Below are 72,089 nucleotides of genomic sequence, written 5' to 3' on the forward strand. Positions count from 1 at the left end.
AGTTCTAATCATCCGATTGATTTGAAATTTTGCAGGTGTACATAATCCCGGTGACAATGCATTATGAAATTTTTGTTAACAGAAAAAACAAAATGAAGACTTCATAAGGCGAACGAGTTTTGTGATTATAGTCCGATTCGGGTTTTTTGGGTCGGAGATTATGATTCTCATGTCAAAATTGGGAAATTCAACGTGGTGGCTCCAGGATGGTGGACGAGTTTTGTGATTATCGCTCGATTTATTCAAAATTGGAATCTGGGGGTTTTCAAGGTAGGCGATTATGATTTAAAAAAAAAATGAAGATGGAGGCGAAATAAACGAAAAAAAATGTCATTTGTAGTTGTCAATAACAAGAGAAATAAAAAATGAAAATTATAAAAAAAAACACATTTTCAAACACACTAAAAAAAGGAAAATATATATACTCAATTTTTCGTTTGGAATCTAGGTGCAAGGGGTCTTAGAGTCTCGTATTCACTTGACTTGCATTAAACTGCTGTGCTATTGTGAGATTGCGAAATTATTGACATATCGTATTGCTGTAGGTCTAGTGACATCTGACTCATTTTCTAAATATAGGTATTTACTTTTTGAAAATACTTCACCTTCCACTGATTTCTATCATTTTGCAAAATACTGGGTGTTCTATAAATGAACGGTACAATTTATACTTATATAATAGAATATAAGTAGTTTGGGTTGTCAATGTCAATAAGTTATTTCAAAGATGACGTACCATACGTCACTTTTACTTTAGGGAGGAAAAGTACGACTTTGCTTCCTACAATGAGGTCAGGAAATGTATACTTTCGATAGAGGTAGGCGGAAAACATATTCATTGCCTATTTCTCAGTAAATTTTCTTCCTAATAAAAGTGTGTGTATTACTTGAAACCCAAAGTGAACTACGTGCAAATACACAAAGAAACAAAAATGCAAAATATTTCTCTTTGTCACAACTTGGGGAGTTCAAAAAAGTTTCGATTAAAAGTTATATTATCAAAACAATTCATTTGCAGTTAAACAATCAATTAAGGAATTATTGAACTATATCTCCGAAGATCAAAATTAAAACAACAATAAAAATTAATTGGCGCTCCGGGGCGACTTCATTGATTCCAATGGCGCATTTGCTGTTTCAGCTGCAGGAAAACCCGGAGAAACCTGCAGCACCACATCATTTGAAGATCTTGAACTGTCATGTCCTCTCTCTCATAAAACAAAATGTAGGGTGTCTCCAGAGGCTCCGAAAGATTCAATACATCGTCAGAACACTTCGTAACACGACTATCGTCAAACTTCAACCAGCCCGTTTCGTCTTTGACCAAGGCGTAATAATGACCAAATTCAACGCCAGAACCACAGTGAAAAATGACTGCATGAATATTATAACAGTGGTCTGCTAGATTGAAATGTTCATCTATTTGGAACCTTCGAAAAAGTTTTTTGCTTCCGTCAGAGGTTGAGTCTTGTATGAATATCATTAGTGTTATTATTAGATTGACTGGTGCCTCAGTTATACTTAATTCCTTATATCAGTAAGTTAGTTTGGTGCATGTTTGGTAATACAGTCGATCATCACCTGTAAAAAATTTCATTTTCAGATGATTTAACAATAACCTTTGCACGGACTGGTTATTAGTTATATTAGGAAACGCTAGATGAAGTGCCAGAAATTCACATAAGTTTTCGCTACCTCTTAAACATTTACTACAAAGTAAACAAGTGATGATTTTTCCAGCAAAAGATTCACAAACACAAAACGAGATGGACTGTATGGAATGTTAATTCAAAACAATGAAAGCATTTACTACGGATGAGCCAAAAAGCAGCTCTCTAGCCAATTTTCTATACTATTTGGTACCTCTTTTCAAACAGTGAGAATACGACTTGATTTGATCTGAAATATCTATGAAAGATTTGCTTCCATTGTAGTCCACAACTGCTTTCGGGTTTTCGAATTCAGTCCTTCGCTGTCTGATTGAGATCTCTTGATCCGAGTGTTTTGTAGATAATAAAAGCACGTCTCTTGTGTCGCGCCATTTCAACATGACGATTCCATCACCGCTCTCTCGGGCGAAAACTACATTTTTCTGCAGCGTTTTTTTTATAACTTCCTTACCATGTGATTTTCTATTGGATCTTACAGTTCCGACAAGATGAGTTCTCGTTTTCATAAGTTATCTGGCTAGATAAACGCTTGTACAATAATTGTCCGTGTACAACGTACGTCCGCAATCTAATAGATTAGATAAGTGCTACGTACTAACGGCTACATCCATCAATTCACTATCATATGATATACTAACTATCAAGGTGTCAGATGGTCTTTGCGAAAAGAAATCCATATACTTGGATTTATATGGAAAAAGGCTGAAAATAATAGCCTATTGACTATACTTAGGATAGAATTCTTGAAGTAAAGTGCGGACCTTTAGAGAAGAATATAGACATTTTTTTTAATAAAACACAAACACTACAAGAAAATCCTTCAGGCGCTCACAGAGCGGTGCCTGTGCGCCATTAGGAAAAACTTTCTCAGGAAGTTTATTTCACATAAACGCAGTTCTCCAGATGAAAGATTTCTTGAACAGTAAAGTTTGAGGTGTACTGAGTTGAACCTCAAAACGATGAGCAGCCATAGTCCGTCGCGTATTTCGGATATGTACCGCTCTTGGTGGAATCAAATGTGCCAAGTTACTTGAACACTTCCCGTGAAAGTATCTATGGAAGACAGGCAATTCTCCAACCTTTCTTCGATGTTCCAGGCTATCAAGGTTGCACGTGATGTTCGCGTTTCCAGTCAGGCAGATGGCTCTTTCCTGGATGGAATCCAGTAACTTCAGGGTATGTTTGGGGGCAGAGCTCCATACATGAGAACAATACTTCAGAGAAGGTCTGATCTGAGTTTATAAAGCATCAAAAATTGCTGAGATGTGTACAGTTCTCTGGTTCAGAACAGTGTTCTAAGCAGCCTTTGCAATTCCAGCGACATGATTGTGCCAAGACATATTGATGTCCATTTCAACCCCAAACAAGCTTATCGAAGCAGAAAGCGGAATTGTCTGACCTGATATTGTTATATCCGGTTCGGAGACATTTATCTTCTTGGAGAAAACCGATACCTGGGTTTTTGTGGCATTGAATCGAACCTGGTTACTTTCACCCCAATTCGAAATTACTAGACCTCCTGTTGCCGGTGAAAATGTGCCTCCGTAGCCGATGTCCTAAAATCCAAATGGAATGACGAGAAAAGTGTGATGTCGTCAGCAAAGCAATATATAGTATTCTTGGTTTTTCCAATAAGTCATTGATATGCAATAAAAAGAGTGTTTTCTAGACAATATGGATCCCTGGGGAACACTAGCATTGAAGGTGAAAGTATTCGAGAGATATCTATCGACGACCACTTGCAGAGAACGTTCTTTCAGGAAGCTGAAGAGCCATACACAAAAATGATCCTAACCTAACTAACTAACTAACTAGTACCTCGTCCACTAGATGAAGTGACATTTTTGTTGTTCGCTCCAACTTAAGACGAGGAATGAGATACTCTGAAAAAATTTCGATTTTCAATTATGGAATATCATTGACTTTACGTCGATGATGGCCAATATCTTGCACTGACGAGTGGCTTAGGAGCCCGAAACCGGTCTGCAAGTGTGGCCGTTCCAAACTTGAAGGTCGACTCTTTCAGTAGTATAGCCAATTGCATAATCCAACGCCGTTCGTGGTAATAGCCAGTAGAGTAGTTGTTTTCTGATAGGCGTCAATCCATTCGCCCAACTGTTTAGGTATATCCGAGACGGGCTTGAACATTTAAAATTCATTTCTTTAGAAATTTTTTGGAATTATATCCAACTGCAACTCTTCCCCTGATGATGACATTATGATTTTTTTTTCGAGTAATAATATGAACAAACCTAAATCTCTCACTCACGCACTGATTCAATCACTGCACATCAATTAATTCATATCCATCAATCTGGAAGCAAGCAAATGTTCTTCCGTTGGCCAAAACTTCTAACCCCGAAAGTTTAGGCGATCTCCGGTCAATTAGTGCGCTATCAAAAGTTTTTGGGAAAATGTTGAACTTGCAGATGCGTGATTATCTGAATGATTTCAATATATTACCTGAGTGTCAATCATGGTTCAGACCTGACCACGGTTGTACGACAGCCCTTTTGAAAGTTGTGTAAGATGTGCACAGATCTATTGATAATAACAAACTCTGTCTTCTGATATTATTGGACTATTCAAGGGATTCGATCGCATACACCATGAATCCTCTTTGCCATTTTGGGCTACCTAGGGTTTTCAACACATGCTGTAGCACTACTAAACAGTTATCTTTACAATCGTTTTCATAGAGTTGTGTATAACGAAAAATCTGATTTAATACAAATCAAAAACGGTGTTCCTCAAAGTTCAATATTGGGCCACATCTTGTTTGTTTTATACACATCTTGATTTCATAGGTCACTGCAATTTGCGACCAAGCATTATTATACCGACGATACTCAGCTGTACATGGAATCCGACGAGAATTCAATCAATATTGCTTATCTATTAATGCATCTGAATCTAATGTCATGCTCTTTGGTAGAACAGCGGCGAGAAGTCGTTGTTCTGGCCTCATAAATATTGTAATATATGGAACAGAACTTCCCTTGAAAGGAGTTACAAAAAACTTGGGCCTATATCTTGGCAACAGTCTTCATTTTAAAACACACATTTTGCAAATTCCGAAACGGTGTTACGCAAATTTGAAAATGATATATTCCAAATGAGCATTTATGAATGAAAAAAGTAAAATTATACTCTGCGATGTTTTAGTTCTTCCACATGCCAACTACGCAGACGTGGTGTATGGTCCGGGAAATTTGAAGAGCGACAGTTTTAAAATCCAAAAGCTGCAGAATGCATGCTTCAGGCTCATTACGGGTACGAGGAAACTAGAGCACATTTACTATCTCTTCGGGGATGTGGGTTGGTTGAATATGGAATCCAGACGAACATTTCATTCTGCAACATTTTTTCCAAAAACTCCTTAAAACAAAAAACCCCTTATCTTTTCAAAAAAATATCCTTTAAAACTGACACCATGTTAACTTGAGATTCAGGACACATTTAACAATAACACAACACTATTTCGCGGATTTTTCACTTACCATATGCCTACTCATATAATCGGATACCTATTGGATGTAGACAACTGGCATTAGGAAGCTTCAAACGAAATATAAAAAAAATATCTTTTTACAATAAATAGATCCAACCAATCGAATTATGTCGAAATCAATCAACCTTTCTCCAAGCTCAAAAAATTGTGTATATTATGTATTTCAATTTCGCTGTATATACTGTTGCACTGTTCTTGATAGCATACTGTTTTTTTTTCTTTTTTTTTGTTCTTAGGGTTGGATGGAAGAGCAATTTCTGCCATGATTGATCATACGCAGATATCAAATCCTGCCGTTTGATTGGTTGTAATTGTATTGAACTATTAATAAAAGCCATTATTTTTATTGGTTAGGACTATTAATTCATCTATTATAACTTCCAACTCGTCATTGGAAGGAAAACATTTTCTTAAAGCATTTATTGATGATTCTTGAAATATTTTGTGGAGAACTTTCATTCAACAAACCACCTTCATGACTATTTTTATCTCTACTTTATTTTTTTCCTGCCAAGATCAAAGCTTACATTCCGAAACGATAGGAAGTGAATTCTAACACTTCAGTAAACATTGTTAAAATATGCAAATCATTAATAATAAAATCTTACCTGTAAACTATAGCATGTTGAAATTATATCATATCTCATGAGAGCTGTTCGTGAAATAATAATTATAAACCTGATTTTTCCTAAACTTCTCCGGTAAAAACAATAAACAGACATTATGTTTGTATTTTGGTACCTTTACTGTAATATTTACCTATCTATATCATAATCTTTCAGCGAAGTAATTTTTGTTTTTATGTAAACCAGACATATTTGTGTGCAAACGGGTTATAATAACCACATGTACAAGAAGTGGGCCACTTTATTCAAGTACACGTACTTAGACTGGCTTGTTTATAAAACTATTTTAAACACACTAAGTGGTCGGTATCCCAACTCTTTTTCAAGTGTTCAGATCTTCCTAATATTATACGTGCACTTATTAATTTATGTGATAACAACCATAAATTTCGTTCTATTCGTGAAATAGAGCTTTTGACGCAAGTTCGCATAAGCATCTACTAATGTTAATATTAGTTTGCAATATATTCATCCTCTGAGTTTGATATTTATGTGTAGGCAGATATAAACAAATTAATTATTAGACAGACACAACGTTTCTATCTGAAGGGAGTGATTCATTGCAAGTTTTTTATATGAATATTTAAGAGGGTGCATATGGAAAAAGTCAAAAAATCAATTACCGGTACGAGGGTCCTAATTTTTAACTGTGTTATTTCAGAAGGTAGGTAGGTAGATCTAAAGTGAGTGGGTGTATCCGACCCTCCATCGCAACCCATATGGGTTTATTGTGGCTCACACCTGCTCACACTCGGCCAAATAAACCCAGCTTCTTAACGAAGTCGATAAGTTTGTATAGTGAGTGGTCTTTCAGGTCAGATGGTGAGAGTATGGATCTGCTGAACTCAAAGAACCTGATTCGGCCCCCAGCGGGGCAGGCACAAAGTATATGCTCTGCAGTTTCATCATTTTCCAGACAGAGGCGACACACACTGTCTTCCGACAGTCTAAGTCTCTGCATGTCATGATTCAAATGACAGTGACCTGTAAGAAGGCCTGTTAGACATCGTAGTTCATCCCTACTGTAGTCCAACAACTGTTTGGAATCAAGCTTCGAAGGGTGAATAAACGCCTTGGAGTGAGCCAATCCTGGAAGATTCTGTCAGAAGTCCATAACTCTTCTTGCCATCCAGGTGTTCAGTGTTTGTTTGGCAACGCCCAAAGCGATGCCAATGACAGGTTCAGGTCCAATGAAGCCGCTTGCAGCACCCTTTTTTGCAAGAGAGTCAGCAGCTTCATTGCCTTCCAGGCCAGTATGGCCAGAAATCCAGACCAGAGACAATCTGTTTAGTCTTCCTATCGAGGAGAGTCTTTTTTGGCAGTTTGCTACTAATTTAGACATTACTCAATAGGAGCCTACAGCTTCCAACGCCGCTTGACTGTCCGAGAATATTTTTATTGACTTGTGAGTGAGGTTGGATTCATCCAATCTCTCCGCACACAATTCAATAGCGTAAATTTCTGCTTGAAATACAGTCGCTAAGTTCCTAGGCAGGTAGATAACTCTGTCCTGGATCTGCGACTGAAAACACCTGCACCAGAACCGGAAGGTGTTTTTGATCTATCTGCGAACCAACAACTACCTGCTCTTAATATTTCCTTCTCCCGCAGGATCCAGTCCTCTCTACTCGGTAATAGTACTTTATAAGGCAGTTCGTAGTTGACAGTTGGAGGCATAAAGTCAGAGGTCATTTCCAAAATGCTGTGACTTCCAATGTCAACCAACAGTCTGTTGCACTCTGCATTGAATTTATTTGTGCAATTGGCAATGTGCACAAGTCTGTATGCAGTCCATCTAGCCTCTCTTTCCAGAAAAATGGAGAGGAGGTAGATCTAGAAGGATCTCCATGGCCGCTGACGGTGTGGTACTGATGGCACCACTGATATAGCCAGACAAGCCCTTCTCTGTAAGCCAGAGAGCTTCGCTTGGGCGAAGGTACACAAGCACCGTAAAACGTTTTGAGAGCAGTGACTAAATACAAGTAATGATAATAATAATAATAGTTTTATTTCAATATACGATCATCAACGGACACGGCAAAAGTAAAATTTAAAAATGTCAATTCTAATTCCTATTTTCCTGTTTTATCCAAATTTGAAAATGGCGAAGAATCGATCAGTATTCTATTTGATTTGTCACCATCAACCATCAACTTCTCCTCGATAAACTTTATGACATTGGAGTTCGCGGTCAAGTCAAAAATTGATTAAGACCTATCTGACTGGTAGATCACAATCTGTTAAGGTTAGGCTCAAATCGGGAATATATCATTCTGAAAATCGTAACATCTCAACAGTAGTGTCATAGGTACTACTCTCTTGTTTCTAATCGTCAACGACATCTCTAATATTAAACAACAACATTATACTATACAGTTTGCTGATGACACGTCCTTCTTATTGTGTTCTTCTTCTAGTGAAGGGTTATCTGACCAGGCTGATATTGCAGTTGCTAATATGCTTAATTACTGCGCCAGAAACGGTCTCGTACTAAAGAGCAAATACCATTGTTTTGTCGCTTAGAGAAATGGACTGCTGTATATTGGTTAGAGCTAATACTAAATCAGTAGCAGAAAAAATCAGTCAAATTTTTAGGGTTGAACATGTGACTTCCAATTATCCTAGAATGATCATATTGACTCTATTTCTATTAAATAATCGAAGCAATGTTTCGTTATTCGGAATCTCAGAAATTCTGTCCCCATTAATATTTTATTGAGCTACTGCTATGCCTATATTCACTCAAGTCTAAATTATTGCTTAGTCTGCTACGGTAACTGCAACAGATAGAATGATCTGTTGATTGCTCAAAAAAAGATACTAAGAACCATGTGTTTTAGAAAATATGATGATTCTTGTGAGCAGTTATTCACTGAATTACAAATTTTAACTGTTATATCCATGTATATTTCAGATTGTGTCACTTACATTAGGAATAATTACCATGAGTTTCAGCAAAGGGGTACTATCCGCATAGCTGCTGGTTATACTCTCAGGCAAAATTATAATTTGATAGTTCCTGTACATATATCAGCATCTGTATCGAACGAACCTCATATTATGTCTATAAAAATATTTAATAAACTTCCAAAATTCATTAAAAAAATTTCAAATACCATGAATTTCAAAGAAAGCATTAAAAGTATTCTCTTCAGAAATGCCTTTCATTCACTTGATTAATATTTTCAAAATGATCTGGCTACTTGACATCACTATTGTTTGCTTATTTACTATTCTACTTATGAATTGATATTTTTCAACTCCAATCATTATTTGTGTATGTGACGATTTCCATACTTGTAAAATAGTCTCAGGAAAATAAAGTATTGTATTGCATTGTAACCTGAGGAAAGCTGGTAACTGTAAAATTGTATGAAAGTATGAAAACGAAACAGAGTATTAGCTAGAGAACAAAAAAAATCGGTAGACCTGCAACACTAAAACAGTGCTTCTCTTGTGCGATTTCTTTTTCATCTACTGTGGTTGATTTGCAATAGTAGGGGAGCCCACGATGCAAAATGGGGATTTACTCGAGCGTCATAGAGACATATTCGGTTGCAAAGCATATATGATAAGGAAAAAAAATGTTATATAATATAAAACTTTTCATCGGTGGGGAAAGCGGCTATAGATTTTTAAATATGTAAAAAAATACTGTTGCATGGACATGCTCGAGCGCGTCAGATATTGATAGTATCAATGTCCTACGTATTTTTAATAATGTTCGTATGTTAATCTGATCGTTTGCATGATGCGGGTGGTTGTACGTAAGGGTTAAAAGTAAAAAGAAAAAAAATTAATCGAGTGCCTCAGATTTTCTAAGGGGATGTTAAATGCAACAAAAAAAGTTCTCATTCAATAACCTGACGATTTCTAAGGGGGTGTTAAGTGCAACAAAAAAAAGCTCTCATTCAATAATCTGACGATTTCGATCTGACGCAAACTCGTGGCCATTATTATAATGTGCAAAAAATATTCATCATTTTGAAATACTCAAGTGCGTCAAATTGAGATATATATGGTTTATCTTTATGTTCTAGACATGCTGTCTCATAATCTGACGATTATCTAGAGATATTCGCCTAATGTGACAAAAAAAAATTTCATTTTTTTTTAAATGATTGAACTCAAATAATTGGAAAGCTCAGGAAATAGCATGCAAATAAATGGGTGTATGTTTTTCAAGTAGAATACTTGTATTTATAAGAAAATAATTTTTAAAAAATGCTCAAAAAAATTTAATTTTTTATAATCAATTAATCAATTAATCATCATTTTCTTCTTCATCACAGTGATCAGCTGTGGTGGCGTCATGGCAACATAATTCTGAGTGGGGACGGAGTGAGAGAGTAATAGATAGAGAAAAACTGAAAAAGAAATAGAAACTCGGAGAGGGAGATATAGGTATCATACAGCTGCACACATCAAACTTTATCGACGAATTTTTGTTATTTCGGCTTGCGGAAATCGTCAGATTATAAATTTTTCGTTATCCTTGAATTGTTTCCTTCAGAATAAAAAAAAATCAACTACGCTCGAGAATGTCGAAATGACGTTATTTTTTTACAACTTTGCTGCCCTCCCCTTTATTTGCATCACTCTCAAATTGTCAGATTACTCGAATATACACTTTTCAGCATGTAATTAACTCATCCTACCTTAATCTGACGCGCTTGAGAATTTCTGATGATCATTTTTTTTTACTCATCTGATCCTTTATCCTTCACGGGCGGCTTTATATATGGGGCTCATATTTGGTGGAGGTACTTAACCGAGTACAAGGTATCACCCTCTATATTAATCTGCCGCACTTTAATAAATCCCGAAATCCCCGCTTGGGCTCCACAATTACAATATCCTGTAGTCTACTTGCTTCATGACTTCATTATGAAGTGATGTGATGGATATCGCCGACTTGTGAATTTGTTTCATATATTAGATTTGATGACAAATTTCAACAGCTGTAGTCAAACGAATAATAATATTTATATTCCAAGTACAAAATGACTGAACTTGTAAACCTCTTGAAGGATGTGATATCTCAAGTATCTTCAGTAAAAGAATTATATGCTTTTATTGCTTGCTTTGGCTGGGGATACTCAGAATATTGACCATTATTTCTGGGAAACAGGTTAGAATATTTCTTAACAAAGCAGACAAGACCTAACAATTACAGCGAAGGTACTGTCAAAATATCAAGTTTAGCAAAGAACTTCTCGCAAGAGGTTCTGCGATCGATATCTAGAATATATCTCAGATATTTTTTGGGAGTATACTGAGGAACTCTAATAGCAATAAAACATATCAACAGAAAAAAAATTTGAATGTTTGAAATAGTGCACATGTTGGCATCTCCGTGACTTGCCATCTTGTGACATTATTTTCTCGTCAACGTGAACAAACTATTCCATTGTACTTCTTTTTTGATAGAAAGAGTTAGTATTGCTACTCAACGTGGTAATGCTGCTTCGGTCCTTGAAATTATTCCTCCTTCACATAATTTTGATTAGATCATGCATTGTCCTCATTACAGTATGGAAATAAAATCTCTTTAAAACAAGCCTAGATATGTGTATATTCATCAGTCCCCTTTCAAGGTTAATTGGCGAGTGATTGATCCACCTTTTTCACTGCGGTCAATGGACTTAGGTCATTCTTGCACCCCAAGAGGTAGCAAAAACGTATGTGATTTTCTGGAACTTCTACTAGCGTTTTCTAATATGACTAATAGCCAGTCCGTGCAAAGCTTATTGTTAAATCATCTGAAAATGGAACTTACAACAGGTTATGATTGACTGTATTGCCAAACATGCGCCAAACTAACTGACAATTATATGAAAACGAGTATATCTGATGCACCAGTCAATCTAACAATGACACTGGTGATCTTTAAACATGACTCAATCTCTGATGGATGCATCAAACTCTTACGAAAGTTCGAAATAGATGAATACTTCAATCTAGCAGACCACTATTATAATCTTCATGCAGTCGTTCACTGTGATTCTGGCGTTGAATCTGGTCATTATTACACATTGGTCAAATACGAAACGGACTGGTTTAAGTTTGACGATAGTCGTGTCACGAAGTGTTCTGGCGATGTTTTGAATTTATTGGAGCCTCTGGAAACACATCCAGCTCGTTCAGTTGTATCCGTTTCACTCAACACGTTTATTAACACTTGAGGCATTGTATTTCTGAATGCCAGTATATTTCAAAATTCGCTGGCCATGGCACTTTTGAATTCACATAATGAATTCAGTGATCAAATATTGTTAGGAACTATCGTTTTCTCCATTACATCGTCTTTACATATGTTCTTATAGTTCATGGTCATCGCATTCAATTCACTTATTAACTTGTTGCATTTCTTGTTCTTCGAGACGCGAACTAATTCAGTCTGTCTATCAACTCGATGATCTTTCGCATATGTACCATATTCAAACGTTCTTGTATGTTCGCGACCGCATTACAGTAATTTCTTCTGAAGACAAGTGACAATGTTGTTTCCATATGGTACGTATCCCTACGCTAGATTGGCTGAATGCGTTGTTGGACAACATATATGCGGCTTCAGGATTTTTTTCCTGAACCAGTGTTCCTCCTTGTGGATGATTTCAGCTTGAGACCACATGATGCTCTGCTATTCCTGATTTGCTGGTTTCTCCTCGCTGTGTGTGTTTCTTGTGCTCGGCAATGCGAACTTTCAATGACCTCTTAGTTTCACCAATGTATGATTCTCCGCACTCGCAGGGTATGCGGTAAATGCAATTCTTGGAATCGCAGTCCGCGTTTAATGGCATGGTTTTTGTGAAGCTGCTACGGATAGTGTTCCCAGATCTCAAGCAGGTTCTCATGTTATACTTATGGACCCAATTCTTCTTATCCTTTCTGACAATCCTCTGATGTAGGGAAGTACAAGTACTGGTTGTGGCGGCTTCTCTTCCTGGTGGAACTTTTGCTGTCTTCTAGCTGAAGCCTGTTCCACCATCACTTTGGAGTAACCATTCTGTTGAAGGACTTTTTAGATGATGATTAGTTCCTTTTCCAGACCTTCCTTTGTAATGCAGAGCCCGAAAGCACGGTCTACTAGAGTCTTGATGATTCCTCTCTTAGTCGATTGATGCTGGTTGGATTCCTGGTTCAGATTGTTGCTTGTATTTTATTTAATTGTAATTTTAGCTTTTTTGCTCAATATTTTAGCTAATCTTTTTACTTTTTAAAGATTTTTTCAGGGATTTCAAATCAATTTATTTCATATTAGACAATGGAAGTCCGAACTAATGAAATGCGACAAGTGACAAGTTCAACGCGCACGCGCATGCCGACGCGTGCGTTTGCTCGATCGCCATGTTAGCTTCGCATTGGTCGTGCTAATATTGTATCAAAATAATTTCATCGATTTGTTCCTGAAATTGCTCCAATAATCAATCTCCTTCAGGAAAGAGTGCGAATGAATTAATTGTTTAATTCATTCGAGATGGTTCTTAAAAGAAGCCGATGAGTTGAAAGTCTTGACGAAAATCAAAATTCAACTCATCTTGAAATTTCATTGCAGATGAAAGCGTTCAATTTCATTTATAAATTGAAAACTTGATTTTAAGTGATATCCATCAACTCTATATAAATTTTTTGATTTGAGGCACTTAGATCCAAAATTATGTTACGAATAATAATCTGACTTGATTGTTTACGAAACCGGAAATTTGATTGTCCTTTTAACTAAAACTAATGATAAGTATAATATGGTAGTCACAAAACGCTGAAAGGTGCAGCACGTGACCACCGGAAAAACAATCTACTCCGCCAAATTAGTAGTCAGATCACAAATAATAAAGCTTCATGTTGGCTTAATTGATATTACATAATATCGATCAAACACTGTACTGAAACTCTCACAACAGCGGCAATTCTTTGATGATTATTTTTTAAAGTATTTCGAAAGGGGTTGATAATTATTCGCCGAGAGTTTTCGAGTCACTCGTTCTATTTTGGACACATTTATGAACTGTTCACTGTAAATCTAACGAATTCTAACCAGTGTAATTTAATTCTTGGGTCTTTCATCAGTCGAATCATGTTCGTGGTCTTCATGGACCGAATACATGAAGTGTGATAAATGGCTAATGAACATCAGAAATGCCAACGATATTTCACGGAAAAAAATATAGGTCAGTTTTTGGAGGTGAAGGTGGCCATTACTTCAGAAAACGTGTGTGAAAGTGTGTATGAAACACTCAAAAAAATCTCTTTCGTTTTTTTATATTGAAAAATGTAATCTCTGAATCAAGTCGACAATTTTGATTTTCTTCATACATTCTGAAAACGCCTGATGTTTTTTTTTGAATTCATTAAACCGTTTGATTGATCTTCGAAATACGCAACTTTTCTGTGATTTTTAACTTTGAAGGCTTTCGAAATCCCAGTGATGTCCTGATTAAAAATCAGCTTGTACAGGTGGAGATTATATTCTAAAAAACTATTTCTAATGTTGACAATAGACTATGCTTGTAAATCTTGAAAACTGTGACCCATTGACCTGTTAACGGAGCAAGAAATCAAATATGAATTCCTTCAAATAGAGAAAATATGAGGTATCGCTATCTTAAATGAACATAATTTCAAAACATATTCAACATCTATGTACTTCATTTATCATCGGAACATGAGAAAAATTATCTAGTTTTTTTTCAGGCAGTATCAATTTGTTTATTAGGCACTCTAGAAAGAAAAAAGACACTTGAAATAATTTTCCATAAAGTTTGTACAAGGGCATTGAAGACATGATTATCAATTAAAATGATACTGAAATTGAGTTGTTTCTGATGAATTTGAAGATTGTTTTATTTTAGGCTCCTTCAATTAATTTTGAAAATACTTCTTTTGGAAGCGTGGCCTTTTTGCCATATTATTTCAAAAAATCCACCGGCTTTGAAGATATACTAATGACCCTTATGAATTAATCAGAATTTTTGTAGATACTTTCAAAATTTCCATTGTCATACATATTCTCAAAATAAAAATAAAATGAATATTGATGGAGGCACCTCGCTATTACCCAAATTCACGAAACTTCTACAGTATAGATTATTAATCAGCAACTAGCGACATATTTAAAAAAAGCCTGACAGATTCTCAATTTGGGTTTCGAGAGTTTGTAAATATAATTGTCTCAACATTCTTCTTGTTCTAACGCATGCCAACAGAGTTATTGAGAATAACAAGCACCCTTTGGGAAATTTTGTGATCTATTCAATGCTTTTGATTGTATCGACCGCCAAAAAATTATTTGAATAGAAACAAAATTATACTTTCAACGCTTGAAACGGTAACCAACAGTTTATAGAGGAACTATAGTTAACTTAACAACTAAAACTCTTATATCTCATTAAAATAACTACTCGGAAAATGACTGAATTTTTCAGTATCTCCCAAAATAGTACCAACATTTGAACTGGTAACTGCTGTGAAGACTTTTGAGAGTTGTCGTTCAAAAAGGGCGACAGCTGGTTAACGGAAAAAATATTTTAACAGTTCAACATAGATTTGGCATGGCTATGGATTCCTTTCCTCTCCAATCTTGAGTAACATATATACAGCGTGACTCACGGTCGATGGTAGGTTAGACGTTTCTGGAAAACGCAGAGCATGATTTTTCTGAAAATTTCACCTCTCACATTTCCTTACCTGTTATATCGATCTAAAATATTTTCAGCATTGCGGCGTTGCCACTTCCATCAAAATGTCCTAGCAACTTTATTTTTTTAAATGTATCACCCCGTATATTAATACATTTTTGGAATCGCTCTGTATTTTAATACTTTTTTGTTGATAATGTCCTATACCTATCTCTATCTGTTAGCCTTAATTGAAATTAGGTACATCAGTACTCTCAATTCATGAAAAGTTGATATTTTAATGATAGTTTGGACAAACTCGAAATATTCAAATAACACCAAGAAATCGACTCCATATCATACAGGGCGTGCTAAAATTACTATTATTTCCATTGTGCATAAAAGTAGTCAAGAGTTCATTTATTCAAATACTTCAAGATGATATATTATGTCCCTATACCTAAATCGTCGAGTTTTCTCAATAAAGTCGCTTCTTCTAGAAACATAATTTTTTTTTAGAATTTGGATTTAGGTAGCAGTGGAATTTATCAAGCTTATAGCAGTTCGGTTACTTTTATGAGTAATTTACAAAGAGTTATCGACGGTGTTTCGAATCATCTTCCAAAATGAATGCAAATATCGATTATTCAAAAGAAGTTCTTATGAAATTATTTATTATACACGGACAGTGTGATCAAATCATTGCCTGAACTTGTAGGAAATTCATCCGAATATATCCTGAATTAACACCAATGAACGAGAGGAAGTTTGTAAGATTACAAAATAATTTCCTTAACTATGGCTCCATGTTAAAAGCGCCTTCAACATTACCAAAACTTGTTACTTCAAATGAGGACAATACTGTTAACGTTTTGGCATATTTTTATGCATATCCAGAAGCTTCCATTCGCAGTGCAGAAAAAGATTTAGGTGTATCACATGCTTCAGTACAACGAATTTTGAAAAATTACGGAATGCATCCGTATAAATTTACCAAAGTTCAAGCTCTAAAAGCAGAAAACTTCGAACGTAGAATGCATTTTTGTGAATCCCTTTTGATTAATACACAGGAAGATCGGGAATTTTTGTCAAAATCATTTGGAGCGACGAATCAAAATTTACGACGGATGGTATTTTCAATAGAAATTATTTATTATACACATGAACAAAGTGATGAAATCATTGTCAGATTAACACCAATGAACGAGAGGAAGTTTGTAAGGTTACAAAATAATTTCGTTAACTATGGATCAAAGTTTCCAGGGAACAACTGTACCAAAAATCAGTCATTTCTTGGTAAAAAGTAAGATTTTGTGGGCTAAAGCATGTTAAAGTACAGAATAGGATGATTCAAAATAACAAAATTGTAAACAAAATATCACATTTTCACAATAAATGCTGAAAATGTTGTCCATTACATTCTAAACACTTTAAAATGTTTTTTTGTACGCGACTTGTGGTTGCTTTCTCAATTTCCTGGGGATCCAGATCTTCAATACTCCGCACTATTCGTCGTCTTCTTTGGTAGGCACTGGAGTACTGTATACCCTTTCTTTTAAAACACCCCATGAAAAAAAGTCAAGTGGCGTGAGATGGGGTGATCTCGGTGGCCAATCCCACAGCCCTAAAAGCCTAAACCAACGATCGTCGAAGAGTTCGTCAAGTTTCCTGGAAACTTCCTGGGTGGAATGAGCTGGCGCTCCGTCCACTTGAAACCACATATTCCTATATTCCGCTAAAGGCAAATTTTCAATAAAATCGGTTACAGTCGTCCTTAATATTTGGAAATATCTCTCTGCATTCAGTGTGTCTTCATAAATAAAAAAGCTAATTTCATTGTTTTTCAGAATACAGAAAACATTCAGGTCAAATTTTTCTTGAAAACCCATTTCTTTTGTAACATGAGGATTATGATCAGCCCAAAAATGTTTATTCCTTCTATTGAAAATACCATCCCTCGTAAATTTTGATTCGTCGCTCCAAATTATTTTTGACAAAAATTCCCGATCTTCCTGTGTATGAATCAAAAGGGATTCACAAAAATGCATTCTACGTTCGAAGTTTTCTGCTTTTAGAGCTTGAACTTTGGTAAATTTATACGGATGCATTCCGTGATTTTTCAAAATTTGTTGTACTGAAGCATGTGATACACCTAAATCTTTTTCTGCACTGCGAATGGAAGCTTCTGGATATGCATAAAAATATGCCAAAACGTTAACAGTGTTGTCCTCATTTGAAGTAACAAGTTTTGGTAATGTTGAAGGCGCTTTTAACATGGAGCCATAGTTAAAGAAATTATTTTGTAATCTTACAAACTTCCTTTCGTTCATTGGTGTTGATTCAGGATACATTTGGTTGAATTTTCTACAAGTTCTGGCAATGATTTGATCACACTGTCCGTGTATAATAAATAATTTCATATGAACTTCGTTTAAATAATCGATATTTGCATTCATTTTTGGCGATTTTTTGAAACACCGTCAATAACCATTTATCAATTACTTATAAAAGTCACCAAACTGTCATAAGCTTGATATTTCCACGGCTACCGAGAAATCACATTCTTTAAAAATTATTTTTTGTACAACTGTTATCGAAAATCTCTTTGATAGAATCAGTTCAATCAGAACACCTACCAAAAAATCATTTAGAAAAGTTCACACATGCAGTTCGTGCTATTGGTAATATTAAATTCCTGTGAAGTTACTGACGATGACGAAGTAGTATTCAGTCCAACTGTAGAAAGTCCTTTATGACTAATCAATAATCCTACATAAAATAACGTGAGTTGGCGTATGTAGTTGTACCATATGCCTTGTAATCCAAAGATTGTGTGTTTAAATCCCATGGAACCTATAATTTTTTTAATTATCAGCAGTAACGTTATACAAAAAAATTTGTATGATACATTTGTTAGAAGTGATTTTATTTTGCTCATAAGTTTGCTCCACTTGCTGACGCTCGTTTTGCAATAATCCACACTCACAAAATAAAATGCCACTTTCAACACTTGTAGGTAAAACGTGAATAACTATTTTTCCCCAAAAACTTGACGATTTAGGTATAGGGAAATGTATATCATCTTGAAGCATGTTTCACCATATTTCAATTTATCGAGTAATATACAGGGGGTTTCATTCGAAAAAATGAACTTTCGACTACTTTTATGCACTATGGAAATAATAGGAATTTTAGCACGCCCTGTATGGTATGGAGTCGATTTCTTGGTGTTATTCGAATATTTCGAGTTTGTCCAAACTATCTTCAAAATATTATCTTTTCATGAATTGAGAGTACTGATGTACTTAATTTCAATTAAGGCTATGTGTTGGACCATATTTAGCACAATTTATTTTTTATCTCAGAAACAGATAGAGATAGATATAGGACATTATCAACAAAAAAATATTAAAATACCAGAGCGATTCCAAAAATGTATTAATATACGGGGTGTTCCATTTAAAAAAATATAATTGCTAGGACTTTTTGATAGAAGTGGCAACGCCGCAATGCTGAAAATATTTTAAATCGATAGAACAGGTAAGGAAATGTGAGATGTGAAATTTTCAGAAAAATCATGCTTTGCGTTTTCCAGAAACGTCTAACCTACCATCGATCGTGAGTCACGCTGTATATGGAACATTTTGAAGAATTTACTGTTTTTTGGGTAAACAACCTCCCACAACCTGAAATCAATAGAAAATCAATCGAAGTGTATTATAGAATGGAGTGAAACAAAAATGATTACCAAAGAAACTCATTAGAAAACCCAAAAAACCGCATATATTCTTTTAGTTGATAACACGTGCATTTCAAATAGCTCTGTGGAAATGGATCGTACCTGGTTGCCATTAGTAGGAAGAGAGATTGAACCTGATTTATCAAACAACATCCAGTATATGTACCGGGGTCGTCTGAGAAGTTTCTGATACAATAAAAATACGAGACAGTTTTCCATTTTTATTTTTATTATTCAACATATAACGCTAAATTACTGCGATGTTGTTTATGGGCTGGCTATCAAAAATTCCGATGGAACTCGCCTAAAAAGGCTCCAAAACTCTTGCACCCGACTGATATGCGGTATTAAAAGACGGACTCCGACCTCAAGTTACATTACTGGACTGGGCTGTGTATTATATCACAAAATTCTACTCACAAAAAAACCTTCATATCTCTACTCAAAAATTCAGAGGCGTTCTGAAGCGCACAAAGTAAATGTCCGGTTTCGACAGAAATTATCTGTACCCATGCACAACACTTCGCTTTAGCGATGTTGCTTCTCCTACGGCATCGCTAAAATCTACAATTGTATCCTTGATTATTTCAAAAACTTGTCAATCTTTAATTTCAAGAAAAAGGTTAAAGGTCTTTTGCTGGAAGGTACTTTAACAATAGACTTCTGATTATATTGATGAACTTATGTGAAATTCATTGCACTTTGTGACATAATTATTATTTTTATTTCATTTGTACAATGTTTATGAGTAGGTATATTTTTTTTTTGTGGGGGGACCAGTTCTTGTCACAGGTCCCTTCACGTGGTTGCGTGGAAGAGCGCCATTCTATCGTTCTCATAAGGTAGAAGAGCGAATGATGCCATTTGCTACTCGTTATTATTCAACCTTGTTCTCTGTAACTGCTGATTGTGTAGCAATAAAAACATTTATTATTATTATTATTATTATTATTCATGGAGAGGGTCGCATATGACATCTGGACATTTCATTCTTCTGACGTATGTCAGAAGAATTAGGGCTGGTCACAATTTGAGGCGAAAGTTTTAATATTTTTTTTTCATATGATTCTTCAGCATATTCTCTATTGATTGTGGAAAGTCATTCACAAAAAAAAACAGTAAGAAGTATTGAGTCTCTTGAAACTTACCAATTCGGTCCAAAAAAGTAGTGGAGATATAATGACGATATATTACCTATTTGGAAAAAAATTCGTAACGATCTTTTCTGAATCATCCTAATGCAAATGAACCGGCAATATAGTTCACAATAGGTATTTATCAAGATAGTCAAATTTATATCCTTGAAGTATTATTGAAAATGTTATCAGACTATTCTGACACACTTCACTTATACGTCTATTTTGGGTTAGTTTGGTCGGATGATTTTTAAGATCAGATTCTTTTATCTCTGAGTCATTGTACTTCATCTTTACTTTTATATTTATCTCGGAACAAGTGTTAAGTCACTATTGAGTACCGTCGTTTTTTATTTTCATAAATGTAATAGTTTTTGTATCTTATAGTATTTGATAATTGGAAATAGACGCTAAATATACGGGTTCTGTTCAAAAAATAAGGAGAATGTTCAAATATCGTGAGCTACGTAAATTCGATTAGCGATATTTTCTCATTTTTTTGTGTTGGTACACCCGTTTCGATTATATGTTTACAGTTTCGACTATTTAGCATGTTCAGTTTGTTGATGAGAGGCATGAAAGTGTTTTGCGTATTCGGCCTTTTTTTGCTATCGAAAAAAAAGGATCAAAGATTTATGATTTACTCTCAGAAGATTTCAACTATGCATCACTTAATTTCATCATTGAATTTAAACATTCCTTGTTATACATGACATTTTATATCGACTAACCTCTTTCACTGTCCTTTGACATCTATGTGTAGAGGCTACAATAGTTTACAAAATATCGATATATTCCTCCTACCCTTATCTCAGTTTAGGAAAGCAATATATAATGCACTACATTAAGATGCGTATTCACCAAAAAAGCGAGCACGAGCGAACAAGAGCGAACAAGAGTGAACGAGCATTCTGCATCAATAATGGTCTGGTGAGTACGGGCTAGCGAGCGAGCGAACGTATGCTTGTTCGCGTTCAGAAAAGATCGAGAAGAAGGCGGTACATCAAAGAAAATACTTGTTCGCGGTCGTTTAGTATGAACGGGAATCCCGTTCGTTCAGAGTGAACGGGAACAATTATTTTCTTTGATTTACCGCCTTCTTCTCGATATTTTTTGAACGCGAACAAGCATACGTTCGCTCGCTCGCTAGCCCGTACTCACTAGACGGTTATTGATGCAGAATTCTCGTTCACTCTTGTTCGCTCGTGCTCGCTTTTTTGGTGAATACGCACCTTTACTGATTTGAACTGATGCTTATATGTTATAATGTTACATGATATGAAATGCTAATATAGATTTCGTTTTATGTTTTGATTTTTGTTTTCCAGGACTACAGTGGCATACTGTGATTCTACTCCGGTACAAGCTTTTTATATAAGGCCGAGAAGATGTGAGTGACGACGCTACAGCAGATCAACAACTGATGAAAATTTTGGGTATTAAGCGTGTAGCAGCGAAATTCGTTCCAATATTGCTGAATTTTGACAAAAAAATTCGTCGCATAAGCATCGCTCAGGAATTTTTGAATGACGTCAAAGGCGATCCAAATCTGCCTAAAAGGTTCATAACTTAAGACGAATCATGAGTATATGAAAAAAAAAGCGATTTATTTCCAACAGAAATATCCAGTTACAGAAAATACTATTACTCCAGAGTATATATGAAATAAATATTAAAAATAATGGAATATAGAAATGTATAAAAGTAAATGCGAAAACAAAGTACCTATATATAAAATATTCGTATACGTAGAATTTCAAAAGAGGAATGAACAATTGAGTATATATCACAAAAAGTAACAAATCATGCAATGTAATAGCACTGACACAAATGTTATTTATAGTATTATTAAAAGTGATTGTGGATACATGATACCAAGGCGTTCAAAGAGTCGAAATGAATATCGCAATGTTCACAGATTTTATTGAAGCTACTGCACATGAAATTCAATGGTGATCGTAACATTTGTGCGTGATGCTTCGCAATAGAATTTCAGATTGTGTCGACCTTCACTTCTTGGTACTAAGAAATTGATCTCGGGTAAAAGAACCGTACTGTCAATATTGTTGTTTAGTAATGTATGCAGGAATTTCATACCAAGGATAAGTCTCCTATTTTCCAAAGATGTCATTTCAAATCGTGTCAACAAAATGTTAAGATCGATGCCTCTCGTGGGGTAGTGTCCATCAACTTTTAGACATAAGTATTTTAGGAACTTCTTTTGCACGCCCTCAATTGATGTTTTTTGGTAGGTAGTCGTAAACTGGATTCCACAACACAGAGCCATACTCTAACTTAGATCTTCCATAAGCAAAAAATAGCAATTTTGAAGTGGCAATACTTTTAAAGAGAATGAATCCAAGCATCCTATTTGCACCAGCAGCCATATTCCTTATGTGTATTCTAAATGTTAATTTACTGCCGTTTGTTATTCCAATATCTCATTTACGCGGTTGATTGTAGTATTGTTGATTGGATAATCGTACATTAAAAATCGCTTTTTTGTTGTAAATGAAATTATTTTACATTGGGATACGTTCAGTTGTAGACGATTATTATTACATCAAATTTTGATTACATCTAATTCATGTTGTACACGTTGGAGAGTTAAGACCAAAAAAGTACACCAAGTTCCATCAAATTTCAAGGTTTTGCCTACTGTTTTCTTCAATTTTTGTGGCACAGTGCATCTGGAGTTCTTGTCACATGGTCGTATGGTTAAAAAGGAGTCTCATCTCAATGTTATGTGTCGCTTACGGAAGCAATACGAAGAAAACGTACGGTATTGTGGAAAAACAATTCATAGCTTTTGCATCACGGTAATGCAACTGCTCACTCGTCATTGCAGAAACAAGAGAGTAATCATGCCTCAGATTGAAGATTGAAGTGACGTATGAAAGGACGGCGTTTTGCAACGATTGAGGAGATAAAAACCGAATCGCTGAGAGAGCTTAAGGACATACCAAAAAATGCATATCAGAACTGCTTCGAGAATTGGAATAATCGCTGGCACAAGTGAATCATATCTGAGGGGGACCACTCTGAAGGGGATAAAAAGAAATTGATGAACTTTACCTTATTTTTTGAACAGACCTCGTACATGTAAAAACAGTGTAACACAATGAAAAAAATTTGCATACATAAATATATCCATACTATTTTTATACATATTTACGTATTAATTTCATGCATTGGGTTTGGTAGATACTTTGAATATTGTCATTTTTGTGATGAGAGATATTATATAATAATAGTTAACTAGTTTAGTGATCCAATAATTTTTCTGAAAAAAGATCGGTTGGGTAATAGGATCAATGTTTTCAAAAACTCAATTATATTCTTGCCGACGTTTCGAATTCAATTAAATTCTTCTGAAGGGCTCGAAAAGTAGTTCCTTAATGTTGATAATATTACTATTTTAAAAACCATCAGACATACTAGATACATTTAAATAAAAATGAAAAACATTGCAACAGACAGAAAGTTTGTCTGTTGCATTGTTTCTGTATCTGTAGAGTAGGGAGGGTAAATGTAGACTAATAGCACTTAGGCCACATGTGACCCATTGTACATCCTTCCGAGGAGTTGTCCCCCTAGGTCATCGTCCATCCTGTCCTTTGGACAGGTCACTAGGAGACATCTCCTTTATATTGGCAGATGTAGGCTAAGACTCGCCGAACACACACTCTCTTTGGCAACTTCGAAATGTCTCACGGTGGCCTCCGCGAAAGTTTTGGAAGGTGCAGTGACATTACTGTCGTTGCGCGGCTTCCTCCACCTTCTTGGGGTTCCTTCCGTGGAGGTGCACAAGTGAGGGAGCTTTCCTGCAGGGGCAGCCGGCGGAGCTCTTGTCGCCCGCCGCAGGAAGTGCCCTTGCTGTTAGAGGTGGAGTGGGGGAGGAGGAGGGTGCACTTATAGTTGCTGCTACTTCTGCCTCCTTCTCTCTATTTCTCATTTTGGCCTCGGCGCCGCAAATGCGCTTATGCCTTGGCCTTTGTATTACATCACGAGGTGTTCTGCTATGTCCAGCCTTATTCCAAGCGGTAGATTGGGGTGGACATTTCTGTTCATCCCCAGCTACCGTTTTAGATTAAGGTGAGCACTTCTGTCCAGCCTCGGGATAGGTTTATGTTGCACTGGTAAAAATTTTTCCACCGGTACCGGTGGCAATTCAATTACCGCCCATATTAGCGAGAAATTACTGTGTGTGATCCCACATTCCATGCGAAATATTATTTTGTAATTCTACCCCGAAGACAAGTGTGGAATTTTTCAGTGTAATTTTTCATTTTGAGTGTACTTTTGTGTTGAAATAAAACTTTATAGGATAAATTTGCAATATAAATTTATATCGAGATATTACACTCTTGACAAAATTTTACAATAGAATTTTACACTCTTATATAATTTCACAGTGGAATTCTATACTCTGATAAAATTTTACGGTGTAATTTTTTATTTACGGGTTATATTACCTTGGGATATTCCATTGTAAGAAGGTCCGTATTCAGAATAGTTTTGAAGATAATGATACCTCAATCGGATGTTGACTCTTGACTTTTAAGTGGCCATTTTTCCTCATACTTTAGATAATTGAATGCACAAGACATATTACACATTGATATATTAAAAAAATATGTATATACAAAATTAGTTCATATACATTCTTGGAATGAAATCCTACAAAACATTTTTTTTTCATTTTCAAAAAAGTCAAATAACAATACAAAATAAAAAAACCATTCTTCAAATTAAAACATTTTCTTTCTTGCTCATGGTGGTATTATTCGGAAAGAGAAATGAAAGTAATATTTCTTTTTCTTTTTTCCTCAATTGCTGTTATTATCCTAAAAGAGAAATGGAATATCATCAAATGAATAGGTTTAGAAAAATAAAAACACAGTAAGTTGACGAACACACATTCCTAGAGAGAAACTACTACTAGTTTGACTTCAATATTAATATTTCTCAAAAATTTTTGATACATATTCAACCGTTTAAATAAAAAATTAGATTTTTCCAAATGTTTTCCAACATTTTCTGAAATATAGCAAATATAGCTATAATGATATGGTATGAAGTGGTGATGAAATGTTTTGTTCACCTCTTCAACAGAAACAAAAAGGTCCTAAAGTGTTTCTCGATTCCTTCAATTTTGAGTTCCAACTTGCCTCCCATCGCAAAAATGTTTTCAAGTTCAATAATAAGAATCACAAATCCTCAAATTCATTCAAAATTATGAGAGATACGAATAAAACGTTCATATATTTTTTAGGTGAATAAAATTACGATTTAACATTGTCCGATATTTGCAATCACCAATACGAAACTTTATTCCTCATCGAAATTCATTTTTAAAATGGATCGTGCATACGGCGTCACTGATGAGTCACGCCACTGCTATCGAGTATATCTCTTTTTCTCAATACCATTCAGTAATTATCACAAACATTTTCAAATATATGTTCTGTAGTTATTTGAAAATCAGTTAAAATATGTTGTTCTATTGTTCTATATAGTATGAAATAATTCGCGATGTGAGGTTAGGATATACTTGTAATAAAAAAAACACTCTATAATGCATAACGAGAAAACTCAATGAATTCATCTGTTTATTGGACTAGTTATTGAAATTTTACAAGAAATGTACTCACCTTCTTCATTTATTTTCACCAACAACAAAAATATTCTAATGCACACGTCAGACAAACCGATGCGCTTTTGTAGACAAGAATGAATAATACAATAATCGCTCACAAATACAAGCGTAATTTTACATTCGATAAAGAGATGGCGAAAATTTACATTTCACTAAGGGGGAATAGCCATCACCCAGTTAGTAATTCTCTTCACATGAAATAATACGTTATGATTTCACACATATATTAGATGAATATTTAATTCTCAATGAAAAGTACATTGCCTACTGAAATTACGCTGGGGGATGTGAATTATTCAATAGAAAGAGTATATTTTCAATAAAACTGAAGTAATTTTCTTCGTTCAAAATGAAAATTCCGAGGTAGATTTCAATCATTTTTCCCGGTGTGTTTCTGTTTTTGTGTTTGTTTCATTCATGTGTGTTCCCACGAGTATCAAGGGAAGAGATGGTCTCCTCTGGCAGAGCCCCACATTGCCAGAGGTAGACTGATTACAATGAGGTTTTGCCCAGTTCCCCAAAGGGATCGTTCGTAACCGCATATCACCCTGCGGTCATTCAGCTGTCGGCACGATTCCTTAAACCTTAGTTTGGGTAGGCTGGTCTACGGTTGCATGTTTTGCAAAGGCTTTTGGGGAGTTTTAGTTCCCCTCACCCTACTTATTTCTGCCAATGACCAGAAGTCCGGCTACCCCGTCCTTAATGCCATATCTGCTTTCCTGGCCGTTCTCCTATCCGCCACCTGCAACACCCACGGGTGTTGCAATGTTTTTTAGTTTTATAAATATGTATCTAATGTGTCTGATAGGTTTTAAAATAGTAGTATTAGCAACACGAAAAAACTACTTTTTGAGCCTTGAAGAACATTTTAATTAAATTGGAAACGTCGGCAAGAAAACATTTTTTTTTTAAGAAAAAATTGATCATGTTACCCAACTAACCTTTCTTCTGTATTATGGGAAAAATACTCTTGACAGGATAAACAGAACAAAAGAAATGTAAACAAAACATGTCCATCTTTTCAAACCATTTTCGCTGCATCAAACTCATTCAAAACCGAATTGGATTCAAAACAGGAAACAAATATAACTGCCAACAAATCATCGCAAGTATACACATAAACAAGTTATTCCGAACGAGCTCAAATCGACTAGATGAAGATGAAAACAAAAATAAATAGTAAAAATCCACAAACAAAGTTACATCATGATGATACGGTAGTTAGGATTCGAGCGATCATTTTAGTCCCACCCCTCACGAATCAAAGTATCTCGCGAGAGAAAGAAAAAAAACGCCTCCGATTCAAAACAGAAAAGGACGCGGTACACTCGTAGCTCGCGAGAACACATGAGTGGTGTCAGAAGTAATTTACTGAAGACCGCCAGTACGCTCTATGAATTGGTGGAGGCAACAACACACATTGATCAATTTCCTGTGTAGGTGGTGATTGTGTTATTTATACATACGATTTAATTATGGAAGACGAGGCCAGTCAGCACAGTCTGAAGAACGAGAAGAACTCTGTTTCGGTCACCCCGTTTTCCATCAATGATATTCTGAGTAGAAGAATAGAGAGTAAGGATGACGACAGTGATGTGCAAGAATCTGCGTTGGATATGTCGAAGAGTCAAAAAGAATGTGAGAGTGAGTAATACTATCTTATTTGTATATACTTTTGCGTTTGAAAAATCACAGAAATTGACGATGTAGATAATTATTGAATTATAATTTTCAATAATGAAAGATATTGCTGATAAGAATTTCAGATAGAAATCACCTGTGAATTTATCGTTGACAGAATTATTTCAGAAAAATGTTCTTGATTCATCGATTAAAATATTGTTTCATTGGATACAAGAGTAAAAATGCCTAATTAGTTGATAAATTTAACAGAAATATTTGTGAATATTCCACTTTTTCATTTATCACTCATGTCTACAAACCGAAACCGAGAATTAGAAGTTTTAATGATCATTGTATCTGAAAATAGAAGTTGTACACATGAATAAGCTCGAAATTTATTCTGACAATCTCGCTCTGATAGTCAGTGTAAAACAGAGGTAGGTAAAAAAATGCTCGGTTGCAAACCTATCTCTGACGAAATCATTCAATCTTCGGAAAAAGTTTTTGACTCTCTACTTCTCCATAGATATACAAAAAATGAAGGAAATTTTGAAAGAAAGGAAGAAAGCAATTCAAAATATACTCTTTATTAATGATTTGCTTGAAGTACTAATATCATCAGAATGCCGTATATTCGCAGATGACTTCAAAATATCAAAAAAGATAGAAACAGTTAGAGATTGTATTATCTTACAGAAGGACATTGATATGGTATTTGAATGGAGTTATAAGAATGAATTGTATTTCAATCTAAGTAAATGTTCTGTTTTAACTATAACGCGTATCAAGTAAACATGTATATTCAATTATTTATTGAGGCGTCAAAGCTTGAAACGCCGCACTGAAATCGTATACTTTCGATAATATCAATTCGCTCAAATTTCTGCACTATAGCTTGGTTAGGAGCAAGTTAGAGTTTGGCTCTTTGATTTGGTTCACGGAATTCCAAAGCAATTTGAATAGATTAGAAAAAAATTCAAAATACATTTTTAAGACTACTATATTTTAAGAAACTTCACGTATATCCTAATTACAAGACAACAGGATCCACAACTCTTAGGAGAACTCTTAGGAATGAATTTAACGTACCACCTAGAAGATTGCGCCTGGTTCCGATGTTTAATATTCCTCCATCATTTAACATTTAGAGATCATCTACGGTAAACATGTTCCGACTTACAAATCAACTCAATATACTGATGAATCTAGAATTGATACTTTCTATCATAGTCTTCCGCAAAACAATTTTGACAAATATCATCGATGATAGTACGTAATAAAATTCATTTGCTCATTTGATACAATCCCAGCGATAGGAATCTTGTTCAAATTGAAGGGGAAAGAATGATTTTTGGAAAAAAAGGGTTTTGGTTTTCTACTTTCCCATCTTCATACAAAAATGTTGGAATCTTCCAAATGAAGGAAGAACTTAATTAATTGTATGACTTTCAGACACATAAAGTTGTAATGTTATGAATCAAGTGATTCATCTTGTATTGATATCTAAATTGGTACTGAAATGGCAATAAGAGAAGTGTCTTGTTCCGAAATATGGAAGTCCGCCATTGAGGATGTCAATGTTTCATGTAAGTGAAATTCAACTCCTTTCATGTAGTATATTGTGCAGCAATCCTGTGAATTATAACTGATTCAGTTCCATAACAAAACTTTATACTACAAACTGAATACAAAAAATGGTTTTTGTACAATTCAACGTTCATATAGTATTTCAATTTTCCCTTTGCCAAAACCCCCATGAATTTTCAATACAAAATTCTGATGGATCGCTTTCATTATCAAGCTCAACATCGTCTTTATCCACGTTGAATGGAACTGGCAAATACTTGATGAAAATCCATATCGAAACTTACTTATATAATCCATTTCAAATTTAGGTATGAGATTTACAAAACCCCGACATGTGTTTCCCTATAACATAGCATTCTAAAGCAAAACTTGCTGCCTCAAAGCCTCAAAAATTCATCAAGAAACAAATCATCTAAAGGAACAATTCGTTCAGGCCAGTCTCACATGTATTACCTTACACTTCATTGAATCCGTTGTATGCAATGGAAACTGTCAAATTATTGGAACTTCTCATCAAAATGTTACTATTCTTTGAAGGATAGAAACGTAGACTCGGAAGGAGCAGCACCTTGTCTTTGACTCATAAAGTGGGCCGGTTCTACATACATACATGGAGTATACAGTGCATTTTGAGGTAGGTGAAGATATTGACTTCATATTCTAGGGTTGTGAAGTATTCGTCAGGAGCTTCAAAATGATGTGTCACATGACCCCCCTTTCCATTTAATTTTTTTTCCCAGATGGCGCCCAGTCACCATCTTGAAAGTGTGATCTGTCAATTTCACTTCAAATAAAGTATTCATGCATCAATTTCATTACCAAAAATTTCAATTTTTTGAGTTGACCCGTTCAATAAATTAAAGGGGGGGACATTAAAGAAAAGAAATGCACTGTATAAAGGCATAAGTAGTTCGGATGGTTTGTTTTCTTCATAGTCCGTTAGCATCAGAAAGCATAACCTGGGTTTCTTATGCTTTTTGCTGAACCCACTAGTGAAGTTGGCATGATGGTGGTTTTCTGACACAAGTTCGCTCTTCAACCTCAGCCTATACGAGTTCTGAGTGCTAAGAAGGATATTGAATTTGTTGTGGGGAATGGAAGTGGCATGAAACAATGATTCAACTATCAATTCTAATATATCTATACTATTATAAATGTGAAAGTTTGTGAGGATGGATGTATGTATGTTTGTGGCTCTTTCACGCCTAAACGACTGAACGGATTCAGATGAAGCTTTATATAAATACAGCTTATACATCAGAATAACATATAGCATAAAAATTCAAACATTCTAATAAATGACCAACTGGATTTGAATAGGTCACCATTATTGAACTTGTTTTCTATGAAAAACCGAGAAAGAATCATTATTGATGTAGAAGTGAGGTAATATGCTTCAGGTGATCATAATTGAAGAGGTACCACAGGTACAGATTTAGGTAATTTGTTGGAGGTGTCTCAATTATGGTATACCTGTAGTAATATAAATATTAGTGTAAGAAGCAAAAGTATTCAAATCACTTTTGAAAAAGCTACTGTGTTAGCGAAACATGTGATATATTTTTCAAACGAAGTTTGTGCAGATCAAATCGTGAGTAATGGCCAAATCAATCAGAAAAAAATTATAAATAAATTGGATACATTTTTTACAATGCACATTTTAGAATATCTGTCAAATTGTTAGAAACACTGATACAATTGTCGTTTTAAGTATATAAACTTTGTCTTTTACATTAAATAATTTGGACGAATCTTTTAAAAGTTATCACGATAAAATTAAATTGACGCAACACAGTAATTTATATGTGTCGCCTCTACTGTAAGACGACGGGGGACGTTGCGTGTTGTTAGAGGGGCGGTCTAAGCAATGAAGCACCATCACCAAGAACGCGGGCACACGTTTATAGGTAACATAATTCGATTCTCGAAGCTATTCATCACTCAGTGCAGTTGGCATATTTAATTCAGTTACTGTATTTTTAAAGTGAACTAGCTGTTGCCAGTTTTCATATTAACGTACAGCCGAAGCTTTGCGAAAAAACCCCAATGAATTTAGTTACAGAACTGGAGATACTTTCTTTAACAGAAAAAATTAAGTAAAAGATCTTGGGATCATATATGATCACACTTTGTCATTCTCAAAACATTTTAATGAATATTCAACGAAAGTCATTTTTTGTGGAGGAAAAAATCAGTTTTTATCGACCTTTTTTTTTGGGTAATTGTTATATTATAATTTTTATATTTTTTCAGATTGTGGAAGGTAACAATTACCCAAAAAAAAAAGGTGGATAAAAACTGATTTTGATGAAATTTGTAAAAGGCCTAACGAATTTTTAAGATTCATTATAAGATCCAGCTATTCGTTTGTAAACGTACTCACGATAAACCCTCTTTATATCACACTTGTAAGACCAATATTAGAATTTGGTTCGCTCATTTGGAAATTCCAACCACAGATGCATTTAAACAGAATCCAAAATATCAAAATAGGTTGGCCGGATTACATAAAAGTCAGGTAAATGGATTTAAGGCAGTATTTCAAAACATCGTCTCTTTATATTAGACGGGACGTAACACAAATAATGTTTTTATACAAGGTGATAACCAACAATATTACAGATATTAACATACTCGAATTCATAGATTTCAATTTCGCTCAGTATCCAACAAGAAGTCGAGTACTTTTTAAACTACCCAAAGCAAGTGAAAAAATAACTGCTCCGAGTCCTCTCTCAATCATGCTTTGTAAAGCAATTGAAAGTAGTGTTATAAAAAATTTAGATTTCAGTAATTCCTTCTCACGTTTCAAATATGATGTTATTAATTATTTATCAGAAATATAACTGTGGTCGTAGAGAATAAGATGGACACAAATCTTTCAGTGTATATGTATAGGAGTAAGCTCACACAATTAATTTGTAATAAAGATTTCCATGTAATTTGGCTCTTGAGTCTGTAAATAAAAATAAAAAATATAATGAAATAAATAAGCATCAAGGAAAGGAATCAGTAATTTCCACCCCCAAGGGGGAAGAATAGGGTTTCAAAGATTGTATTGAATTTCGTCAGTTTTGAAGTTGGAAACCTGAAGTTTTGGGTTATTGAAAAAATATTGAAAATGTTTGATTAAAATGGTCTGTCACGAAACTTAATGTGGCAAACCAAATTCTTCGCGGGTGAAGCCGCAGGCAACAACTAGTGATTCATATATTTTTGTTACATTACGTTCAAACACCGAATATAACCAATTGCATTTTCTTCGAGAAACTTAATTTGTGCCACTCTTTAAATTTCCTTCACATTTGATAGGTTCAGATCTTCCATATGTACATAAGTTACGTAAATGATGTGAATGTCTTGCATTTAGTGCCAGCACGCTTCTTGTACTCTCAAATGACAAAATGTTAATGTTTCAAGGAAGTATCCACTTTCATTATCAGGCACTTGAAAGAAGTAGGTTTAAGTATTAGAAACCAATTACTGATTACTGGATGAGATAGATCAGCCCTGTCCTGAAATTTTGTAAAATGTACTCTGCTAATACATCGAAGGATAACTCACTTCATAACTGACTGCAGGAAGACTATATGCCAATTTTCTAAAGGTTTTTTGATTTTCCAAAAATATATATTTCCAGCGATGGTCATGTTCTTTGAATTTTTATTTTACTGACACTGATATTTATCAGTATTTGAGTTCGTTTCCCTCTCGTTTTGTATAATTTCAAGCAAATATGTAATCCAAAGGAATAGCTATCATTACAATTCAAATCAATGCATGAATCATTCATTCATAATGGAAAGGCATTTGAATTCATTCGACAGTAAGGATTGTTTTCGTTTGTGAAAAACGTTATAATTCACTCTGTATGAGAGGTTACATGCCACTTGGGCAAATCATCTCATAAATGAACTTATCGAAATACCACATTCTCAGTTTTCCCAATGCCAATTCTCTATTGGAATATTAATGTGATCGTGTCAAGTACTCACTTTATTTTGGTTGTTTTCTTGATAACTGGGTAGTAGTAGTAATGCATACTTTCTACCTTTCCGTTGTTATTTATCAAAAACTTCATCATATGAGTTACACAACTTATCTCTTTTTGACTTTTCAGAGGTAAGATAATCCATATCACAAATTTTCTTATCAAAAAGGCGACAATCAACTTATCGTTATACGAAAAAAAAATTCAAAGTGAGTATATTTCAGTATTTGTATATACCGGGTTTCCGAAAAGCCTTCTCTGAAGTTGGTGAAGATGGAAAAACGAAATCTGGGCAATTACATACATGCAAGGAAATGCACTTCTTTACGCATTTACAGCTTATACACCTTTCTAGGGGCGACACCTGGATACTGCACCCCAAAATCTTAAATGAAACCCTTTATATAGCTCATTTTGGAGATCTTTATTTATTTATTATTTATTTATTTTCAGTGGAATACAAAACGGGACAAACCCAAAAAGAGTATTCATGAATTATGAGGTGAAAATAACAATAAATGATTCGATTGTTATAAATAATATGCGATATCGTGTAATGAGCAGTGCAGTGCAATGCAAATTACTATAGTTTGATATGAAAATGGTGATTGTATGAACGTTTGAGAGACGTGGTGAAGGTTGCGGGGGAATTAGAAAAGATGTCAATTTCTATTGATGTGGATATTGATTTAGGGGAGAATTCAAATAGTAATTATTTATTGAATTTCATTAGTTCGGACTTCCATTGTCTGATATTATAAAAAATGATTTGAAATACCTGAAAGAACTAAAAAAGAAGAAATTAAAAAGAAGAAGAATAAAAATGAATAGCTGAGAAAAAGCAATTAGGTATATTGAGCAAAAAACCAGAAATGAAATAATAAAATACAAGTAAAAAAGAAATAAAATTGAACAAAAAATAAATAAAATAAAATTAAAACGTTAAGAGATTCCAAGCCAAGTTAATTCACGACGTTTCGATTGTTGATATCCACAATTGTCTTCGGGTGATGACTCAGGGATTTCAAATCATTTTATATAATATCAGACAAGTCCTGATCAGAAATCCAACAGCTTTGTTGGCTTTTTTGCAATATAGTTAATATGCGAGTGAAATAATAGCTCAGAGTCATATAAGTCCTTGACTTCAGATGTTTTCTTTAGTTGCTTTTTGTTTATGTGATATTGGTGGTGGTAAATATTTTTATTTCTTGTAAATGTATTAGAGTGGCATTTTTTAAGAATTATGAATGAAGAGTTTTTCTCGCAGAATTTCACAAGATTATTGATGTCGTTCTGAATGAGGAGTGGATCGTTGGAACATGTCACAGTATGGAATACTTTCAAGTCGTCAGCATACATTGAAAATGTATGCTGTTGTATGTTGAAAAGGAGAGGTCCCAGATGGGAGCCTTGAGGGACTCCGGGATTAATGGTAATGAATCTAGAACTAAATCTTCCCAGAGTGAATGCCTGAGACCTATTTGTAATATACGACTGAAACCATTTTAGCAGATCACCGTGTATACCGATTTCCGCCAGCTTGTCGAGTAAAGTTGCATGATCTTTCTTGTTGAATGCCTTGCTGAAATCGGTATAGATGGCATCAACCTGGTAGCCTTTATCCATGCTCTTCAAGAGATATTCAGTATAAATAAATAAATTGGTTACAAATCCATGATGTTCATTACTGATTGAGGATCCAACATCAAAGTATATATAGTCACAAATGATTGATTGGAAAAGTTTGGAAATTAAGCAGAGTTTGATATAGGGCGATAGTTTTCATACGATAACTTATTACTTCTTTTGATTATGGCAACTACAAGTGCAGTTTTCCATATTTTTGAGAAAGAGCCGTCTATGATAGACTTATTAAATAAAATAAAAAGGATATGAGACATTTCTTGAGCGCGAGAAACAAACATTTCAAAAAAAACTAAAGGTCTATGGTCACTCGTTTCCGATTACCTACTGAGGAAGATTCATAATTAATGCCAGTAAAAAATTGTTTCACTTTATTTTATGAGATGTTCAAACATCATCTGTTTTCAAATCCCGCCCTTATGTTTGCCAGAATTTTTGGTATTATAGTATCGCACACATCTGTGATTCGTTGTCGTAGTCATGCAAGTTTGTTGGTTTTGTTAAAAATACCCGCGCCTTGACATAACCTTACTAAAATAAGTGGATGAAAGAAAGGTTGGGAGACCTTGGTAGTCACTCAATATACCCTCCACGTCTGATCTAACCACCGGGAAATTCGTCATCTGTGTATTCTCTCACAATAACATAAAAGTGCGGAGGTACCTTATCCTGGTGAATAATTGGATCATAGTCAAAATCACCATTTTCAATAGCAGCTACCATCCCATATGTGATCGTTTCTTTAAAAAGTTGCAGGTATAAGCGTCCGGAAAGACTTCAATCAATGAAAAAAGGACCAATTACTGTATTGCCCATAATTTCGGCCAACACGTTTCATTTCTCAGTATGTTGTGTATGGTTATGGTCTTCTTCATTCCATCGAGGATTGTGATACTATAGTATCGGTAGTTGTGTCTATTAACAGAAACATTCACCTAATAGATGCAGTTGGGTTGTGTGGCAAAACTGTACTTTTCGATTTTGGTCATCTTCAATTATTTCTTATATGAAATGGATGGAATGTATGTTGTTTTAAAATTTCAAGCATTGTTGGTTTGCTTGTATCTATAGTGGCTTGTATCTATGAATTTGAAGCTCCTCGGTTTTAGCGATTGGGCGATCAGATCTTCCCACTACGAGATACTTGTGTCTATCTAGGAAAACATTATTGAAAAATTTTGCAGCTTGATGATAATTTCGATTAATTAGTGTATATGTTACCAAACCCGATTTTAGGCCAAACTAGTTTTACCTAGGCTAAACTAGTTTATCCTATATGCGATCGGATAAACCGGTACAGCCTAGGCGAAACGGGTCTGTCCTAAGGATGATAGGAGAAACTAGTTTAACCAAGGAGGAACTGGTTGGGCCTAATATGAATGAGTACACTTCAAGATAAACCAGTTTGGCCTAGGATGAACTGGTTGGGCCCTATATGAATAGGTACACTTTAGGATAAACTAGTTTGGCCTAGTCTATTCTATTCTAACAGGGAATAATAAAATACCAGAAATACGAGTAATAAAATCAAGATGTATTTATTAATTAGATCAAAATCAAATTCACTTATTTTCACATGGTGTACTCTGATGGCATTTAGAATTGCAGAGCACCATTTTTTTCTTGCATTTGCACCTGTTTGTCAAACATTTTTTTACGCAGCTGCACCTTACGAAACCTTGCCCTGAACTAACTGAATGTTTAGTGGCTGCAGTCCTCAGAAATATTTCAGTATCCTGGTCAACATCACCTACGTTTGAAAATTTCTGAATGCAAATATCGAATTCAGTTCTGAAAGAAAAAAACAAATCAAAACTAATATTTTTCAATCACCAGAAAAATATGGTAATGTCGACATTCAGGTATAAGTCTATTCAAAGTAAGTATTATTAAAATGGGCTTTAAAAATACAGTGAGCAAAAAATCTGTACCTGCAATATAATTTCTGCAATACACCATGTTTGGTGCCAACTTTATAAAGGTCCTCATCGTTTTTCCGAAGAATAACCCCAATAATGTTTCTGAGATCACCTCTGCCTTTGTCTACGTCTGGAATTGGTATAGTTACATTGTCTCCAATGTTGGCAGGTGGATGGGATTTGTCGGAAGAAGCTTTAATTTTTTTGCTTGTTTTTTAAGATTTTTTGCCGCCGTTATTCTAGCATCTTTAATGTTCTGTGTATCAATTTCCACAACGCCGCCATCTCCATCTTCACTATGGTTACTACATCTGCGATAAATTTTCTGAGGTCGTCTTCATCCTGAAGATCATTTATTATTTCTTGCGGTAACGATGAAGTCGAAAGTCCTACTCTAGGCTCTATCCCGAATACGGCCTTGTAAGGCGATTGTTTTATTCCAGAGTGAAAGGCACGGTTTTTCATAAATTGGACATATCTTGAACCCTCCGACCATTTCGTTGAATTGTTGTCCTTCAGCCAATAACTTATCATGTTCTCTAAATCTTGATTAGCGCGTTCAACGGAACCCTGACTTTGAGTGTGCCTTGGTTTTCCATGCACAATTTTAGATTCTGGCCAAAGAGTTGCCAGCTCACTAATCACATTATTGACAAATTCTCTACCATTGTCAGATTGGAGAATGCATGGTGCTCCTATAGTTAGAAATATATCATTTAGGTAGTAGGCCACTTCTGCCGCTCTCTTAGATGTTAATGCACGCAGAATAACAAATTTTGTTAAATGGTCTTGGTAAACCATAATAAATTTGAATTGATCATCAGGTTGTGTCTGAAAATCGATCAAATCCACCTGGCATCTGCTATTCATTTCAGAGTGAAGAATCGGCTTTGAAACTAGTCCTCTATTCTTTTTTGTCTTCTTTTGTTGACATACATCATACATTGATAAATAGAGGCTTATCATTTTGTGATATTAGCATATTTTTTTGATGTCTCGGCTAACATTCTGTCACGTCCTCCATGTCAATCCGCTAAATGAGCTGCGTCAATCACATCATAAAGCTCATCAGCCTGTAGATAGTATTTTATATTCCCTTCCCTCCGTGCGTTTGAGTCATCTTTGTTGTAAAGGTGTCCTTTTTTCCGACTTTTCAGCATCTTCCACTTGTTCAACCAGTTCCGAATATTTATCTGATAACAACACATTATAATAAGAAGACTTTTTCTTTTCACTTTCCGTAATTTCTGCTACAAACTTTTCTCTCCACTTTTTTTGATCTGCTTGTCTACTAGATGTAGAAGGCTCATCCATGATAACATAAAACAAAACCGAAAAAATATACTTTTATCTTTTCAAAAGACGAGTATCAACTAACACGTCCTCAATTCAAAGCAGAATGAGCGTAACTGGGCAAGCGACGACGTGAGAAATACGATCGGGGGATCCCCGAATGCACAGGTCTCGACACGTACCTACTCGCTTAATTTGTCCCTGTTAGCATAGAATAGACTAGGCCAAACTAGTTTATCCTGAAGTGTACGTATTCATATAAGGCCCAACCAGTTCATCCTAGGCCAAACTAGTTTATCCTGAAGTGTACTTATTCATATTAGGCCCAACCAGTTCCTCTTAGATTAAACTAGTTTCTCCTATCATCCTTAGGACAGACCCGTTTCGCCTAGTCTGTACCGGTATATCCGATCGCATATAGGATAAACTAGTTTAGCCTAGGTAAAACTAGTTTGGCCCAAAACATATACATATACAATGGTAACATATACAATGAAATTATTTCAACTTTGTCTTCGTTTGAGCGAACCATATTGAGAGGAATACAATCACAAAATTCGCTTCAGCCTTATCAATGTCAACAAAAAACTGAATCATCGAGTACTGCTGGAAACTCATATTGATGCAATAAAAACATTTCTTGAAAAATGGAATCTACAAAATGTGACAAAAAAAAGAATATTTTTTTTGTAGGATTTCTTGAAATCGTTTTCATTAAAAAACGTGTCATGGTTTTGTCATCTAGTTTATGCAGAAATGTTTATTTCTTCAAGTCCTTCAAAATTAGCTACATATTAGAGATTTCAGGGTGCAGCGTACTGGTGTCGCCCATGTAGGGGCGAAAAAGTAGCAAATGCGTAAAGAAGTACATTCCTTCGTAAATACTTGTAATTGCCCAAATTTTGTTTTTTTATTTTACCCGTCTTTGAAGAAATTAGCCCGTACTCTTTGGAGAAAAATAGGTGGATGTAATCGACAAAGATGTGGTCGTAGGGCCAAGACTCAATTTTCAACTACTATCACAGAGATATATTAAGTAACCTCGGCACCAGGTAACAAGAAAAGCAAAGGGATTGAGGAATCCAAAGTTCTCGTGAAGAAGAAAGTAAAAATTGATTTTCTTGGATTCACAACTTCGAGCCAGAACAATCACTTTGCAGATTCCAGCAATACGATGGTCACTTGATAAGGTGAAAGCATTGACTTCTGATTTATAGAAATTAGCTCCCAGAAAAGTCATCATCAAATTTTGTATTTCGTTCGACGAAGATTTTGTTCTCCACTTCTCGAGCCATTTATACCTCTGGGTTATTATTCATCACTCAGCTGAATATTCCTATCCTATTATAAAAGAAAGCCTCATACATTCCAACTTTGTCTTTTACCTGTCCTAAAGAAGATGTGTCATCTTCTTTTCAATTTCTACAATCGTTTTTCAATTACTGTTTACTTGTAATAACCCAGAAAATTGTTGTTTTACTTGTCAACCTGCTGGCATATTTTCACTTGGTAGGTGTTAAAGCGTCTTTGATTTCGGAACCTGTTCTTTCAAACATATTTTGAAAGTGTAGTAGTTACACAAACAAATTGAGGAGCAGATGAAAAATTGTATGTTCCGCTCACAACTGGAATATCACTTGAAATATTTGATGAACGTTCAGATAAACCATTATATTGGTTTATGTTTAAAGGTGGTTGACAATGTTTCATGGTGCATTTCATTAGTTCGGACTTCCATTGTCTAGTATGATATAAATTGATTTGAAATTCCTGAAAAAATCTGTAAAAAGTTAAAAATAAAAAGGTTAGCGGAAAAAATAACAATTATATTAACAAAAAAAAATGAAATTACAATAAAATAAAATACAAGTTACAACCAAAAAAAGTGAATATCAACACGAAATGAAAATTAAAACAATCAATAAGAAATAAAAAATACAAAATACATTCAAAATCGTAATTCATGAATGAAGTGTGTGTATTTTCTTTAATGTTATCCAATTTGGTACTGAAGAGCCTTAGGGCAAGTGTCTTAAGGCGAAACACGGTGTATACCAGTTAGGGTGACAGTGTTCCATGTGAGTACAATTTATTACCATTCATTCAAAGTAGAACTCATGTGAATAATATCTGATTCTTATTCCTCAACAAATGTTCGATATACAAACTGAATAGAGAAAAGTATCTTCTGTATAATTCAGTGTTCATATACAAGTATTTGTTTCGAAAGAATTTTTTTTTCGTGTAATTCAATGTTTATATGAAAGTAGCTGTTTCAGGAGGACTTTCTTTCAGTTTGTGTCTGAAAGTTACTTCTTTGCATGATCTACACATCCATGTATAGAGTTACTTATTTTCAAATTGATTACTTCCTTCCTTTCTTTGGAAGATTCTCTCATCCATTTTTTTGTATCAGATGGAGTAGTAGAAAGCCAAAAACTTTCTTTCCCAAAAAACAAATTAAAAGATTCCTAACCAAGTTAATTCACGACCTTTCGATTGTTAGTATCCCCAATCGTCTTTGGGTGATAACTGGACTTATTTCTCAGAGATCTGACTATTTATAGGTCATTCAAGTGCTTTCACCTATCCCCTCTTCCCTCTCTCCGCTTCATTGGTTTTAGCGGGACATGACTGTTTGGCGGGAGTTGATCGTGTTCCGCATGATCAGAGGTTTCAATATGTTGCGTATCTCTACGCTAGCTTGGCTAAATGCGTTGTTCGACAACATATATGCGGCTTCTTTGAATTTTCTCCTAAACCAGTGGATAATTTCAGCTTAAGCCCACTTAACGTTATGTTGATGAGTTCAAACATGCTCTGTTTTTCCTGATTTGCAATTTTTCCTCGATATGTGTGTTTCTTGTGCACGGCAATGCGATTCCAAAAATTGTATTTACCAGATACCCTGCGAGTGCGGAGAATCATACATCGGTGAAACTAAGAGGCCATTGAGAGTTCGCATTGCCGAGCACAAGAAACATACACAGTGAGGAAAAACCAGCAAATCAGGAATAGCAGAGCTATCTGGACTCATCAACATAACATCAAGTGGTCTCAAGCTGAAATCACTCACAAGGAGGAACACTGGTTAGAATGAAATTCAAAGAAGCCGCGTATATGTTGTCCAACAATGCATTTAGCCAAGCTAGTGTAGAGATACGTAACATATGGAAACCTCTAATCAAGCGGAACACGACCAACTTCCGCCAAACGGTCAGCTTCCGCTTAAACCGATGAACCGGTGAGAGGGGATAGGTGAAAGCACTCGAGTGACCTATAAATAGTCAGATCTCTGAGGAATAAGTCCAGTATCGGTCCAAAGGGTAAGGGAGCCAGGCTCCAACCTGTCTGAAATCGAGATGACCTTCCAAATAAGTCCAGTTATCACCCGAAGACGATTGTGGATACTAACAATCAAAACATCGTGAATTAACTTGGTTTAGATTCTTTCAATTTGTTATTTTCATTTATTGTTAATTTTTTGAATTTTTTGAATTTTCATTTCGTGTTAATGTATCTTTTTTTTTTGGTTGTTACTTGTATTTTATTTCATTGTAATTTTCAGTTTTTTTGCTTAATGTAATTGTTATTTTTTCAGCTAACCTTTTTATTTTTAATTTTTTACAGATTCTTTCAGGGATTTCAAATCAATTTATATCATACTAGACAATGGAAGTCCTAACTAATGAAATATATTGGTTTATACTATTTTCTGTCTCCATTGAAGTTAACGTTAGTGGCAATTCAGCCATGCATGAATGAAAAATTGAAGATGTGAGTATCGGGCTATTATGTGGGTTAATTTTGTAGGTTATTCTGTTATAATTCATAAGTAAATACTAAAAATTTCATTACACTTATAAATTCATTTGACCAATCAACGCTACGGATTATTCTCGGTATATTATTCGAGTTTGAGAGTAAACCTCATCCTAAATTTGAAAGACTGCCATGGAAGGAACTAATTTTTCATAATGCAAATATTATTGAAGTAATAGTGAGAGAGTTTTGTGAATCATGGTAATGTGTTTTGAAGTTAATTTGAATCTCTTTGGGAATCTAAAGTAGGATCCTTGTTGAAATATTAACGAATGCAATGTGAACATTACTTTTCAATAGATCCTCTTTGGAAAATTATTCGATCGATTTTTGTTTGGGTTATCTTAAGATACCTAAATGGCTTACAGAACTATGGTTTCTTCTTTGATGATTGAATATTTGGAAAGTTGGGTATATGATACTTTTACTGCAATAAAATATCATAAAAAAAGATCATATTCAACGAGAAACAGAAACATGATGAGGGGGAAATTAAATAATTTATTACTTTAAAGAAATATTATTTTTTAACGAAATGGATATAATGATTTCAGTTCATTGCCACAAAGTTTCTTTGGTTTCTTGTCTGCAATGGAATAGAATATTTTGTTTTCTATAATTTTTGAAATTCCGGTGTTATTGGTTGATACATTTTTCCTTGGCGAACTTTCGATGGGACGTTTGATCCAATAAAACTTTTCTGTTCATATTTATTGATAGCTTATGGAATACAAAAACAATATCCATTTTACTTTTCCTGTATTCGACATCTGGATCATTCGCAGGTTTTTTGATAGCTCAAGTTGTGCTCTCTGCAGCTATACAGCCGAATATGATAGTTGACCTTTGCATACTCCGAAATTATTTCCCTTTTCATTGCTCCTGAGACGTCTAGTAACTTTTTTAATAATGTGTGGGTGGGGAAAAGTATTTATATTTATGAAACTTTCTATGTCTTTTACCTATGAGGTCGTTTTCAAAGTTATACTTTAAACTAAAAATGATTGATTACATTAGCCCTTATATAACACCACTGTGGGTAATAATAGAGGAACTTCGCTTGATTGAGTACCTGAATTTTGTTTACTAGTAACAATGTGGATATACGCTCATTTGAAAACCGGTGAGTAAATTAGATCGATTTGATCATTTACCAGGTTTCACAAGCAATGTTTATGCTTATGAATTTCCAAGGATTCTAAATAATTGAGTTAGCAACCCTTCCTTGCATAGTGCGAAATTTCCGAATTGTTTAGATTCGGGAACTTGTGGTTGCATATCAAGGAATGGTTTTCAATGCCAAAGATAAAGTGGATCTGGAAATCTGGACTTTATAAGCCTAAGTGTCCGGAGTGTAATATGTTTATGTAGGACAATGTGGTCGAAATTTCTCAAAATGGTATGCTGAAAGGTCCTTTAGGCTAGGTAAAAATGAATGAACCACAAGTTCCCGAATCTAAACGATACGGAAATTATGCACTATGCAAGGAAGGGTTGCAACCTCAATTATTTGGAATCTTTGGAAATTCATAAGTATAAATGATCAAATCAATCAGTTTTCAAATTAGCGTATCCACATTGTCACAGGTAAACAAAATACAGGTACTCAATTGAGCTAAGTACCTTTATTATTACTTACAGAAGGGCTAATGTAATCAATCATTTTTAGGTTAATGTATAAGTTTGAAAATGTCTTTTTGAGATGAAACAGCAGTAATGTTAGTCACAAATAAAAGTGGTAAAAAACATATTAAGTTTAATTTCTCATTCTTCATGATGATTTCCTACAACGTAGTAATGGCTACATCCCTCAATGTATTTATATATCTGTTTGGACCTCTTGTTGAATATAAAAATATCAGGGGTTAAAAATAAGAGAGGTAGGTGGGTCAATGTACATGTCTCCTAGAGGAATCCGTTGGATTTTCCTATTTGATTTGATATTGATTGGATATACCTGCTCCTACAGCATTCGTTTATTATTCGTTCATGTTTATTTTTTCAGAAGTTTTCTGATAATTTTTTTACCAATATCTTTTACCCGAAATTCTTGTTTTCATTCTATGTAATTCCATATGCAGAACTCTAATCTGACAGAGAGAAAATAATATATTTCGATAAAAATAATTGCATGAATTTCAGACGATTATGATTCGACTCAACATCAATAGCAGAGACATGAATAATTGAGCAATATAGAATCAATAACCCCCCTGATGCCCTGATTGGCATACAAGGAAAAAAACATTGGTGCTCAAAAGAAGAACCGTGAAAAAGTTATCTCACAATATATTATATATAAAAATGGCAAATATTCTCTTTGTCCTTCAGAAACAAATAATGAATCAAGTAGCCTCCATTGAAATAATAAACCTAGTTCTGGCAGGACTTTTTGAAAGAGGGAAAAGGAGCAGTTAAATTGTTCTACACAGATAGCTTTCAATTGAGATATGATTTTTTTTAATGAATAACTTAGTGAGGACAGATGCATGACTCTTCTATAAAACAAACAAAGTGACTTTTCAATCCTTCCACTCTTGTTTGATAGAAAGATGGTAGAAACAACATTCTTTATAAAAAATATTGATGGAAAATGTAATGATCTTTTTGCAACCTATGCTCTTTTTCAATACGTTCATTGGTGATTTTATGCTATATTTTTTGGTTATCGATCCTGATCGTTGTGAAGATTCCGATAAAAAAAAAGGGCAAAAGTTTTGACAGTAGTTTTTGAACAAACTTTTCATTTTCACAGTGAAAGTCAGTTGTAAACCGATGATGATGCTTGATGACTACTTCGATGTATTAAAATTTTCGCAGATATCTCCTTTGTTCATGGTCAACCTATGACGTGAGTTATGACACTGATATGAGTTTTAAATAAATATGTCAATGGAGTCGAGCCAAAAGGATGACACGACGAAGCACATTATAAAAAGCTGGCTGATACAGGCTGGTACCTAGACTTTTGGCTTTCTAGCTAAAAGCTTTTTGCACTTTGCTTACGTGTTACTCAATTTCAATAATTGATAGAAGAAAAACGATTCAACATGGGTATAATAGATCGATAAAGACTCATTACGTTCATTTAAAATACATTAAGGGCAAAGGACAATAGCGTTCTATTCTGCTATTAACTTAGAACCGTAACTGCATGGACGACAAAGGAGTTTTTATATGTTATTTCTTCACATTTTCCAACCAACTCGGATCAATTGATGGTAAACATGGAGTACATATTTTTCTGCATTTAAACTGACAGTTATATTCATTCATTATCGTAAGAATTAACAGAGTGAATGAGTTCTATTTCTACCAATGAAGTTGTCCATTCCCATTTCATTTCTAATAAGGCATATTTATTTTTATTTTCAACTTCAACCAACTTATAAAATGAAAAAAATGGGTTGTAGAGAAGTTCAAAGGAACACGAGTTTTTATATTTGAATTTCTCTCAACCGGATATTATGCCGTTTATTCCTCAAAATGAATTTATGGTTAATGTGTATGGTATTTATGTAAATGTATAATTTGAAAGAGTTAGTGAGATATCAGTTGTTGAAGAAATAATATATTTTGGAATATATCATATACTACTCTTTTTGAAAATATCATAAAATAGATATCTTATGGAAAATTGAAAATAGAATAATGTAAACTAGATATCATAGAAAAATATAAAAACATATTTTTATAAAGGTATAAATCACATTCAGATCCTGTGAGATATTTCATAAATATTTCGAGGAGAATCTTGCACAAAAATAAATTCCATTCCTATAAGCCAAAGTTCATACACACTCTTGAAGAAAAAGATTTTGATATTCGAGTAGGATTTCCTTTTTGGTTTCATGGTGAGAGAGAAAATGATATCGAATTTCTCTACAGGATTTTATGGACAGACGAGGCAACTTTTACGACGAACGGAATAGTTAGTTCCCAAAATTGTCGCGGGTGGTCCAACAATAATCCAAATTTTGTAATAAAATGTAATAGAATATTCATTTAAGACAAATGTGTGGTGTGGGTCATTACATAACCAAATAATTTGACCATATTTTTCAGAGAAAATTTGAACGCAGATCTCTACAGAAATTTCATTATAAATCAGTTATATGAAGTTTTGAACGAAATTTGTTGTATCAGTTCGATAAGGCACCGATTCACCAAACGGTAGAAGTGAAACTGTCTTAGTCAGATGTTTAGGGCGACATTGTGAAGATTGTTGGCCATTAAGATCACCGGATTTATCTCCGATGGACTTTTTTCTATGGTGTCATCTGAAACAAAAAGTCTAAAAGCACAAGACATTTGCGAAAAAAAAAACATTTAGAAAATACTATTTGGGAGTGTTGTGCTAACATAAATCCCTTAGTTATTAAAAATGCCACAAAGTCTGTGGATGAAAGGACTATAATTTGTATAGAACGGGAAAGACGGGTAACCGAATGATGAATTCGGGTTCCTTGTAACATCAGTGAGATAAATCAATGAACGTTATGATGTTTTGTTTTGAATTTGGTTATAGTTATTTTGGTTTAATATTATTCACACATCTAATGGTGAACATAAAGAATATAAGATTTATGAAATTGATTCAAGGAGCGATAACTACATCTAACAGTTTACATCCAACAGTCATACTACTGGGTGTAAACTATATCAAAATATTTCGAACTTATCTGTTGCTGAAAAAGTAAAAACGAGTGTGATTAGAATGAAGATAAATACTTTTATTCGATTACTGACATATTAACCTCCATTCATTGAAGTTCGGCTACAGTACAATCTTTCATAATGAATGATGTAATATAATCGGGTACAGTGGTGAACTCAGATTTTAATTTTCTCAGCATTGCAATTTTTGATGATTAGGCAAGGGATATCATTAGTGCCCTGTAGGATGAACCTTTGATGTTAATATTGTGTATGAACTAGTGAAGAAATCTACAAAATTATTAATTATATCTGAAAGATCATCGAGCAGATTATCTTTATATAACATTTTATCACCAGTATCATGAAAACATTTTCAGGTTTCAAAAAATTATCGAAACTTTCGAGTATATAGGGTATCCAACTTTAAGTCAGTGTTCAACTCAGTATTAATTTTGATATTCGTCTTGTGGCTGTTAAATTCATGAACAGGGTTGAACGCCGTTTTCTTTTCTACAGCAAAATTCAGCTTTGATCCGAATTTTCCTGATTATTGCACTATCAAACCGAACTGAACATTTGCTTTCGGATTTTTTAGAAACTGTTGGTATGCAACGATCAAAAACATTGTATAATTGTTCCACAGATTCATGTGCAGGTATCTTTAGCACTGTCAAACACATCCAGAAAACTCTGTAATATAATTGAAAATTATACTTCCAGTTAGATTTGAAGTTTAAATCACACGCATTATCCAAGGCAGGATGATGACTTTTTTACTAACGTATCGAAGAATCTGTCTACGTGACAGAAGTGATTGTGGAACATCAAGTTCACAAATATATTCATGTTCAATGACAGATACCAAACAATTCCGACATGTGGTTCAGAGACGGGCTACTACGATCATTTTCTTAACTTTTGGGAACTAACAGTTTCGACTGTTTTTTATTGAGAGAAAACGATTCATTATACGAATTCTGAGTTTCCAAAAACGTCTCTCCTAAAACATAACCCTTTAATTTATATATTTATTCCTTTTCGGAAAATTCCCATTGACATTTCATCATATTTCTATCACTTCCCCCGACTCCAAACTATGAAATAACTTTTGTCAATGGTTTCTTCGAAAAGTTAATGAAAATCTATTATTTGTAATCATTGTATTCCGTTATCGGGAGTAGTTCTATTGACGTGTGTGATTAAATAGGGTTCGATTTACTTCATTGTACGGCACTTTAGTGTCGTTACGAGCGAATATTCAACTCAAAATTACAATTACCGACCGCTACGTCTCAGAGGACCTCAGGTATAACCACCGAGTTTCCTGGACCTGAAGAGCTTACGTTGATCCTGTGGGTACCATTTTAAAACATTGATTCATAGCACACTAATTCATACTAAAGGGCAGTTGCAGTCTCGGAAGTTTCCAGAGTGTACTAAGTCCATGAAAAAAACGAACATATTTGCTGGAAGTGGCCATTTGAACTAGGTAATTTATATAATAAAAATTATATAATACATTATATACATGAACCTTTCCCTTGAATCAATATTTTCATTGTGGTGAAAACTAGGTATAAACTGTTAATTGAATACATAGGTAGTGAATTGAATTTTTTTGTTAAATCTCAAAAGGGTTAGGCAGCGTTTTTGATGAAATTTCGCAAGTAAGCAGTACCGCCCCGACTTCTCACATATAACATAGTCATATTTCAAACACAAAATATTGATAAATTATACACAAAAACTTCCTCTTGAATCAATTTATCTACTGGTGAAAACCTTATGGAATTCCATTCGGTAATGTTTGAGTTTATTGCGTTCAGACATACAGACAAACAGATACGGCGGGGACTTCAATTTATAATATTTATTGACGTATCTACCCTGTTTCTGATTGTTAACTTGAATCATTTCTTATGAATTACGGAAAATATATCACAATATGATAATTGGAATATACAACTAATATAAAAACAACGTGAGAATTGTAAAAATTTATGTTGATATTTGAAAAAATGTAGGTAACTGAGGACGTCTTTTTTCACATGAAAATTCAGTTTCTACCAGCAAGAATGGAATGAAATAATTGAAAATACTTTTTCCACACCAGAACGAAAATACTCCTTATTCTGGTGTGGGAAAAGTACACTATAACGATCCAAAAACATTAACGTTTATTAATTCACTAACCTGAAACAGAGGTGAGTCCAAGCTGGTTCTTAGGACTCCAACTCACCATTCGTTCAGGAAGTAAAATAGGTCAATCCTGAAACTTGGAACAATTAAACTGAAGATTTCGTAAAAATTCTGCTAAAAAGCAAAGATTAGGCACTGCCGTAGTCGCTTCTAGAAACGAAGCAGCATTACCGCGTTGAATGGTAATGCACATTATCTGTGAGAGAAAACATGGTCTTGATTTATGGATTTCTTGATGCAATTTTCTTGTAACTACAGGTGTAAATGAGGCAGATCGTGCTCCAATGGCGTTATAATCACCATTCATTTTCGAACTGGCCATCAAATAATGAAACAAAAGAGTGAATTTTTCCTTTATCTCAACATCTGTTTACAGATATTGTATACAAAGTATTTCAGTTGAAGCGATACACCCTGTATGAGTCATTGGATATTGAGAGTGAAATAAGACAACTATAGTTTTCAGTGAAACACATTTCTACGTGAAAATCAACCTCTTGTCAGCTACCCTCTTCCTACAACTGCAATTTTAAATGGAAATAATAGTCAAGTGGTATCTTATTTGAAAAGTATTTCAATTATTTATGTTTTCTACCCTGTAACATTTTGATATTACAACGATAATCACTGAATAAGAGCCCCACTTGTTGAAAAACTATCCCATTCTCCATCAGAGGATCCAACTGGAAGGCGTTGTTAATGTTTGGCATAACTTGAATATGCAGTAAATTAAAATATCATGCATCTACCAAAAAGAGTGGTCCTATAATATGGTTACCCGCAAAATTACTGTTCACCTGATATTCTTCAGAATGTGATGGAGGATACGGTAGCTCATTCATACCATTATTACATGCAAGTTCGAACATTAGATAGAGCATTTTTTTGTCTGGCTTCATTTTCCAGTTCAAACCTGAAAAAGTATTTAATTTTTTCCACATTGCGTATATCATTATAATATCAAAAAAGTTACAGGGTTCGATTCGGAATTTGAAATACCTTGCAAATAAGGTGCGTCACTACTATTATTTCCATTTGAAATTTTTGACCTGATGGTTGTTGTGGGGAGAGGGTGGATTTTTACGTAGAAATGTGTCCCACTGAAAACAAAAATTGACATGTTCCATGATTTTTTTACACGTTCAACATCAAATAATTTATTTAGAGTGGCTAGTTTCAACTGGAAAATATTGTATGTGTATATTCATTTTCAGGCCGGTTATTAAGATTTTTTTATTAAAAAATTCAATAGAAGCTGTACATTTTTCACTCTATAGATGAAATTGAATCATCGTTATTCGATGGATACAAGAAGAAAATGTTTTAGATGAATAGCAATTATTTTACAAATCGTGGTTATGGTAAAAGACTCACAACCAACTTTCATAACTTTCCTTTCAATTGTTTCAGATTCACTGACCGGATTATCAACCCTAACTCCGGATTACGCGTCATCCCACCAATCAGACGACTCTTGCAGGGACTCCAGCCAACCGAGCCGCAAGAAGAGGTCACGCGCAGCTTTCACGCACGCGCAGGTTTTCGAGCTCGAGCGAAGATTCAGTCAACAGCGATACCTCAGCGGTCCCGAAAGAGCGGACCTCGCTGCAGCTCTGAAGCTGACCGAAACGCAAGTGAAGATTTGGTACCAGAACCGACGCTACAAAACGAAGAGAAAGCAGCTGCAGATGCAAGAATCGAACTTGCTCAATCAGAACGCGAAAAGAGTTGCTGTCAAAGTGCTCGTCAAAGATGACATTCCAATTTTTCTACAGCAGAAAAATCCAGTTTACCACAAAAACGGTTTTTATCCCGAACAAACCAAAAACGACTTCTTCGTTTACGACCAGATGAGTAAAAGTATGGTTCAGAAGTACCCCAAGACCATACAAGAGTCTATGCTAAATCTCTGTCAGCAGTACTCGAATTCTATGCAGATCTTTCCCTATTTCAACTACTATCACCCCTCTCTAATTGGCAATTTGAGTCAACAGGAAGAGGAGGCGAATTTAGATCATAGAGAGGAACAGAATTGAAACTAGATATTTTTTGTAGATCTAGGCTGCGTAGGATCTCATAGATGTAACTGAATATATCACAAAAGACAATTTGGATAAGGTTGTATCATTCAGCTGAAGCTTTAGGTACACCTCTAGAGACAAAGCGAGTTATTTTGTATATATATATATATATAATTAGATTTTCCAAGTGCAATAATGTGTTCTAGTACTCTCGTACCAATCTGAACCTATTGAAGCTTTAGACCCAATAGTGATTATATTTAAGTAGTCATACACATCTATTATATTGAGTAAGGTATGTATTACTGAATTTGAGTAGAATCTTACTATTCAATCGCTCAAATAAGTATCACCAAAGAATTTCGATGTAAATGCACCCGATGCGACACAATTATTTCATTGTAAAAATGTATCATACTGTATATAGTATTTTTTTAATTTCCGAATTCTGCCAGTGATGGTTATAACACGTTGTGCACTGTGTGTAATAAAGATATATATTCAAATGATTTTCTCTAATGTTTCATTAAAATGATAATTGTTATCTCTTCAGCCTGTTCCATGCTATGCACGGAAAAAACAACTGGGTTTTCCAGTTTTCAGTTGCAACTGAAACAGAAGTTACAGTCCAGGTACCATTTTCTCTAATAGAAAAGATAATATCAGATAAAACTCATAAAACACTTATAAGTGAATTATACCCAAATAATAGATAACACAATACGTGTAAATATTAATTACACAGGTAAACGTTCAGAAAATATTCAAAATTACTTCTCGAAATACAAAATAACAGCAGCTTTCATAAGTAATAATGATTTAGGCAGAATTCTGTTCAATGCAAAACCCAATTTAGATGAAATGAAAAAATCAAGTATATGTTGAATACAGTGTGGTGAATGCTCTGTAGTATATAGATACAGGCCAAACCAGTGGAAATTTTGACGTAAGGCTCCGTGAACACGTCTGTTTGGACAAAAAATCTACAATGTATGAACATCTGCAAGGATCAAAACACAAGATAAGTGGAGATAATCTCAGAAACCTACACATATGTAATAAAGGGAAGTCACGGAAATTAATATATCATTTAAAACACGAAATATACAGGGTGGGGTACCGAAAACGAAACAGATCGAATATCTTCAAAACACATGTGTTCTGAAAAAAATGCAAAAACACGTCGATTTGTAATCCAAGGGGGACATCTTTCTATCATAACCTCAACTGTCATACCTCTTCCCCCACCCCGCGGTGATTATCACCCATACAATTTGAATAGGAAAAGTAGTAAGTGTGACACATCGTTAAAAAAGTAATTTCGTAAGGAATTCAGCCATGTCAATGTTAGCTACCTAACTTTCGATTTTGGAGCCTTCTTGCGGAAAAAATACTGTTCTGTATTCCAAATTATGATACTTCATTCGCAAGGTTATTTGACAATGACAATGCATTATGGTGTGTTTCTAGGGGAAAAACAAGATGGCGGCTTCACAATGGCGGACAAGATTTGCAATTATGGTCCGATTTGATTCAAAATTGATAAGTGGTGGTTTTCAGGGTCGAAAATTATGAATTGCTTTTCAATGCAAAAAATCAAGATAGTGGCTCTAAAATGGCGGACGAAATTTCTAATTATGGTTCAATTTAATCCGACACTGAAAACGAATTCTTTAAAACACATGTGTTGTGAACATAATGCAAAAACACGTCAATTTTAAATCCAAGGGGGACAAATCCTATCGTTACCTCAACTGTCATACTTCTCACCCCACCCCTTGTTCACTCACACAATTTGATTAAGGAAAATACTGAGGGCGACACAGCATTGAAAAGGTAATTCCATAAGGAATTCAGACATGTGAGTGTTCGCTACTTATCCTTTCATTTTGGCGCTCTATTGCACGAAAAACAACTGTTTCTTTTTTCAATTCACATTTTATTTGGAAGGTAATGTGAACAATTAATGAAAAAATAACAAAAACTGAAAAAATTACAAAACTTGAAAATTTGAAAATTGTGCATAAATTTAACTAAGATCATTCCAAACTACATTGATTCACATGTCTGAATTTCTTATGGAATTACCTTTTCAATGCTGTGTCACCCTTACTACTTTACCTAATCAAATTATATGAGTGACCAAGGGGTGGGAAGAGAAGTATGGCAGTTGAGGTAACGATAGGATTTGTCCCCCTTGGATTTAAAATTGACGTGTTTTTGCATTATGTTCACAACACATGTGTTTTGAAGAATTCGTTTTCGGTGTCGGGTTAAATCTAACTATAATTATAAATATCGTCCGCCATTTTGGAGCCAACATCTTGATGTTTTGTATTGAAAAACAATTCATAATTTCCGACCCTGAAAACCACCACTTATCAATTTTGAATCAAATCGGACCATAATTGCAAATCTTGTCCGCCATTGTGAAGCCGCCATCTTCATCATGCATTGTCACCGAATTTATGTCAAATTAGCTTGCGCATGAAGTATCATAATTTGTAATACGGAACAGTTTTTTTCCCGCGAGGAGGCGCCAAAATCGAAAGTTAGGTAGCTGAAATTGACATGGCTGAATTTCTTATGAAATTACCTTTTTGACGATGTGTCACACTTGCTACTTTCCCTATTCAAATTGTTTGGGTGATAGTCACTGAGGGGTGGGGGAAGAGGTATGACACTTGGGGTTATGATAGAAAGATGTCTCCCTTGGATTAAAAATCGACGTGTTTTTGCATTTTTTTCAGAACACATGTGTTTTGAAGATATTCGATCTGTTTCGTTTTCATTAAAGTGTTACACTTGTAAAAAAATCAGATGAGTTTTATAGAACTTTTTGACAAATTTACTTCCATAGATTCTCAGTAGTTTCGGAGTTATAGATGAAATTATGACTCTTCTAAAATTATCGATACTATTGAAGTTACAGGAAAATTATAATTGAATGTTTTGCTCATCTTGCTAAGGGGAAGCTACGAAAGAGGTTCTATAAAATACATTTGGTATTCAAATAACACTTTTTAATGAATGCTTTTTAATGTGAGATTTCCACTAGAAAGTTTACAAAACCGCGACACGTGTTTCGCAATATGATAGTATCTTCGAGCGTTACAAAACTATGAAATGTTTTGTCTTTCGAAATTGTCGTTATGCAATTCTATAACAAATTATTCTCTCTGCTAGTAATCGGCTTTTGGTACAATATATGTTTTTATTTTTTTTACAATACTGATCAATATCAATTTCTAATCATTATGAGTATAATGCCTTCTCTCTGTGATACCATTGTACGTACCATTCGTGTAGTGGTTAAGTTGAAAAACAGCTCCGTTGATACTTCACCCTTCCTTCGGAATAAAGTCGATTCAAATCATCTAAAAGAACAATTCCTTCAGGCCAGTATCAATTCCCTACACTGTAGGTGTAGGGGATTGATACTGTCAGTCTATTAACACTGACACCTACCAGAAAGCAACTACTCCCGTGGCTAATACAACGAGGGCGTTGCATTATATCCGACATCTTTTAGATGATTTGATTTATAGCCAGTCATCAAGTACGCTTATATCTAAAAGTTTTCTTTCCCTATATGAGGAATTGGGCAAATTTCGTATATGCGGTTGGTTACCACGTTCACAGTTAGATGGGGCGATGACAAACCTGTTGTTTGTTGTTCGTTTCAGTCTAGTTCGAGGGATGATACTCTGAAGGAATTCGATTTTCAGTTATAGGAAATCATCGACTTTATATTGATTATAGACATTACCTTGCACAGACGAGTCGCCAAACAGCCCGAAACCGGTCTGCAAGTGTGTTCCAATATTGAAAAATACATACGCAGGAATAACTTCAGTGAAAAATCCTGCACTGACACCTGTCGGATATTAGCCAGGTATTAGCCAGGAGAGTAGTTGTTTTCTGATAGGTGTCAACACATTAACCTACAGTGTATAGGTAGGGAGTTGAGACTGGCCTTAACGAATTGTTCTTCTAGATGATTTGATTTATAGTCAGTCTTTAAGTACACCCACTGACTATATGTTAAAGTCGATTCATTATTATTATTTAATCACCGGAAAACAATTTTTCCATTTTTCCGTTTCTTCACAAACACTAATCACCTGGCGATCAAATGGTAAACATTTCAAATGAATATCCTGATTCATTCAGCAAATATTAAAAAAAAAAGTATGGAAACAAATGGGCTGACAGACTAATCTTAATCTTAATCGGCATAAAACTCTGTGAATTTTGCCTAGGATTGATCTTTTTCATAATTTTTTTCAGCATTGAGGGAAATGATCAGATGAAAAAGTCTAACTGTTCTAAATATAAATCTTTGACTATCACATGAGGGGAAAATAAGCATGAGTTAAGGGTTACTATAATTTTTTGTGAATATTAGGAGTCGGACTTTCAGTGTCTAAAAAAGCTTTAACAGATTTGAATTTTACGATGACATATCGAATGAACTGGGATCAAAATATTCGAATCTCTTAGTTCAAAAAGAAAAAAGTATTTAAAGAATGAATATGATATGTAGAAGTTTATAAGAAAATCTTATATATAAAAAAGACAAATGTAACCTGAAATCAGAAATGAATTGATAAATGAGTTAGGCAAGATTAGATACCTATACAAAAATGAGAAGAAAAATTGGTTAAAAATGAAAAAAAATAGAATATGAAAAACATTCAAATAAAGTTACCTTAGTATATTGAGTGTTGGTCCCAGAGTCCCAATGAGGTTTTTCCTGGCTTCTCTATTCAAATAAAGTGAATTCGCCAGAAAACCCGATGATTTCAAGGAACTGGATGTTTTGGATGAATGGGTTCCACGTAGAATATAAAAATCAGGTAGATACTTATTGAAATTGATATAAAATCGACAATATTTTCGAAATTATATCGGCACCACGAGAACGTTGATTCTGCAAGTTACTGTTTGATGTTTAACCATTGTATTCACTGATCTCAAGTTTTGTTTTGTCCGTTTTTATGAGTCTACTGAGAACTGTAATGTCTCAGTGAATAGTAATTCAGTTTAATCGATATAAGCGTCTCTTGAATCGGTAGATACACTTTTGCCAACGTAACACAAGTCGATTAAATTCGTCAGCATGAAAATTGTATGATCGGGATTTGATGAAGTCGACGAAGGCCGTTTTTCCTGGTCTTGATTGGCGAAGGTTGGCGAGAGGTCTGGGGGTAAGAGTAAGACAGAACTTCCGACGCTCAATTCGTTTAATTTTCAAACCGTGATTTGTGAAACGAGAGGACAGGTGTTTTCGTGGAGCAGGATCAGATCTCTTCTGTTGACTAGTGACGGCTACTGCTGACGCAATTTTCAGTACATCGAAATTTCCTCTCAATAAGAAGTGATGGTTTAGCCCGATTGCAGATAGTTATAGTAAATCACAGCCGCTGATCACCATACAGTAACCATTTTTGATGCGCATTGTTTGGAACCTTTGGTGTAGTAATGAATATTACTGCAGTTTTTTTTCATCATCTCCAAAAGGAAGATTGAACTCTTGAAGAGAAGATGATCACTGGGTGATCGATAGAAACACGTGTCGAGGTGTTGAAATAACGATTTGGTGCTGGGAAAAAACTCCAGTAATATTCATACAATAACCATGTTCATTTTTTACGGGTTTTCACGTTTGGGAAGTGCCTGTGTGGTCCATCAGTATCCAACTACTGTCCTGAACGTCTTCCGTTGAAGTAGATGATTCACTTTTCATCACACATGACAATCCGATCCAAAAATGATCGTTTTGGTTGCGCAAAAGCAAAGAAGAACATACCTCAAAACGTGACAATTACTGTCGATTGTTCAAATCGTGGGGTTGTTGACCTTTCCATTGCGTTTCAAGCCATCAAAAACCGCATGGGAGCTGACCCCCCAGTTCTTCCGCTATCCCACGCACGGTTTGTGATGGGTCAGGCTCCATCAGGGTCCTCAAATCCTCGTCTTGGATTACTGTAGGTCGACCACTTCGGAGTTCATCTTCTGGAACGAAATTTAGCAAACCACTGTCGAACAGTGCGTTCATTAACACTGCGTTGCCAAATGGCTGTTTAATTTTTCGGGCTGTTTCGGCAGCGCTTTGGTTATGTCGGGCCTGGTGATAGGTGAATTATTAATTAGGCAGACACAGTGTTTACAAATAATAAAATTTAATAACAACACCAACAAATGAACAAACAGAAAATAGCAGTGTAACGTCGTGGCGAGGAGAATCAGAATTCGGATTAGTTCCCGGCCGAAATCCATGAATAGACTGATTCTCAGGCGAAATCTCAGAACAGAATGAGCCCTATGTGCTCACCATCAAGTCACATTTTGGCAGACATTTTCATGGACACAATAGAAAATACCCGTATCCTTAATAACCCCTGTTTTGGTTCAGATATGTTGATGACGTACTGGTTGGTTTTGATGGTTCAAACAGACCAATTATTCAATTTTGAAACTTTGTCAATAGTCTGCATAACAAAATTAAATTCACAGAACAAGGAGCTTAACTTCTTAGATTTGAATATTTCAAGAGTCAATAATGGTTTTCAATTCAATATCTACCGGAAAAACACATTGACAGACTATACAATTCTCTTTGACTCTTTCAGTCCACTCTCACATAAGTTATCCGCGTTCAGGTCAATAGTACACATAGCTTTTGCAATCCCTTCACCTGAAAATAATTTCCAGGATGAACTAAAAATAATTAGGCAAGTTGCAGTACACAATAAGTTACCAGTTTCTCTAATAGAGAAAATAATATCAGGTAAAACTCATAAGATATTTATAAGTTATAACCAAACTGCAAAGAACACAATATATGTAAGTATAGTAGCATCAACTACTCAGGTAAACTTTCAGAAAATATTAAAAATTACTTCTACAAATACAAAATAACAACAGCTTTCATAAGGAATAATAATTTAGGCATAACTCTGTTTAATGCAAAAGCCATACGAGATAGAATGAAAAAACTGGTATATATAGAATAGAGTGTGGCGAATGCAGTATATACAGGCCAAACCGGTGGAAATTTTGACGTAAGTCTCTGTGAACATGTCTGTTTGGATAAAAAATCTACAATGTATGAACATCTTCAAGAATCAAAACACAAGATAAGTAAAGATAACCTCATAATCCTATACATATGTAATAAAGGGAAAAAATGAATTCGTTGGAAGCTATGGAAATTAACAAATCAATTAAAAACCTGAAATATATGCCCCCAAACGAGCAACTCGATTTATGTAGGTTTCCAGTCTTGAATTTATGAGTTTGGCAACCCTTATAATCTTCAGTGTTGAATTTTATAGTTAGCACCCTGGTTCGTTTAACTACCTGTTTTTCTATCTTATCAAAAAACTCCCAATATAACCGAGTTTTAAAATTTAACATTTTTGTTTTATACTTGATAATGTGATTAAACCCGAAACCGGTCGTATAAATAAAATTAACTAGTGGAAATTAGACAAAAGAGTTTTTATTCAATTCATTAAAGTGAATTTGAGATGAGATCAAATAAGTAGGCAGACCATCGTTGGTTGCAATATCTTGATTACTATAATACTCTATTGAGTAATTAAAAACTTTTCTGATATTATGGGGGTGGGGTTCCATAGAAAAACTGCATAATTAGGAAGATCTTCGATTTCATTTTGTAGAAAATCTAACATAACTCACGTTATCCAGTATTCTACTTATTAAACATACCATAATTCGTCGGAAAATAGAGACGAATTGATGAAGTTTGGGTTAACTCTGTGATTGTGGAGCAGTCAATCACAAAACACAAGGTATACGTCTTTTGCCATCTTCAGCTTACAAATATCGATGTAACTGATATTTAAATTAAGAAAATATTTCCTTCCACGTAGTAACAGCTACATCCATTAATTTATTTATATTTAAATGATTAATATTCGTATTTTTTCAGTAGTTTTTTTGCCAATTCGTTAATTATCTGCAGTTATCGATTGATTTATCTTGAAGAAACCGTTTTATCGAGCTCATTCATAGCAAGAAATTCAATCTCATTTTCTTCATTGAAGAACGTTTGTTCGCCTCTCGATTTCCTTCTTGCCAAAAACAATTCTTAATATACGGGAAAGACGGGTATGGGTTGAATGTTACCGATTGGGATTTGCCTGAGCATACAAAAACAGCATTCCTTGAGTTTCTATGACATTTCTCAAATATTAATAACGTATTCTGATTTTCACTTCCAGCAAACATTACTTTGACAAAAAATTGCACTGAAATTTAGCAAAAATGAATAAACTTTTACTTCAGTCAAGCACAAAAATGTAAGTTTGCCAACTTGTATTATTCCTGACCAAAGGTCCTTAGTTTAGTTAACGTCTGATCCATCTAGATGCAACATCAAAAGTGACTCTGAAAATTTAGCAGACGTGAGGACATGAAAACTTTCAAAAATATAGCATTTTGATTTCACATATCCGAAAATGTCAAAATATACAGAGTATTCTATTTAAAAATTCAAAACGGGGGTCATTTCCGGGGAAAACAGAAGTGATCACAAACTACACGGAAACTCTCCTTCCTTCACATGGTATGGTATATGAGCAGATCTCATTTTGATACACCTAATATTCTAGATTCTAGAAGTTAGGATTTATCTACTAGAGTCATCTGGTATGACATCTGGAATATCGCCATATTAAATCGCTGATCTGTTCTTACATCTCGTTACATCATCAATTAGAATGAAATCAAAACATATCTATTTTCATTGTGCATACCTAAAGTGTAGTCCGATTAATAAATATTTATAATTTGAGTTCTTCAGTCAAGTGGTGTGCACATGGTAACACTCATAATTTGAGTGTAAACAATGTGAATTTACTGACGTTCATAATTATAACAGACCCGGAGCAGATTGAATTACAACTTCATCCCTGAACTCTACTCTGTTATACCACCCAAGTCTTCAGATGTATGGGAAATATTACACTTGAAATACAGAATAATAAACAACAATCTGAGCCAAGGGCTCTGAATTCAGGGTAGGTATTATACATCAAAATCTAGTTTAACTTTTTAATATCTTCAATTCTAAAAGAATAAACCACTGAAAAACTATAATCAGTCTCAGGAAAGAAGTTGGCACAATGTAAATCATAGTCCACTTAGAATCAAAAGTTGAAGAGTTTGAATCCGGGATATGGGAAAAAACATTTTGAATTGAAAAAAAGTGGTAACTTCTGATTTTTGATTTTTGTCGATTTTTTGAAAAAACGTCAATAACCATTCATCAATTACTTATAAAATTAACCAAACTGTTATAAGATTGATAAAATTCCACTGCTACCTGAAACCAAATTATTAAAAAAATAAATGTTTCCATAAGTGACTTTATTAAGAAAACTCTGTGATTTAGGTATAGGAACATGATATATCATCTTGAAGCATTTTTTTTTCAACTTTTAATTCATCAAGTGATATACAGGGGGTTTCATTTGAAAAACTGAACTTTTGACCACTTTTATGCATAAAGGAAATAATAGTAATTTTGGCACGTCCTGTATGACATGGAGTCGATTTCTTGGTGTTGACTAAATATTTCGAGTTTGCCCAAACTACCATCAAAATATTAACTTTCCATCAGCTGATAGTACTGATGTACTTAAGTTCAATTAGGGAAATGTTTTGGACCATATTTAGCACAAATTATTTTTTTTATCTCGAAAACCGATAGAGATAGGTATAGAACAAAGAAGTATTATAATGAAAGAGCTATTCCAAAAATGTATTACTATATGGGGTGTTCAACTTAAAAAAATCAAGTTGCTAGGACTTTTTAATAGAAGTGGCCACGCCGCAATGCTGAAAATATTTTAGATCGATAGAACAGGTAAGAAAATGTAAGATATGAAATTTTCTGAAAAATCCTGTGTTACTCATTCCAGAAACGTGTAACCCACCACCGACCGTGAATCACGCTGTATATTATGTAACAAAAACAACGAATAAATTTATGTTTTGGAAAGACCTACTATAGGAAAATGCAAAAGTCATGCCAAATCACACCTGATGTCACAAATTTGATACTTTTGAGGTGACAGATCAAATCCTCGTGTGTACCTATAGATTGGATTAGATTAAATTGTTGGGGAGCTGGCCCATGACCTGATTCACTGCGACCTTTTCAGATCTGTTGTGACGGTCCTTGGTTGTTAGAGCTCATTGTCTAGCTTGATCTCTTTGATGAGACTCCATAGCCATGACAGTAACAGCCTCTGGTTTCTCTTCCCCGCATCTTGGGTATCTCAAGTTTTGCCATCGCTTCGCATTCACAGAGCACATGCATTGTGGTTTATTCCTCTTCTTGACAGAACCTGCATTGGGTTTCTTCTGTCAGACCCATGTTGCTCATATGTTTCCTTTGTCGGCTATGACCGGTTAGTAGACCCCCACTACCCTTACAACCTTACGTTTGTGATTTAGCAGGTCTTTGATGAATCTGGACGATGGTTTCTTTATGAACTCTTTCGCCTGTCTCATTTCTGGGAGCTTATTCTACCAATCTATCAATTCGGCTTGCATCCATGAATTTATGAATGTCTTTATACATGCTTTTACTACACCGCAGAAGGGTTTTGGGCCTATCATAGCCTTCAATGCACCTTCACGGGCTGGAACATTGGCCTCCTCATTGCCCTTGTGACCCGCATGTCTTGGTACCCAAGCTAGAGTGATCCTATTTCGGGTGCTTAGCTCCTTGAGTACGCTCAGACAGCTTCCCACCAGTCTTGAGAAGACTTGAAATGAGCTAGACGCCGCCTGGCTGTCTGTCTGAGAAAATGGCATTGGTTCTATTTGTGACCTTTTGCCTGTTTATTTCCCCTAGAAAGTGTTCGATGGCCGCTACTTCTGCCTGGAACACAGTTGCATTATTACCAAGGTTGAGTGCGATTTTCAACTTTGCTCTGCCTCCGTATATTGCGGCTCCCACTTCTTCTTGGTTCTTTGAGCCATCTGTATACCAAGTTTCTTCCGCTTCTACCGGTGGGCCGTTTTGCCAGTCCTCTCTACTTGGTATGGTGATTTTGAAATCTTTTTGAAAGTTGTACTGCGGAACTGTGTTATCCACGGGCATTCCTAGTATTGGATCTGCCTTCAGTTCATAGTACAGTTTCAAGTATTCTGCACCGTGTGACTGGCTGATTGGGTGCCCCTGCATTAGCCTGTGTGTCACCAGTCGAGCTTCTCTTTGTATATAGATGTGCAATGGTGGAAGTCCGAGTAGGACCTCAAGTACTGCAGTTGGGGTCGTTCTCATGGCTTCCGCGACACTTAGGCACGCCAGCCTTTGTATGGCCCCTAATAGCCTAGCCGTACCCGATTGCGCTGTTATTGTCCACCTAGTCACTACACCGTATGTTATCATGAGTCTCACTACCCTTTTATGTGCATTGGCTCTGAAATAATAATCGCTAGTTTCAGGAACTTCTCTCAAAGTCATTTCTATTCACTTATCCAAAGGGGTTGTCAACAGCTATTGTTTACAAATTCTCTTATGAATAAATTCATCAAAACAACCATACAATACTCATTTTCCGGTTGAATCGGATTACAGAGCCATCATTTCACTTGCACTGTTTACACTAGATAAAAGGCTATTAGGGGTTTTGATTCCATCGCAGCGGTAAGCGGTAAACAAGCAGCCAGTCCGGCCAACTTAAAAGCGTTCCAGCGCTCAAAGAACCCTATGTTTACTCGATTGTTTGAGTCCAATGCTTTTGACTTAATAGCGAGTCTTTTTAGATGCCAATATATACATTACGTCCTGCGTTTCTAAATTGCATGTTGTTTTGTCTTTTTTTTTGTGGAATATTCTGATGTATCGAGCAGGCTATTTCCGAAGAGAAAACATGTGTTATTCTAATGTTTATCATCTTTTAACGAGACAAAGTTGAATATTTTATTTCCATACATATGTGAGGGGTCGGTTTATGTGGAATGAGAATGTTTCTATAGTTATTCGTAGAATTTTATCTTTATCTCCAACTGAATTTTTCATTCGGTTGGAGCGAAGACAAATTACACATGCATTATCAAAAAAAAATGCGTGCAACTACTGAAGATCCTAACTATATTATTTACGTAATAACTGGTATTCCCAATTCACCATACATCACTTTCGTCGTCGTATAATAGAAACATATTGTCATGAAAACTGAAAACAGGTAATTGTAATGAAATGCTAGTCAACTTTAAATTGAACTTCCTGCCACGCAACTCATTTATACTGTAAAGCGAAGTACGTGAACAAAAAGCACAGTGAACTAACTTTCAAGACAAGAGTTAGATACAGGTATTTGGGATAAATCAAAACAACGCATTATTGATCCAACACCAAGTATGCAGTATCAAAATTTTAAATTTGAGTACCTTGTCAAGTACGACGGTTGCGAATGTATACCTGACGTGGTTGAATATTTTGAAAGAGTACAAAAAAGAATTATGCATACGTATCTAGTCGACAAAAATGCAATATGTGCAATTCAAAAATAGATGCAGTTAGGATTAGGTTAGGTCTTGAGTGAGTGAGTCTATTCGACCCTCCACCGAGTTTATTGTGGGTCACACCTATTCACACTCCACCAAATAAATTCAGCTTCTTAACGAGGCCGATTAGTTTATATGGTAAGTGATCTTTCAGGTCAGACGCTAAGAGTGCGTCTCTGCCAAACTCTGAAAACAGAGGCGACACACACTGCCTTCCGCATAAATCCCTAGGCAGGTTGATATCTCTTTCCTGTGTCTACAACTGAAAATACCTACACCAGAACCCGAAGCTGTTTTCGATCCATCTGTGAATCAACAACTATCTGCTCTTAATATTTCCTCCTACTCGATTCAATTGGTCGACGCTCTAGCTATAATATTCAAATTTCTGAAGAAATAAAATTTTTAGGGACCTACCTAGACGCCAATCTAAATTGTGATAGACAGGTGCTAAGCTAAATAGAGCATATTATGCCATAAAATAGCAGCCTTCTGCATCTGTGCGGTTAAGATTTCTGCCTTAGTGCGGCAAGCCGGTATGATTTTAAGATTCGAGAGTAGAAAGGGCATCATTCCACCAAGGTCTCCAATAATTAATCAAAACAACCATCTTGACAGAGTGATCTGGATAGAATCTGCGGAGTTCGAAAAGAAAATCTCGATATTTTATTTTTTTCCCCCTCTTTTCTGACGATATTTGTCTTGCCAGGAGCTGAAAGATTTACGACAAATATCGCTTTGCCCTGGTGGTCGAGAAGGACTACATCAGGCTTATTAGGTTGTATGAGCCTGAGGGTGGGGAACGAATAGTTTCAATAAATTCGGCACTTCGTTCTCCACAACAGATTCAATACCCCCCGAGCGTAGGGCAACACCGGTGTCTCGTCAATACCGTAAAAGTGTCTTAGATGGTAATATAGCACTCTTAGGGCCGCGTTATGTCGATGGATATAGGCCGGTACCGAATATGCTGGACATGCTGATAGCAAGTGCATTAGGGTCTCGGGTGCCTCGGGTGGGAGGCCCTCGCGGCAAATTATTATTCTCGGGAACAGCACTGTATCAAGACAGTTCGTAGTTGGTTGAAGGTCATTCTCATAATGCTGTCACTTCCAGTGTCAACCAGCAGTCTATTTATTGTACTCTGCATAAAATTGATTTGTCCAGAAAAAGATGAAGAGGAAGTAGAAGGATCTCCATGGCTGCTGACGTTGTGGTACTGATGGCATCACATATGGCCAGACAAGCCTGTCTCTGTAAGCCAGAGAGCTTCGCCTGAGCCGTTTTCTGTAAAGCCTTCGGCCACTAGGCAATTGCCCCATAAGCGATCATTGGTCTGACCATCATCACCTGAATCCAGTGGATTTGTTTGGGACCTAAACCCCAAGTTTCACCACAAATCCTTCGAGATGTCCATAGGGACAGTCTGGCTTTGTGTGAAACTTTTTCCGATTGAGCGTTCCAAGTGAATTTTTTATCGAGGGCAATGCCAAGACATTTCGCCTCCGTTCCAAATGGAATGACCTTACTATTAAGACTAAGTGGCATTGGATCGTCCGATTTTCTCCTCCTGGTGAAGTGGATTATCACAGTTTTGCTGGGTTTGCAGGCATCTGCTCCCTTTGGCACAAACTGTTAACAACCTCCATCTTACTTTGAAGGATATTATAAGCTATCCTTACCGACATGACAAAATGACAAGGTCATCTGCATAGGCTTGCAGATATCAACTTCTCTTCCGTCAAGGGCATTAAGCAGACTATCCACCAGGAGCAACCACAGAAGGGAAGATAGTACCCCACTTTGAGGGCAGCCCCTGGTGACCCTGAACCCAATGGCCTCGTCTTGAAGAGTTGTAGTTGCAATTTTATCTACCAGTATGGCATAGATAGAGCTAGTTTTGGTCGATTCTATATCTTTTCCAGCCAGAGCTGATCCTATAGATTCAGGTAGTGCCTTGTCAAATGCTTCTTCAATATCTACAAAGTTGTTAAATCTGTCGGACTGCATATGAAGCCACCTTCCTGATGTGTCCATCCAGTATCTTCTCAAGAATGAATGTAAGGCTGATTGGTCGTACCGATTCAGGGTGTGGGTTTTTCTGACCCACAGTCAGATGCTGTAGGCGCGCAGCATATTTTTTTTATACGTGGACTGTTAAAAAAATTAGGTTAATGTTCAAATTTTGCGGGCTACTTTCCATTCGATTGAAGATTTTCCTATTTTTTTATGTTGGTATACTCATCTCGACCGTATGTTCACAGTTTCAGCTGATAAGCATGTTTCGTTTGTCGGTGAGAGGAATAAAAGTTAGAAGTGTTTCGACAATGGCATACAGTGATTGTACCTGGACGCCCTGGCACGATAAAAATGTTGAGAAAGTGAAGAAAATTGTTATGGAGAATCTTCGAATGACTATATGAGTTGTTGGGGATGTCGGCATATCGGTTGGCTAATTACACTACCTATTATTTTAGGAGTTAACGAAAATTAAAACTATCACGCGAGTAAATAAATTCAAGCTGCCTCACAAACCGCTGCGGCACGCGTAATGAAGACAAATGCCAATGCGTTGTATTTATTTTATGTAGGATAAGGTAGCATTTTTGTTTTATGTTGTCAATTTCAAAATTAGAAATGGTAGTCGTAAATGATTTTTTTTGAGTGAATGTCAGTAAAGAAAAAATATAGGCATATATGTTCTGCTACCTATATGATGCCAGGTCGGGTCACTTGTCTTTGATATGACAGAAAGACATTATCATATAAGAAAATTTTTCTCATTTTTAGGCTAGTTATTGTTTTGATACAGTTTGCCCCCATTGATTTTCTGGATACGTGAATAATTGTTTATGTTTGTTTAGAATTATTCATATCGTATGATAATAGACGATTAAAAAAAATAAAAATCAAATTAAAACGAATTTTCGCTTGTTTAACAGGGTTACTATATAGAGAGGGTTGCGAAATGTCATCATTTTCGAATAACATTTGTGGCTGCATATGACGGGCACTGCCTTGTGATTGTTCGAATTCATTATTCGATGTTATTGAATTACTGAATCGTTATGAAGAATAAACAACAAGAACAATAAGTGCTACATATGTGACCTCGTTGAAATTTTCAATGTTTTTTATACAGAACGAGATTTATCAAATCCAAAGGAATATATTTTTAGGAGAGATGAAATTTGCATTCAGTTTTGAGCAATTAATTTGAAAGTAAACTCCTTCGAAGATGTGTGGATCATGCGAATAAGTAACTTTCTGACACAAACTGTGGAAGCTTTCTTTTTTTTTGTATAAAGATGGAGAAGTTGAAAGCCATAACGTTTTTTTCCGAGATTTGTCAGTTATAGAAGTATCAAAAGGAAGATGATTGTACTTATCGATTTTCCAGAATATGGTGAAGAAGGTATAAATGTACCAGAAGCATACATACCATCGCACTGCCCGCATCATCGAATAATAATGTCGAATTGGATAGCAATATGTTTCGGCACAATTAAATTACTGGAAAAGCAAAAGCAGCTTTTCAGAAACTTGAAACAAGGCTTGAAACTAAACAGTTGAACAGATCTCTTCAAATTTCAATACTTTGAAAAGCTCAAATTATAGCTTTGCTCACATAAATAAAAAACGGCCATTCGTTCAGAGACCCAAACTAAGAAAACTCAGATTTTCAGAAAATAAACATTTAAAAAAATATTCATTTTGTTATCTTTATAGAAATTTTTTTGAAAAAGATTTACAAATCTTTTCATTGCAGCACGTGTTAGATTATTTTACAATGATGTCAGTTATATAAAACTCATGAAAATTTATATTTATATTTACCAAAATGATATCAGGCACTTCTTAGGCAGAGTAGCATAACAGAAACTTGTTACATAAAAAAGGGTTTTTCATTTTTGTTCTTCCAAAATATGGGAAAATAATTGTGGCTGAATAGGGTACTTTTCACATTGTGTTAATAATAATGATATACTTATTGTCATTAAGAATAAATCTTGTGGACAAAGCTTGTGAAAAATAAATGTAAGTATAGAAATATAAAATGTGAATAAAATTTATGATTCTAGAAATTGCAAATTTCAATAGAGTATATCAGCCAGAAATGTTTTTACTCTTATTTTGTTAGTCAAATTTGCCTTGTCTTATATCTGAGAGCAAGTGATTAGAGATCTTGACCCCATTGTAATAAAAAGAATTCCTGACCAAATTTGTTAAAGGAATTGGCAGTTTCATAAGAAGAATTTCATGAAGCCTCAAATAGGGGCATATTTTTGTAAATGAGGCAAATCGATTCCAAAATGAACAAAACAATCACTGTTAAAATCTTTTGTTCAACGAATTTGTGTCTGCACGAATCACGAGGTTTAATCTTACACATATACCTGATAGCCAACACATATATCTGATAGACGAAAGTGCTGACGAATTGCATACTTCCTAGAACGGTATTCCATAACGTAGGTGGGATTCAACGAGGGCGTAATACACCGTTCTGGCAGTTTTGATTCCTAAATTTATTGAAGTCACTTTCACTGCATAACATCCAGAACAAATCTTACTTTCCAGTTGTTTGATACATTATTCGAGCTTATTGTTGATGTGAATCAACTAGAAATTTAGATTGAGTCTCGTTCTTGATCACTAAGTTATCACCAAATGACAGGTCATCAAGAGCTGAATGATAAATGTTTGTTTTAGTGATATTGAAGAATAGCAAATTAGCATCACACCACTTCTTGACTTTTTTCATATCAGTATATCAGTAATAATATTTATTGAATCCCTATAATAATTATGTTGTAGATTTCAGCCACGTATTTCCATTATGTTTGGAAACAACTTACAAATATGTTTGGTAAAGAATACTCACTATACTACTACACATACTACTACTAGGGCATATCCACGTACATCGATACTAAACTGGGATGAAAAAATTGAATATTCATCTTGACCAGCAGTATCTACAAGCTTCAGTTCGTATTCTTGGGAATTGATCTTTGTAGATTTAGTGAATGTGTTTTCTATGATAGGATCATACGAATCCACAAATTGTCCCTCTCAAAAAGGCAGTATCAAACTTCTTTTATCGGTAGAAATATCACCAAGCAATAGTAAATTTTGAAACATTCTTACAAGAAAATGTCTCAACATAGTAAGTACTAAAAAGTGTGTGCTGCCAGGAATCATTTCATAAAATAAAGTGAAGTATTTACTATTGAATTGAATGTATTGTAATGTTTTTCAGATTGATGCTGAAGAGACAATAAGGCAAGTGTCTTATTCCGAAACATCGGATAACCGCCATTGAGGATAATAGTGTTCTATCTAAGTGAAATTTCACCTACAAAATTGTTTAATGTACAATTAATTGTTCATATAGAAGTAGTAGTATTTTTCCAATGTTTCTATTGAAAAAATCTGTTTAAAATCTGTTTTGAAACAGTAGTTATTTCTTTTTATTTTCTTCTAGTTTGTAAATATGTTTGTAAATATTCCATTTTCAAATTGACCGCTTTTGTATTCTTTTGAAAAATGTTCTCATTTGTTTGTCAAAAAATGGTGAAGTGTGTAAAGAGCCACAATCATTCTTTCCCAAATATTAGTTTCTCCTTAAAATATACACCTCTCAATTTAAACAAGATTTATATGGCTGGGATTGTATCAAATAAGCGAATGAATGTCATTACATACTATCATCGATGACATGAACAGATTAAACTCCTTAGTGACAAAAAATCGTAATTTTATGAATGAATTGAGTGCTTCGTCTTGTAATATTATCCAGATTGTTGCTGAAGAAGCAAAAAAGCAAGTGCCTTATTCCGAAACATCGGATGTATTCCATTGAGGATGACAATGTTACATGTAAGTGAAATTTCACCTGTTTCATATACTATATTGTGTAACAATCCTGTGAATTATATCTGATTCAATTCCATAACAAATGGTTGGAGTACAAACTGAATGGAAAAAAGTGCTTTGTGTATAATTCAATGTTCATATAAAAGTATTTTTCCATTCCTGTACCTCATTTAATGTTTAAATGAAAGTAGTGGTTTCGATAGGGCTTTTTCTTTCAGTTTGTGTCTGAAAGATACTTTTTTGAATGATCTACACATCTCTGTAAGAATCTTATTTTGAAATTAATTGCTTTCTTCCTTTTTTGGGAGATTTTCACATTGGAAATTGGAAAGATGGAGATGTAGAAATGTAAAATCTTTGTATACTATTGTACTGACGTGAACAAAGAAGAAATAGTAATATATAGTATGATAGTAATAGTAATAGTAATATATATAAATGAGTAAAATAGTATATATTTTACTCATTTTATTCAACACATTCTTATAATGAAGGCAGGAATGGTAAATACAAAATCAATTCATACAGATTCACCTTCAGGACGTATACAGACATATATATGTATAGTATAATGTAATGAAAAAATGTTAAATTTCTATGTAAAATAAATTTTATACTGTTTCATATATAACGTTGCTTAGCATTCCTGTGAATTTTATCAGTTTCAATTCCATAACGAACATTTGAGGTAGGTACAAACTGGCCAGGCAACATTCATTTACACATTATTGTTGTCCGGGCAATATCGAAACATTACAAACTAATGATACATTCCATAATATAAAGAGAATAAACGAATTGTGAAACACTCATCATCCATTAAATTTTTCACCAAAGTTCATAAACCCATAAACTAATCTCAAACTCAGTATCAGTAACTTCAAAATCGCTGTCACTATGTCATTGTTGCCGACCTTGTTTGCAACCACACGCTCCCATTTTTTTCAGGTACCTTCTCGTTGAAGGTCTATTCTATTTCGTAACCCCCTATATAGTAACTCTGGTGTTCAAGCCCATTTTATTGGCCATTGCACCATCTAGAGGTGAATAGCACAACTAAAAAGAAAAGTAATAATAGATTTCACCCTTCTTCGACTCACATTTCAAAAATCCTTCTCTAAATTGAATGGAAACTTGCGATCTGTTTGATAGATGCCACTGATGACCACATGCGAGATTTATTAACGTCATTTGAAGAAAATTGCTAAGGTAAACGGTTATTTGTTCTTCAGATAAATTTCACTATGAGATTCAGCATCGTTTCCTAGAATATTTGTGTATTTCTATGAAATTTCGTCAACTTTTGTTGATATTGCGGTTCCTGCTTAACCACTAATGAAATATTTGTTGGTTGTTCAATTAGATACTAACAGATGGCGCAGTCTACAATGAACTTGCTATAGTATGAACACGTTAAAATATGATAAAAGTGGCCTAAATCTCCTCGTACTACTCCTAGATTTCTGCGCAAAGCATTTGATACAATTGAGCATAAAACAGTTTCTGATAAACTATATTACATAACTATATATGACCTATTCGAGGTGCCACAAGGATCCATACTTGGGCTATTACTATTTACCCTCAATATATGTTTCAGATTTTTATCGGTATTCAGAAAATTGCCACATACGGTATTATGCTGGTGATATTCAGTTGTATATATCTTTTCCAATCGAAAGTGATTTGCAATCGTTGTATGATATATCTATGGCACGTAATCGCAGACTCGAAAGTGCGAAGTCTTTTGTAATAGTTTTTGGACCTATGAAAGAGAGTGCTAGTTTTGCGATCAGTATAAAACTCTACAACGAAATACTTTCACAGGTCAATCAATGCAAAAACATGTTACTCCATTTTGATTTTGATCTACGATTTCATAGACATATCAGTCATCTTTGTCAAACTGGCTACAATGTTATAAGACAGCTATTTCCTAATAAACATATTCTCTCTTGTCAGTTAAAGCTTGGATTATATGAGTCCCTTATTCTTTTCGTGTATTTGGTTTTTTGTGACACGAGAAAATATGATCACATCAACTCAAAAATGAAAGAATCGGGATGCCTAAGATTAAAATTACAACGAAAAATGTCTTGCTGACAATCGCTTATAAAATATTGAAATTCATAAAACCAGAATATTCATCTGAAAAACTCAATACATTCCGAGCATTTACTTCTCATTCCTAAATATTCGATTCCATTTTCACTCGTAGCTTTCCATATAATGGTGCCAATTTATTTAATGACCTCCATAGTGAATATAAAAATTATTCAATTTACAATTTGAAAAAAAAAAATAAACTGATCATTTCCACTTGCTCATGGTCTTATGTCGTTCTGCAATTCTCTAACAAAATTATTCTCTAGGATAGTGATAGGCTTTTGGTACTGTAAATGTTTATTTGTTTTATAATAGTAATAAATATTAATTACTACTCTTCATTTTTATTATGCATTATGGATCATTATTTGTATTTGTTTCTAGTGATGTAATACATTTTCAAATTATTGAATTTGTGATGGCATTGTGTAAGTTACTCGCTACAAAGTCGATTTATTATTCAAAAATCAAAATCATTTATTCGCACCCGCTACATAGCAGGCAAATTTAGGATAGATGAACACGTCAAATACTATTACATTGAACAAAATATAATAGAATGTCACAAACACTAATTGTACAAAAGAACTGACAAACATCTGTAACTCACAAAAATGTTTTTAATTCTTTGTTAAATTTTTCATGGTCCAATTTTTTGAGATGTGGAAGTTTATTGAATATCCTTATACCTGCGTAGTCTGAAGATTTTTCAAATGTCTTCGAATTGTGCTTTGCAGCCGCGTTTCTTGTAGGATATGAATGATAGTCCGAATTTTTCGTAGATTCATTAAGATTTTGCTTTACATATACTCCTTGATAATTTACATAA

General features: G+C 34.8%; 1 protein-coding gene across 2 annotated transcripts; it reads left to right on the forward strand.

Moving 5' to 3' along the window:
* Positions 1-27,285: 27,285 nt before the first annotated feature.
* Positions 27,286-51,228, forward strand: LOC111503287 (uncharacterized). Of its 2 annotated transcripts, none has more exons than XM_074173321.1 (2): positions 27,286-27,596; positions 50,109-51,228. In XM_074173321.1, the coding sequence occupies exons 1-2, from the start codon at positions 27,434-27,436 to the stop codon at positions 50,732-50,734; spliced, it is 789 nt and encodes a 262-aa protein (XP_074029422.1). In that variant the 5' UTR covers positions 27,286-27,433; the 3' UTR covers positions 50,735-51,228. The 2 variants fall into 2 exon arrangements, with proteins under 2 accessions (XP_074029422.1, XP_023013325.2); XM_023157557.2 differs by having other exon boundaries at positions 27,292-27,602.
* The last annotated feature ends 20,861 nt before the right edge of the window (positions 51,229-72,089 follow it).

Source organism: Leptinotarsa decemlineata, unplaced genomic scaffold, assembly GCF_025532065.1.
Source record: "Leptinotarsa decemlineata unplaced genomic scaffold, Ldec_3_MD MMD2_tig00000218_RagTag_RagTag, whole genome shotgun sequence".
Taxonomy (NCBI): Eukaryota; Metazoa; Arthropoda; class Insecta; order Coleoptera; family Chrysomelidae; genus Leptinotarsa; species Leptinotarsa decemlineata.

Bases quoted from the DNA above. Each gene is read 5' to 3' on its own strand.
- LOC111503287 (XM_023157557.2), top strand. From the start codon at position 27,434: ATGGAAGACGAGGCCAGTCAGCACAGTCTGAAGAACGAGAAGAACTCT. The intron at 27,603-50,108 runs GTGAGTAATACT...CAATTGTTTCAG, and splicing joins GAGTCAAAAAGAATGTGAGA to ATTCACTGACCGGATTATCA.